Here is a 64,193-nt window from a genome sequence, read left to right on the forward strand (position 1 = left end):
TTGTAAATGTTAAAACTTTTACATAAACATACTTGTTATCTGCAAAATTTAATGCTACTTTAAATGATCGAGATAATGTTTTGACAATCAATATTTTGTCTTTAAAACATTGGTCGTTTCATTTTAGTTTAAAAGTTATTTTCTTATTGATTAGATACATTAATATTTCTATAATCAATGTTAAAAGCATATTATGACCATTTGCTTTGCGGTGTCATTATTTCGAATTGAAATCTATATTATGAAATTGTTTGGTAGTCACCAAAGTGACCCAACCAGAAGGATTCATAGATTTCACGTCGTATGTTTTGAAACTTAATATCCAAATCCCAGGTATTAAGATAATGACATTGTAAATTTTTTACAATTTTTCAAATCACAAGAATATTTTGGATTGGCCCAAAGGTGCACCACTTTTCAAATGATTGATAAACTGTGATAAGATAATTAATGTGTATCCTTAATTGAGAGTTGGAACCAGAAACCCAAAGGTAACGGACCTATCAAATTACAGATGCATTATTAATTATTCCTAATAGGTGAATGTGAATCACCATAATGATTATATTTTTAGTATATTGTAATTTCCACCCAAAGGTGAATTGCAATAATACTACTTATTATTTATTAAAATATTTCTATGTTTGATAACTCAAAGCATTAATATAGTGAGCATTAATTTGATTGCAGTGTCAGTTCCTATTTCGCTACACTCGCATGCTTCATCTGTTCCGATTCTTAATGGAACAAATTTCTCAGACTGGGCTGAACAAGTTCAATTTCACCTTGGTGTTCTGGATCTTGATTTGGCACTCAGGACTGAGACACCGCCTGCTATTATTGATTCAATTAGTGTGGAAGAAGAGGCTTTATACATGTCTTGGGAAAGATCGAATAGATTGAGCGTTATGTTTATGCGAATGAGCATAGTGAGTAATATTAAGTTAACGCTTCCTAAATGTGATAGTGCTAAAGAATTCCTTACAACTGTGGAAGAACGTTTCCGTTCAGTTGACAAGTCTCTTGGTGGGACTTTGATGAATGAACTTACCACCATGAAATTTGATGATACACGTGGAATGCATGAGCATATCCTTGAAATGACAAATCTAGCTGGTAAGTTAAAGGCTCTTGGGATGAATGTGGATGACTTCTTTCTCGTGCAATTTATCTTAAATTCCTTACCTCTTCAGTATATGCCATTTCAAATTCATTACAACATTATTAAGGATAAGTGGAATGTAAATGAATTGGCCAGCATGCTTGTTCAAGAAGAGGCAAGGCTTAAGCAACGAGGACATCATTCAGTTCATCTTGTAACTCATGGAGCCAAAAAGAAATGGAAGAAGCCTAAAAAAGGCAAAATGATAAAGCCATCTAAAGTTGATGGACCTCCTCAAACAATCGAGGTTCATGAGAATGGATTGAACAATATCAAGTGCCATTTCTGCAGAAAGTTTGGGCATGTTAAGAAAGATTTTCATAAACGTAAGGCATGGTTTGAAAAGAAAGGTAAGCATTTAGCTTGCGTATGTTTCGAATCAAATCTTACTGTAGTTCCTTCCAATACTTGGTGGATTGACTCAGGTTCTATTGTTCATGTTTTTAATTCAATGCAGGGCTTCCTTACAACCTAGACTTTAAACCAAAATGAAAATTTCATAGTCATGGGAAATGGGGTTAAAGTTCAAGTTGTTGCCATCAAAACCTTTCGTTTGTTTCTAGAAACTGGTTGTTACTTAGATTTGTTTTAAACACTTTATGTCCCTTCAATTTCTCGCAATTTGGTTTCTTTATCTAAACTTGATCTTGATGACTATTACTTTAAATTCTGCAATAAAAAAAAATCAATTTGTTTAAAAATACCCTTTTTGTTGGTTCTGGGAATCTATGTGATGGTTTGTATAAATTGAATCTTAATAGTCATTTTGCTGAAAGCCTCCTAACCTTGCACCATAATGTTGGAACTAAGCGTAGCCTGATTAATGAAAATTCATCCATCTTGTGGCACAGACGATTGGGTCATATATCCAAAGAAAGATTAGAGAGATTAGTAAAAGATGAGATTCTTTTGAATCTAGATTTTACTGATTTCGATGTGTGTGTGGATTGTATTAAGGGAAAACAAACCAAACAAACAAAGAAATGTGCTACAAGAAGTGGCAGACTTCTACAAATTGTCCATACAGACATTTGTGGACATTTTGACTCACTGTCTTTTGGTAGAGAAAAGTATTTTATCACTTTTATTGATGACTTTTCATGTTACTGTTATATCTATTTGTTGCATGAAAAATCTTAAGCAGTGGATGCCTTAGAGGTATACATTACTAAAGTTGAAAGACAACTAGATAGAAAAGTGAAAATTGTTAGATCAGATAGAGGTGGTGAGTATTATGGAAGGTATGATGGATTGGGTCAATGCCCTAGCCCATTTGCTAAACTCCTTGAAAAACATGGCATATGTGCACAATACACTATGCCAGGTACGTCTCAACAGAATGGTGTAGCTGAAAGGCGTAATCGTACTTTAATGGATATGGTTAGAAGTATGTTAAGTAATTCCTCTCTACCCATTTCATTATGGATGGAAGCTCTTAAGACCGTTGTATATTTACTAAATAGAGTTCCTTCTAAAGCAGTTGCAAAGACTCCTTTTGAATTGTGGACTAGAAGGAAACCAAGTTTGAGACACCTGCATGTTTGGGGTTGTTTAGCAGAAGCTAGAATCTATAATCCACATGAAAGGAAATTGGATTTTAAAACCATTAGTAGTTACTTTATTGGTTATCCAGTAAAATCCAAAGGGTATAGGTTTTACTGTCCTACACATAGTACGAAAATTGTTGAAACTGGTAATGCTAGATTTCTTGAAAATGGTGAAATCAGTGGGAGTGATAAACCACAAAATGCGGTTATTCAAGAAGTTAGGGTACAAGTCCCACTACCCATAACTTCTAAAGAAAATGTTGTTCCTACATTTGTACAATCATTTGACAACGTTGAACAAGTTATTGATCAATCACTCCATGATGAGATTATCACCAATGAACCAATTATAGAAGAATCACAAGGAATAGCATTAAGGAGGTCTCAAAGAGAACGTAGATTTGCTATTTCAGATGATTATATGGTTTATTTACAAGAATTTGATTTTGATATAGGGACAAGTAAGGACCCGGTTTCGTTTTCACAAGCCATTGAAGATAATAATTCTGTTAAATGGATTGATGCCATGAATGATGAGTTGAAATCAATGGACCAAAATAAAGGCTGGGATATCGTTGAATTGCCTGAAGGGTATAAGACAGTTGGGTGTAAATGGGTCTTCAAGACGAAGCATGACTCAAAAGGCAATATCGAATGATATAAAGCTAGACTTGTGGCTAAAGGTTCTACTCGGAAATGAGGCATTGATTATAAGGAGACATTCTCTTCTGTATCCAAAAAGGACTCACTTAGAATTATTATGGCTTTGGTAGACCATTATGATTTAGAGTTGCATCAAATTGATGCGAAAACTGCTTTTCTAATTGGGAATTTAGAAGAGGAAGTATATATGGATCAGCCTGAAGGTTTTTCATAAAAGGAAAAGGAGCACAAGGTTTGCAAATTAAATAAGTCAATATATGGACTTAAACAAGCTTCCAAACAATGGTATTTTAAATTCAATGATACTATTACTTCCTTCGGTTTTAAGGAAAACACTGTTGATCGGTGTATATACTTGAAGGTTATAGTGGGAGCAAGTTTCTATTTCTGATTCTATATGTCGACGGCATATTGCTTGCAAATAGTGATCTTGGTTTGTTGCACAAAATCAAGGAATTTCTCTATAAAAACTTTTAAATGAAAGTATGGGTGAGGCAATTTATGTGATAGGAATAGAAATATTTCGAGATCGATCACGTGGGCTGTTAAAATTGTCTCAAAAATGATATATTGAAAGAGTTTTAGAGAGATTTGGCATGGAGAACTGTTCAGCTAGTGTTGCTCCACTTCAAAAAGGGGATAAGTTTATTCTCATGCAATGCCCTCAGAATGAATGGGAACGTATACAAATGGAAAGAATTCCTTATACTTCTGTTGTAGGAAGCTTGATGTATGTACAGACATGCACTAGGCCAGATATCAGTTTTGCAGTTGGTATGCTGGGCAGATACCAAAGCAATCCTGGAATGGATCATTGGAAAGCTGTGAAGAAAGTGATGAGGTACTTGCGAGGAACAAAAGATTATATGCTTACTTTTAAAAGGTCTAATCATTTAGAAGTGATTGGCTACTCCGATTCAGACTTTGCCGGATGTGTTGATAGTAGAAAATCAACTTTTTGGTTATCTATTTTTATTAGCTGGAAGAGCAATTTCATAGAAAAGTGAAAAGCAGACCATCATTGCTTCATCCACAATGGAAGCTGAATTTATGGCATGCTTTGAGGCCACAATTCATGTTTTATGGTTGCGAAACTTTATTTCAGGACTTGGAATTGTCGACATTATTGCCAAGCCGTTGAAAATTTATTGTGATAATTTTGCAGCTGTGTTTTTCTCCAAGAACGACAGATATTCTGATGGTGCTAAGCATATGGAGCTTAAATATTTTGCCGTTAAGGAAGAAGTCCAGAAACGAGTGTCTATAGAACATATTACTACAATGCTTATGATTGCAGATCCATTAACAAAAGGGTTACCACCAAAGACCTTTAAGGAACACGTTAGTAAAATGGGTCTTGCTTGTAACTCATTGTGCCCGTAATGTTTATGGATTGCATAATGTTTGTTTATGTTATTAGACACTTTTGAGATCTCATTAAATATGTTTCTGATTTTTCTTGTTATCCATTTTGTACGTACATATAAGATTGGATGAATGACAACAGGAATAGTCTCACACAAAAGACATTTTTGCTGGACCATTTTGGACACTTTTCATTTATGAACCATGATTGAACAAGTTGCTAGTGTTGTGGTACATGGAAGGGACTATGTCTCCTTTTGATGTACAACCGCCATGACTCGTACTAGTAGGTTGTTTGATTATGGTATTGAGTCTAAAATAGTATTAGTCATATGGGCCAAGTGGGAGAATGTAAGAATTTAATGTCCCACATGAAATGGCACATAAGACAATTTATTATACTCTTAATGTTGGTTAATTAATCCCCCTTAATTAATTGTTGGTTAATGGTTAATTAATACACCTTAATAAAGTGTTGGTTAATTAACTACGAGAAGTTAATATTTCTTATTAATTAATTCTAACTTTGATGGGAAGTAGAATTAATGGTGATAAAAAACAAAGGAAACCGGTCCTCTCTCTACCCTGTAAATATATACAATATCCATAAGCTTTGTATATCTTAAGAGGGTCAAGTGAGATAAACTATTTCCTAGTGTTTGAGCTTTGAAGAAGACTTTTATTGCTATGGATTCTGGTATGTTTCTTTTATTCTATTTATTGTGAAAATCATGATAGTTAAGATCTTGGAAGTTATAATAAATATTATATACATTACATTTAACATCATATACTCTGCATAACTTTATACTTTCTTTACCGATAAACTTTTAGTTATGGGATCTGCAATCATTAATTCAATACTTATATACTCAATAGATCCTTTATATCTTTTAATGTTTTCTCTCGTACTGAGGTACTTGATGTCGATTTATTTACTTTTGCTTATACTCATTATTCTTATAAAAGAAAACTATAGTAGAATTATTGCAGAATATCTTTATGCTCTAACTGTAAAATCAACAATATTGAGACCTTTAACAAAATGTCTCATCCATCATGCTTGTGTAGTGAATTCATAGCATGCAAGAATTTTAGCTTTCTTGATAGACGTAGCAAGTATAGTCTACTTACTGCATCTCTAGGATATAGCCTTTTAACAATAAGAAAATATATTAAAGTAGACTTTCTACTATCTACACATTCAGCAAGAATTTAAATCTGGATAACCAATCACCTCCAAATGGTAAGTGTATCTTTAGGTTAAGTTGTAATTCTTGATTCTTGCGTATACTGCAAGACTTTATTTGCAGTACTTTATTGACCCAGTAATCTTACCGTCAGTCCAATGGTTAAGCATGTGCTTGCATTAGGTTGCATACTGCAGATGCTTGCAAAAGACTTTTCATCTGCTCTTGTTCCAATACCTTTTGGGAACATTAATCTATATTGAATTTGTCCCTCTTAGTTGCTATTGAAGATACAAAATCCTTCATTCTAAATCTTTCTAAAACTTTTTCAATGTAGGCCTTCCGAGACAATGTTAATGTTCTTTAATTTTTGTCTCTGTGAATCTTTATGTCAAAGACATAAGAGGTTTCACTCAAATCCTTCATTTCAAAGTTTTGTGAGAGGAACTTTATGTAGCAAAGCTAAATCACTACTTGCAAAATAATATCTACATATAGGACTAGAAAGATTACTATACTCCTACTAACCTTAGGGTATATATACTAGTTTACAAAGTTTTCAATAAACAATGAAGTAATAACCTTGTAAAAAGTATATCACCGACGAGAAATCTGTCTTAACCCATAAATAGATTTCTTTAATTTGCAAGTATTCTGACTGTTAAGTCTTATGTAAACCTCCTACTTAAGATCCATATTCATCAAAGTTATTGTCACATCTATTTGATGTAGCTCTAGGTCAAAATGAGCTACTAATGCCATGATGAACCCTTCTTAGACACTAGAGAGAAGGTTTCATGATAATCAATGCCTTCCTTTTGAGTAAAAACCCTTGGCTACAAGTCTAGCTTTATATTGTTCAACATTACGAGAAGCATCCCTTTTAGTTTATATAAACTGATTTGCAGCCTATAGCTACTACTTCCTTGGGTAAGTCAACTAGATCCTAGACTTGATTTTTAGCCATGGATTTCATCTCTTCCTTGCATTGAAACAAAATGTGAAGTTATCTCCACTCATGGTTTGTGAAAACAATTTTGGATCATCTTTAGGTCCAACGTTAAAATCGGATTCTTTGAGGTATACAATATAATCACTAGGAATTGCTGGTCTAATTATTCTAGAGGATCTTCTTAATCCTACTTCCCCCGCATTTGAGAGATATTGAGTAGGTTCATTCTGAACTTGTTCCTCATGAGTTGAAATTTGATTGTGGTTCAAAGTAATCAATTTGGATTTCCTTGAGTATAATCAAACGTCCTTTAGATAAATGAGCTTTAGTCAACTCTTGTGCTTCCTCTAATTCAACCTTTTGAGGATAAGCATTCCCACTATGTTCAGAATCCTCTAAAAATTTTACATTTATAGACTCAACAATTCTAGTACTATGAGAAAGACAATAAAACCTAAATCCTTTAGATCTTACTGCATAGTTTATAAAAAATCCGTTAGTTGTCCTTGAATCTAATTTCCTTATGTGTAGATTGTAAATCCTCACTTCAATAGAACAATCCCATATGTGTAAATAACTTAAACTTTGTTTCCATCTATTCCAGAATTTAAAAGGTGTCTTAAGGACAATTTTAGATAGAATCCTGTTTAACATATACACTATGGGTTTTCAAGGCTTTAATTCGTAAGGGTAATAACATATTAGTATTACTAATCATTTCCCTTTTGTGTCTACCATACTCCGCTTTATGTCAACATCAATATGCAGAAATAAACAATTAATTTGTTTCAAAGTTGGGATATAGATCAATTTTAAATAGACCATCAACTAATATTCCACCTCAAATAAAAATTTCAAATAAAATTGAAATTTGATTTAACAAACTAAAATAGAAATTAAATTTCTAAAAAAAATGGAATATATAAAACATTATTGAGGTCCAAAATATATCTGAATTTTAAAATTAATCTATAGATCCCAACAACCTCAGAAAAATTATTGCCATAAACTATTGGAACATAAAACTACCAATAAGTATTAGAAATAACTGCAACAACCAAGAAAATAAAATACTTTAATGCTATGAAATAACTTTATTTAAATTAACCAATGCTAATTTAATAGTAAATTTCAACCTACCTATGGGTAAAGGTTACATCACGCATAAAATTTGCTCTTTATTAATAAGACTAATAAATTTAAATATTAATAAATAAAATTCTTTGTACCTGTAGGCCTAAGAGAAATTTTACTTTTAATATTAAATTTGCTCTCTTATTCTAATTAAGTCGTAAAAATAAAAATAAAAAACTTCCCTGTGAGAATAAGTAATTAAATTTATGAATTAATTACAACATGATGTTAATTTTTCTATATGAAGTTCATGTGTATTATCTTTGTGCAATTATTATTATAAAATCGGGATGTTGTGGCTCTCTCAAAATTATTATAATAATTACGACTTCATTAACATCTAATAATTGTATAGACGCCCATAAAAAGCCACAGGAATAAAACAAACCAATATGAAAATGGGGTAAACTGTATTCTTCAAGGTACAATCAAGTGAGTTTCCAAGAAAGTGAGGGGGTTACAAGGACACTCTTAAATCCCAAGACTTTTCTAGACATAACTTTTCTAGACATTGTATTCCTAGATAGTACCATAAACATACACAACATATATGGTATTGTTAATTATTTTTAGGTCTAGACATTAAGCAATTTATATTTAAAAAATATAAATTAAAAAACAAAATATATTCCTATGTTCATGTATTAAAGAAACAATAATCTTAATACTAAACAATATAAATAATAAATGGAATAAAACCTTAATATAAAAGCATAAAACCAAGCATAGCTTAATGGTTTGAAGTTTGGCACTTTATGGACTTGAAAGTCCCAAGTTCTAATCTCACATGAGCCTAGTTTTATTTTATTTAAAAAATCTGAGTGGACTATTGGGTCAACCCTTTATATCGAGCGTGCTACTATATTGCGCTGACCCAAACGGGTCAGCCCACTTAATAACCTTTTTTTTTAAAAAAAAAAAAAAATCTGGATTGGGCTTGAAATGAAATAAACCCATACCCGAAACCCAAACCTTATGACCCGAAAACTTCATGGGTTTGAAACCCTACCCTTTACAATGTGTTGCAACCCAAAATCATAACACTAGCCGGAAAAAATGCAACCGCTGCCACCACCACCGCCGCCCCTTTAGCTTCCTCATGCGTTGGTGACTTGGAGCCGCCGCTCTTAACCCCAACTGCCACCTTATGCAGCGGCACTTCGTGGCCACTGCACAGAAGCCACGGCGACTCACATCGCCGTCCAACCGCCCTTCCTCAGCAACAACGGCAACCCATGTTGCCACTCGTTGTGCATCCAAGCGGCTAGCAAGGGCCACTAGTTCCGGTGAAGGAGAGAGGCTGCCTAGCCTCTCCTTACACGGAAAGACGCCGGCCATAGAGGGTCGATGCTCACTGCCAAGAGGAAGAAGGCCGCTATTCCGTCCAACACACAGACAGCTTGTAAAGGGCTACAGTTGCTGTTCTCCACTTGGGGCCGTGATGGGCCGCCGCTTGCTTTATGTCGCAGTTGCGCAAGGCCACAGACGATGCCGACCGGCAGGAAGCCATGACATTGTCCAACCCAGCACTGCCGCTGTTTCCTTTATGTGGCGAAAATCCGCTGGTTTGCGGTCACGATAGTGAGTTGAACCCAATAAATGATTCCAGATCCTTCCTTATGCAGTGATAAATCACTGCTTGATCCTTCAGCATCTAGTGGCTACGACACAGATCTTCCCTTATGCAGTGATAAATCACTGCTGGATCCTTCCCATATCCTTCAGTATATGGGAATATAAACTTTCATGCTTTTCAATGGCATATAACAATAATCCTAGGCAAACTTTGTTCACAAAAAAATTTACTAGATTCAACCCAAAAGGAGAATCAACAAAAATTTAACGCTGAGCAAATTGACATAGAGGCTGGCTTTGATAATACTGTTAGCATTTTATAATGAAAGCAACGGAATGATTGATCATAAATACCTCCAGTCATGCTTTGCTCAAACGTATGAAGAAAGATTCTGCAAAAAGAATTTTAGAGATGTTCTTCTAATCTATGCCTACTAAATGCCGTACTGATGGAGTACACAGGCTGTGTATTTATAAGTAGGGGTGGGCAAAACCGTGCAAAACCGCACCTCCCTGCATGAACCGCACTGCCCTGCCCAGGGTAAAATTTTAGGGAAAGAAGAGATGAAGCTTGAATTTTAGGGAAAAGGAAAGTCGTTTTCGTCGATTATTGAATGCCTTAAGGGTAAAATTGTAAAAAGTGTGAGGCTGGAAGACTCTAGAAACCACGTGGCAGATGAGGATTGACGTTTGTTTCAAAGTGACTTATAGCTGTAAGTCACTCTCCAAACGGTGCGTTTTGCATTTGGTTTGAAGTTTGATAAATCACTTTCATACGGTCCTAATTTCCACAAACAAAAAAACGTGAAAACTGAAAATTAAAAACGCTGCCCAGCCTCTTTCATTTTCCTCATCTTCTTCTTCCATCTTAAACCATCTCTGTCTTTCTCGCTCTTCCACTTCTTCTTCTTCTTCTTCTTCTTCTAGTTCTTCTAGGGTTTGCAGAATGGCGACCATGGAGAGCAAGAGTTTGATAGGCCTCATGAATCAGATCCAAAGCGCGACGGGCGTGGCTGACTCGTCGACGAGCATGGCTGATTCAAGACCTTCAGTTGTGGCTCAGGGATTTCGTCCTCGTCCATAGGTTGATGTTTCTCTGTTGCTATAATTTTTTTATGATTTGTTTGCTTCCTAAGAAAATCGAAGAAACGAGAAATTTGATGATTTGTTTGTGATTTGTTTTTGGCTTTGGTTTGGATCTGCCCCACCCCGCCCCGTGCACACCCCTATTTATAAGCTAGATTAAAGACCTTTTCAAGCCATTAGGGGCATATATGGTATTTCCAACATGTTTCTAATGATACTTGAAACGCAAAATTCATACAAAATCGTTTATGAAACCTAAAAAATTCCCTAAATGATGACCACATACGTCATATTACAAAATATTTGAAAAAAAGCCAAGAAACAACAAAGACCCACTTCAAAATATCATACAAAACTTAGAAAGAGAGAATACCCATTTCATGATAGCTGAAAATTAGAGTCCCATCACAGCCAAACAGTGAAAAAGCTTAACTCAAACAGGCCCTGAGATTACGATGGAAATGAAATATTAAAAAATAACGAGTTGAAACGCAGAGAACAAAAATGATGTGCAGAGATCTGAGGAATGCCGCCCGAAGAAATGTAGGGACCGAAAGAGGAAATATGGAGAATATTCAAATAGTACTCCAAATCGAAGCTAGCCATTATTCTGTTGCCAAAGGTAGAGACATGGGAGGTTCCCTGGAACGACATTTACCGTGTGTTTTGCTTAAGCCGTTTGTTCCAATGTTTTCTTTACTTTGTACGACGTCGTTGAGCTTAAAAGTAGTAAAACTAAATATAGACCGCCTATTGTTTTAACAGCAGATATTCTCTTAATATTTTTACACCATTATTGAAGTCAGATCCTCCATTATCTTTCTATATATCAATTAAATACTTTTTCTTTACAAAATATAAATTCCTACCTATTCTCACATTTTTTTTTTCACAAAATTTCTACATAATTTCCGATGAAAGGCAAAGAAATGAGAGAGAAAGAGAAAAATATTTCTTATTAAAATAATAGATTGAGAAGTTCTTTTGGTTCCCATACATTTGGTAGAATTATAACATTCTCGATACTTATAAAATCAATAGAGTATATGTTGTGAGTATTTTTTATGATTTTATTTCATTTTCCCTATATGTAGAGAAGAGAAGAGAATGAGCTATAAAAAAGCTGTTAAAAATGCTTTAAAAAACTCTTGAAACTAATTCCCTTGATGTTTCCTAAATCAAGGGAACACCATGTGTTACCCTAAATATAGAGTACCACTTTTACTCCCCTAAACATTAATTTAATATAGAATGGCTTTCTCTCATCTCTTTCTTTTCATTGTTCTCTAACGTTTATTTGAAAGAATATTTAAATTACCTTTTCTTTTTTTTCTATAATTTATTTGGATGAATATTTAAAAAGTATAGAAAAAGAATAAATGAAATTATTGTAAAGTTTAATTAAATAAAAAGCAGAAAATAGTTTCGTTCTTAAGTTTTTTTTTAAAAAAAATCTACAGAAATCTTCTAGCAGCTGCCAGTGCTAGTAGGGAATTTTCGTAAATACTTTGGTTGATGAGAGGCAGTTTAGTAAGTCAATGAAAAAAGACGATTTTCTTAAATACTGTATAGTTAATGAGGGGCAATATTGACCAGAAAAAAGATGATAATGAGGGGTAATATGGTCAAACGGTAATGACAAATTGACAATAAGATGAAGAAAAGTATTACGTGCGGATAGGAGAGAATCAGATGCCCTTCGGTGTTGGACAATCTTTGCGTTTATATATACCCTCTGGATCCCCTTCCTAATTTTCCACAGCGGGGACACAACAGAACACGCATATTTTCCCCTTCCTCGTCTTTGATATTCATTTTCTGTTATTAGCAAGCCAAGCAGGTTACCAAAAAAATGGCCGATCAGCTCACCGATGACCAGATCTCCGAGTTCAAGGAGGCCTTCAGCCTATTCGACAAGGACGGCGATGGTCTCGTTTCTTAAAGCCCTCTCTTTTCCTCCTTTCCTATCACTTTTTTAATTTTTATTTTTTTTTTAATACGGGTTTACCTCCTAATTTCAGATCCATTTTCTGTATTTTATTATGAATCAACAAATTGTTCCTTTGGATTTTATGTTTGTATGTTTCTGTTACAATTATTGGTGGTTGATCTAGGGTTTTCTTAAGGATTTGGCTTCCTGATTGCTGTTTGTTGTATTTATTTATTTATTTTTTTGTCGTGGATATTCATGTGTTAGATTTTCTTTTATCTTTTATCTTTGTGGAATTGTGATTTTGTATTTTTGTCTCCGTGTGTTAGGGTTCATGATCTGTTCGATTTTGATAGATCTACTCTTTCTTCGTTGTTTTGGTGGTTTTTCTTTGATATTTGTGGTGTGGTTGACTGGATCATATCATTCGTATGGAAAGGGAATGATTTGCGGAATGGCTATTCTATGTTTTCAGTCGATTTGCGGTTATCATTTTTAGAAAATGTCGGGCTTTTGATTTTGGAAAAGCACTTTTATGTTATGCTAGTGTTGTCATAAGATTTACATAGTGAGCTGTTTTACGGAATACGTTTTTTATTAATGGGAGAATGTGTTATGCATATTTGGTGCTCTGAGGTATTGGTGTATGTCATGTACGTGGGGTGGATAATTTCCTTTGCAAACACCTTCGTTAGGAGGTCCAGCTCCCTTGAAGCAGTCCTCACTGCCCCTCTCTATAGTTTTGACGTTTCAGTGTAGGAATTACTTTTTTTATGATCCTTCGCTGTAAGAAATATTCTGTGCTGTTTTGCTTTAAGGTAACCAAGATATTGTTGTGCTTGGCGGTATCTCTGTATGGTCCCCTTCTTTTATGTTTTGTTCTGTGTGTGCTTCTAATAAGCAGTTTGCTTCTTATCTGTGCAGCCTACTGTATTGAGATGTGTATTTTGACAATCTACTGTTGGAAAAGTTCATGGTGTAGTTTTAGGAGTTTAAAGTATAAAAGCTTCTTGGGGTTTATGATTTGTGGATGCTTCAACATGGATACTTGTTTTATAGATGTTGAACTCCAAAAGTTTAGACCTAAGGGCATAGGTAAATGTGCATGATTTTGTTAATTTATGAAGTTAAACACGTATTGTTTATCTATCATCGACTCTGATTGACTCTTACATGGATAGCGGAATAATAGTCAAAATATAAACTATGTATCAGTTTCTTGAAAGAATGGAAAATCTTATAATTGTGCTCGTCTTAGGTAATTGAAGGCAAAATATATTTGATTGTGTCCAAATGAATGTTCGAGACAGGTTGATTCCAGTTTCCTTTCAAGTGCCTGTAACACCTAATTTTCAGTAGAAGTTTCCAACAAACTGTAACTTGGGTTGATTTAGAAAAATCCATTTATTTTAGCTAGCATCTTTGAGATATGCTTGCAGCGATTCTGAGGCTTTATTGGAAACAGTTATGGAGTTAATACATAAACTATTAATTCTATGATTAGACAATAATGGAACCTAACTACAGAATCTTCTTTTTCTTTTAATTTATATAATTCATAATGTTAATTTCAAATTACTTAAGGCTTGTTGAATTATGTGTGTTTTTGTTGAATTTGGAGAATTTGTGCAAGTGGTTACTTCCTCATATCTTAAGCGTTTGCATTGATCACATGGCAGCATGGTGTCATTATTTTTTGTTTACTCTTAAGAAGGATCCTAGAGATGAGGAGTTTGTAGAATGCACCTTACATCTTCTTAAAGGTTTTTTTTGGGTTGTGTTTTTTTGGGTTTCTTTGTTTTGTGCGTTTTTGGTATCATGTTTTCTTCTTTGGTTGGCCCTTTTGCTTAACAGGGGATTGATGAAGCAGTTAAAAAATGTTGAAATTCACACTAAACAATTTTTATTGTTAACATTTAATTGTTATCCCTTCTTCCATTTGTCTGCATCTAATGTTGGTGTATGCTTAGAAGTTTGTGATGCGATTAGAATGGAAGAGTTGTGTTGGTGTTGTTTCTTATCTTAGCTTTTTTGGTTCAATATAGAAAAGGAAGACTTAAGTTTCAACAGTTATAGTAATGACGATAAAGAAAATTGAAAATGGGGAAGAAGTTGGAAAAGTAGGCCTTGTTGTTTATTTTGATGCTTGAGAAATGAAACTCGGGTAGGCTTCAATATATCTGGGTTAAATGTAATGCTGAAACTGTTTTTATATACCATTCTAATAGTCCTAACTTTTGCTACAGGCTGTATCACTACCAAGGAGCTTGGGACCGTAATGCGATCACTGGGGCAGAACCCAACTGAAGCGGAGCTACAGGACATGATAAATGAGGTTGATGCTGATGGGAATGGTACCATTGACTTCCCAGAGTTCCTTAACCTGATGGCCCGTAAGATGAAGGACACTGATTCGGAGGAGGAGCTCAAGGAGGCTTTTCGGGTGTTTGACAAGGACCAGAATGGCTTCATTTCTGCAGCTGAGCTCCGCCATGTTATGACAAATCTTGGTGAGAAGCTGACCGATGAGGAAGTTGATGAGATGATTCGGGAGGCTGATGTGGATGGAGATGGACAGATCAACTATGAGGAGTTTGTCAAAGTCATGATGGCCAAGTGAGGATTACTCCACAAAAACTAAAATTTGGAAAGCATAAAAACATAAAAGGGAACGGGGCAGATAAGTTTGATGACATTTCTATTTCCCATTAGGACATCTTTTCACATGGTATTAGCTTTGGTTGGTTGGTTGTCTCTTCCTGTTAGCATTATTTGTGGCACTTTTGTTTAGTATCTACTTGTTTGCTGTGTCTCTTGTTTAGTAGCTTGGGTTGTTAGTGTCTTTTTACTTTACATTTGTTATTTTTCTTTCTACATTTGGTATTATGAACCTAGAACAATTGGATGAATCTGATGCTTTTGCTTATGGTGACTAATTTTGTTAATGTTCCAAGCTATTTTTTGTATGTGCTGTCTTCTCTGAACTTTGCAGTAGTTTATTATCATAAGACACAATTTAAATTGGCAGTTGTCTGATTGATTCTATGTTTGTTCACACCATGTCATTTTGGTTCCATTATTACTAAACTGAAAAATTCCAGGCCGATTTAATTTGCCAAACCAGAGAGAAAGTTGCATCAGTTTGCGGAACTGCTATGCCTCGCCTCCCTCTGGACTTTAGAGTCTAATTACATGGAGAGTTAGCTACTTTTTGATTCAGCCAAGGTGGTGAAAGTAATTCTGGTATTCTCCTGATGATTGGAACTCTAAATTTCCGTTGTGCAATGTTAGATAGAATCTCTTGGGCTAAGACAAGTGGATAATTGCCTGTATCTGTTTGATGAAGATACGTGCTAATAGTTCCATGTCAGTGAGTGAATTTTGGCGTGTGCGCACGTGCCTGCACGGAGCTGGATGTTTAAACACCTTCATTTAGATATAGATACACTTTAAGCGTTGATAGAGGTTCCTGTACAGCATTTAGGCGTAGGTACACGCTATAAGATATGTGCTAATAGTAGTTAAGGCTGTCCTCACTGACGTGCCATAGAAGGCTTAGGGGCAATTTGAAAACGGTTTTGTTGAATATCTTAGGTCTATTTAAAGGAAGTTCTTACATAAAACATGTTACGTTAGCAAGTGTGATAAACGAGTAACAAATAACATTACTCTACCGAAATACTATTGGGATGCATGGTAAAGACAATATGGGGTGGGGTTCCGCACATTCGGGCATTAGTATCGCTGGTTAGGCTTTTCGGCCTGGGGCGGGGTGGGAAAAAACCCAAAATTGGAGGATGAAGGAAAAAAAGAGCCGAGCATGGTTGACTAGATGATGGGCCATGTTTGTAGAGGGACAAGTATATTGCAAGAGCACGAAAGGAATAAGTCCGAAAGGGACGTTGAGAAAATGGCTTCGTGGAATCTTGCGTGTATGCTCGCTGTCTATACACAAGAATGGGTCTGTCAGGATCTTGAGAAACACTTGAGTAATGTGGGGTGTAATAACTGCCACCGATTTACAGGATCTTCCACACCAGTGGGCTCTGATTTTTTCCACTGTTTTAGATATATTCCGTGGTCGAAGACCTACAATGGGTCTGTCACATCTTTGGGCGAAATTAAAGCAGTTATCAAACAACAACAGCAAAAGAAACTTAAGTTTTTATTTTTCTAAAGACTAATATTTTGTACTTTGGGGGACCGCATTGTCTAGGTTTGATGGGGTAAGATTTGGATGGTTCTAAAGTTCAGCCAATGCTAAATTTTGAGTAGGTTGTGGCGTAGTTAGTTTTAATAATTGTATTTTATTTTAAATTTGTTTAGTCCGTAGGAATGAAGCCATTCCGTTATTGGTTGCAAACCATTATTAGAAATAGTTATTCATATTCCCTTAAAATGCTGAATAATTATTTCTCTAAAAAAGATGAGGAATGAAAATAACATTTTTCTAAAAAAAAAACTTTAAAATTTTTTTTTTTCCTTCCTTGGAATTATTATTATTATTATTATTGGGTTTCAAAAAAAAAAAAAAAATGTTTTTAGGGAATCCATTTTTTAGTTGGGGTATTTTAAAAAAATTTAATTCAAATTCCAGTATCATTATAGTGTACAAAACGTACAATTAATTAGAGGATTACACTAATGCGATAGTTTTTGGATTTTTTAGTTATAGCAAAAGAGGCCCGAAATATTTCATCGTTATTTTTAGAAATAATATTATCCTGAGTAGCTATAATTAATTCAAGCTCATGTATCCATGGCTTAATGTCAAAGAATGAATTAATTGCATGAAATAGACACTGTGGACATATGCTACTACTCCTATCAAAATTATTGAATATTATATATATATATATATATATATATATATATATAGGGAAATAACATGCTAGAAGTTGCCTCGTACGACTCCTACTTCTTTTTGCTGGGATACAGCCTCGTAATTGCAAGGGGCCTACAAGTATAATTTCTACATGTGCTTATGGATGTTTCATGTTTGTGCATGTGTCTAAACTTGTTGTGTTACACTATTGAATAATTTTTGGTAGCAATTATTTTATGTGCCAATTAGGAGTTCTTTCTCTCTTAATCTTTGTTTATGGGAAGAGTAATGCTAAAAATTACATTTTTATTTCATAGTTATCTTACAATTTTGACGTGACAGTCTCAACCAATCTTTGAATTAGTTATTGTTAAGAAAAAAAAAAAAAATTTAAGAGTTGATTGTGACTGTCATATCTATTTTTGTCATTATTTTAATGGAAAACTTAGAGTATGGGCATTATTTGTCTTAATATTAAATAAATTTAACTTGGAAGCATGATTATAAAGCCGCCAATAAGGTTTTCAATTTATTTATTTATTTTAATTAATTTCAGAAAAAGATACAGGAAAATTGGAGAGAGCAAGAGACAGAAACAGCCTAGAAAGGGCTCAAAGGGAGACAAAGTCGGTGATAGCAGTAGACGTCGTCGTAGCATTCGTGAATGTCGAATCCTTTAATAATTACGAGCCAACTACCCATGCATGCTCCTAATAACGATGTTGTTTCTTGTTCCACCTTGTACAATTAAGACTACCCAGTAATAATAATAAAAGGTTCTAGAACCAAACTCAAATGGATTGAGTTACATATTATATGAAAGCTTTTGTCACTCAATTGGTAACTATTGAAGAAGTCAATTAGCTACAACTTTTCCAAGTATTTGCATCAGAATTGGCAACTTTTCCTTTTTCTTTGGGGTGTGCCAGGCCCTTTTAGTAGTGCAATGCCGGGTGGACGAAAAGCCCAACAATTTACTGTTTGAATTGATGTGAGAGGAGCACCATAAGTTTTCTCTCATAACTACGTGGAACAAATAATTGCTGATATCTTGGGTTGTCCCCTAAAGAACCTTCTTCCAAAACCCTAATTTTCAACTTGCAGAGCTCAACATTTCTAGTCCTGGACAAAAAGGACGAATTTTGATCTTTCGGCTTTTGAAGGAAAAGATAGATCCCGTTTGTTATCAAAAGAAAGGAAATGCCTTAGCTTAGAAAACCCAGATTCGAGCCCTAGAGCCCAACATTTTAGTGTTTTATAGAATGAAAATTAGACGATCTTGATCTTTGGGTTTTAGAAGGAAAAGGAGAGCCCATTTGTCAACAAGTAAAGGAGATAATACTATAGGGCTTGAGAAACAAAATATAGGTTCCAAACTCATATAAGATTCCTAAAGCCCGATATCCATTATCCTTGGATGAAAATAGAACCACCAATTAACTTCCCACATATTTCCTCCCAGAGATATGTTTGTTGCAATTCAAGTGTACATCAGTTGTACACCAGTGCTTTAGTATTTTTTTAAAAATAAAAAATAAACAATAAAAAATATTGGTCCACGTGAGAGTTAGTGTACAACTGATGTACACTTGAAGTGCAACAAACATATCTCTTCCTCCAATTTGTGGCCTAGATTTTAGCACGTCCTTTAAGTGTAATCCTAGGGTCCAAAACAAAGTACAACCTCTAACTCTAACCACACTTAATTCACGTGTCAAAAAAAAAAAAAAAAAAAAACACTTAATTTATGTGATGCTCCGTTTAAAAATTAATTTTTTTTTTCTAAAAGATTAACCCAATCACATAACCATCAAAATATTTTATTTTTACAAAATAAATAAAATGCTTTTAATCCATTTATTTTCCTCCACGAACGTTCTCAATTTTCTTGAAACATTCGTTATACCTTTGATAAATTGTTTGTCACCATTTCGCGAACAATCATGAGAAACCTTAGTTGACTTGGCCAATCAATTCTTATCCCTTCGCAAACAATCGTGGTCCCTACCACGAACAATCTTTGACGTATTGTATAGTGTGTCGGAAAGTACATTCCACGCCTTCAGCATGTATCAGATTGTTTCACGAACAATCATTGCCGTACGCCGAACGATCACCTAACCCTAAATTTTACACGAACGTTCATTACTTACTTGAGAAACATTTGTCAAATGACTAAATCAGTTGATCTTTATCCTCTGCATTCATTTCCTATAAATACTATAACACCCCAGAAAAATCTAAAACACTTAAAGTGTAATTAAAAGAAATTAGGTTTAATTTAATTTAAATTCTTTTATAAAGACTTTTGGATAAATATGAATAAAAGAATATCCTAGAAGAATGAAGTGGCTTAAAGTTTTTTTTTTTTTTTTTTTAAAAAAATAATAAATAAATATGTGTAGAACCCGGCCAATAGAACAAGCTAGCAAGGAGTCTTCTTCTTGAAGTATAGTGAAACATGTCACTACAGGTGTGTTTTTTTTTTTTTTTTTTTTCCAGCCATTTCACTCTTTTCTCTTCTCCACGTAGCAGCAGTCCACTTGACACTTTGCAGCCATGCATCTTCACCTCAGCATGTTGCTGCCACGACAATCCCTGCTTCCTTTGTTAAAAATAAATCAGGCTGCAACTCCTTCTTCCTCACCACTCCACTCATCAAATCCAGAAGCTAGTATACGTTTTGTTCAAGAAATCAGCAGCAAGTATTTTTCTCCTCTGCCTTCTTGTTATATTTTGTTTCTTTTTCACTTAAGATGCTTCTGGATGATTTATTTTCTTTTTCTTATTTTGTTGAAAACACCCCCCCACACACACCCTTTTTTCTTTTATTCTTCTTTTTTTTTTTTTTTTTTTTTTTTTTTTTTTTTTTTTTTTTTTTTTCCTATTTCTTTCTTCTTCTTGTTCTGTTCTCTTTTTTGAGAGAAGTCGAGAGAGGGAAATTGAGAAATCGGGAGAGGAAGACCAAGGGAGAATTGGAGAGGGAAGAAAGGGGGAGATTCCAGCGGATCTGCAGCCACAGAGGAGTAGCCAACGCTGGTGGGTCACGGGCGGCATCGATGACGACAGGGGAGGGGGTTTTTCCAACACTTTTTGTGTGCCCAAACAATGGAAATGCAATTTTTGGGTAATTAGGATCCTCAGCGTTGATTTTTAGTGATGGGTCTTTGAAAATTTTAGGTGTTTTTGATTCTCTCCAACTAATGGCTGATTGGGCATTGTAGATTCTTGTGTTTGTTTAAATTGATTGGGTCTGAAATTTTGGGTTGATTTGTGGATTGTTGTGATTGTTGGAATTTAGTTTAGATATTGACCGAATGGTGTTGAAAAATTTTGGGCTTTGTTGAAAGATTTTGTTTGTGGCCAAGTTTGATTTTCCCCTCCTGTTGTGTTTTGGTTGACAATAGCTAAAAGTAATTTTTGTGTTGTGTCCAAATTATGATGGTTCAGTATTCCCTGTTGATGACTTTGAAATATACATACTGGTTAGTTCTATAATTAATTGTCTGTAATACCCACAGGATCTATGATAACTTTTGAGCATGTCACTTATGGTTTACTTGTTAAAAAGTTTGGATTTGAAGTTTATATTTTTGTTGTTTTCATTTTCTCTTCCAACATGGTTTCACATGTAACTCTTGTAGAATTTGAGTATTTTACTAAATTTTGCCTTGATACCCATATGAGTTATGGCTCTCCTTTCACATGGGTCAGAATTTTATCCATAATATGTTGAGATCATGTTGCATAAACATTCTCTTAATATTTAGTTACTTGTTGTATATGGTGCTTGGTATGGTTATTTGACTCTTATCCAAGAAATATTATCCTAAGTAGGAATAAGTTTTAAAAATAGTATGGATGCTAAAATTTTGATATTAAGAGAATAGATTTTTGATTATCCTTTGCTAAATGAATTTTTATGATCTACCTAGGTAGAGGTATTTAAGATTTTGCTCAAGAAATCTAAGTAAGGGAAACATAACCTTAAAACCCCGGCAAAATTTTAATAAATTTTTTTTCAAGTGAAAAAGTCAGGGATTTTCCTAAAACCCTTTTTACTTCTCCATATTACTTGTCCTTTAAATTTTGTCATTACTTTTATTACATCTTATTGCATAATTATATAATGTGGTTAGAATTTCATGAGGTCATGAATATTTGTATTTGTGCACCATATCGTATATGTTGCATGTGCTCCATGTGAGCGAAAAATGGTGGCATCATCGTATTTACATGTGCATATATTACACAAAGTTTTTACCCCATGGCACCATTGTGTTACGATCCGGATCCATCTGATTTAAATGGGTAGTGTGACAATCACACCAAAAGTGTGGGCTATTGGTCGGGTGGTCTTCAACTAGGGAAGTTCTTAACCCAGCCGCTCTCTCATTTGACAACAGGATGAGCCTATAGGTCCTTCGGGATCCGTCCTTTTGGACGTGCCAAACGTGCGCCGCTCACAACTAAATAGCGAGAGTGGGCCAATGGAGGTTAAAACTTATACACTGCATAAATGATTCATGCATCATCCTGTGTTTGATCTAGTTGGATATAAATGTTACTTTATCTTCTAAAATTATTTTTTTAACTCTATTTAGATTTTTTGAAAAATATTACATTCTTGCTCGTTGTGCTTTCCTTACTGAGTTGCCAAACTCACCCATTTTCCCTTAATATTTTTCAGATGGCCGTGTATATCATAGTGATGAGAGGTAGGGCACCCATGGGTTTACTGATTGTTAAAGACCCATACATTTGGCCATTCGAGTGGGACAAATGGACCCACTGTGTCGTACTGTAGCAGGAGTAGCTGTCAGAACATACTAGCAGTTAGCTGATGTCGTACAACTTTTTTTTTTTTTTTTGTGTGTGTGTGTGTGTGTGTGTAACTATACACCTTACTGTCCCATACTTATTCAGAAGGACATCTAACAACTTTGGTTGATAGCTTTTGTGTATACCTCCTTACTTTTGTTAAAATATATGTAATGAACAATAGTCCCCGGTGTAATATTTTTTGTTGCTGCTAATGATATAATACAAATATTCCTTTCACTTATGTCTTGGGCCTCTTTGACTTTAATTATTTTAGAATAGATTTATTAAAGTTTGTGTTCCCTTTATATTCCAAAATAGGGGCGTGACAGCATGGTATCAGAGCAAAGTCAATGTAAGTTTGACTTGCTAAGGAACCTAGGGAATAGCATGGAAACCTAGGTTTAGGTTAGGATGCATTACTACACTCACGATTGAAAATTTTTGTATGTAATTAAATAGGAAACTCTAACTTTGACGTGTTGCAGAGTTATGGTAGAGAGAGGAGAAGGATCATCACAAGGCTTAGGAACTGAGACTGCCCAAGACATGGCTCAGATGTTTCAAGCTATGGCTAGGGAATTTGTTATGGCCATAACCGATCTTAGAAGAGAAGTACCATGAAGAAGAGCGCGGTTACCTATTCAAACGCTTCGAACGACTCCACATTTCCCCGTTTGATGGAAAATGAGATCCCATGGAGTGCGAAAACTAGCTGATCGATGTGGAAGAAATTTTGTGACTTGCAGGCTACATAGAAGAACAGAAGGTGCAGTACAACTTATATCGACTATCAGGCGAAGTCAGAAATTGGTGGATTGGCAAGAAGGTGTTACTGATTCAAGAGCTGGTAGCGAGGAAGCAATCTCTTGGTCGCGATTCCAAAAAGAATTTCTCCAACAATATTTTCCTAAAATCCTCAGAGATGTAAAGGCTCGAGAATTCATGGATCTTACCCATGGAAATATGAAGGTCGGTCAATATGCTGGTCGTTTCAATGAATTGGCGCGTTTCGCTCTTTACTTGGTGGCGGATGAAGAAAATCGAGTGAGAAAGTTTGAACGAGGCCTCAACCCCCGAATCCACAGCCTAGTGGTATGTCTAGAAATTCGCGTCTTTGTTGAATTGGTGAACAAGGCCTTCCTAGCTGAGGAAAGTTTGAAGAGGAATGCTATGGCAATGGCGGAATCACGAAAGAGAACTGCATCCCCACTGAACCAAAACCAAGCTGGGTGGAGACAAGGACCGAATGGTAACAATCAAGAAGTCAGATCTAGAGGGAATGGGCCGAGTTCAGCTAACGACACTTTTTGCCCAATGTAACTGCCATCATCAAGGACAATGTCGCATAGGGACCAACAATTGTTTTCGGTGTGGACAAAGCAGACATTTTGTACGAGACTGCCCCAAGGCAAAGGTAGGAGATAGATCTCGGCAACAAGGAAATGGACAAAAGCAGTTTACCCAAGCTAGAGTATATGCTCTCACGCTAGGCAAAGATGAGATTGAAAACAAAGTAGTTACACGTATTCTACCCCTCTTTACTGGTAAGGCTGTCGTTTTGTTCGATTCTAGTGCTACTCATTCATTTATATCAACTAAATATGCTAGTAGATTTCATATTAGTTTAGAGCCAATGGAAGTAGGAGTGCTAGTAGCTACCCTAGTAGGAAAAGCTGTGATATGCAGGAAAATAGTTTTGGGCTGTCCAACTTGCATTGAGGGGAGAACCCTTACGACTAATTTGATAGTTTTTGACATGTAAGGGTTCGATATCATCCTCGGGATGGATTGGTTGTCAAACAATCATGTCATCATCGATTGTTGCAACAAAGAAATAATCTTTCATTTACCAGCCGACACTGAGTTCAAATTTGTTGGAACTAAGTGAGCATTACACCGCAATTGATTTCAGTAACGCAAGTCAAGCGATATTAGAAGGATGTCAAGTCTACCTAGCATGCATAAAAGAATCATCTCATGAAGAAAAGAAGATAGGTGACATACCTGTGGTGCAAGAATTCCTTGACGTTTTTCCAGAAGACCTTCCAGGACTTCCTCCAAACAGGGAGATAGAATTATGCATTGAGCTAACTCCAGGAACAACTCCTATATCCATAGCACCCTACCGAATGGCACCAACGGAATTAAAAGAATTGAAGACCCAGCTACAAGAATTGTTGGACAAAGGATTTATTTGCCCAAGCGTATCACTATAGGGAGCGCCTATACTCTTTGTGAAAAAGAAGGATGGTACTTTTCAGACGTGTATTGATTATTGAGAACTCAATAAAGTCACCATCAAGAATAAGTATCCACTACCCCGCATAGACGATTTGTTCGACCAGCTACAGGGCGCACAGATTTTCTCAAAGATCGACATTCGATCAGGGTATCATCAACTGAAGATAAGGAGGGAAGACATACCTAAGACGGCTTTCCGTACACGTTATGGCCACTATGAGTTCTTAGTGATGCCATTTGGTTTAGCAAATGTGCCAGCAGTTTTTATGGGCTTAATGAATCGAGCGTTCCGAGAATTTCTGGACCAGTTTGTGGTAGTGTTCATCGATGATACTTTAATCTACTCTAAGAGTCTAGAAAAACATGAAGACCACCTGAGAATTGTTCTACAAAAGCTTAGAGAGGAGCGACTCTATGCTAAATTCTCCATGTGCGAATTTTGGCTCAAAAGAATTTCTTTCCTCGGACACGTAATCTCTAAAGAAGGCATAACGGTAAATCCCAAGAAAGTTGAAGCTGTGGTAAATTGAGAGAGACCTACCAAAGTCCATGAGATCGAAGCTTTCTTGGTTTGGCAGGTTATTATCGGCATTTTGTGGAAGGATTTTCAAAACTATCTGGCCCGTTAACTGCTCTAACAAAGAAGAATGCTCGTTTCAAGTGGACCGACAAATGCGAATGTAGTTTTCAAGAGCTAAAACAAAGATTGGTGACTGCTCCGATTCTGATGCTTCCCTCAGGATCCAGTGGATTTGTTATTTATAGTGATGCTTCTAGAAGAGGACTCGGCTGCGTTCTTATGCAAAACGGTAAGGTAGTAGCCCACACTTCTCAGCAACTAAAAAACCACGAGTTGAACTACCCCATTCAAGATTTGGAGCTCGCTACTATGATTTTCGCATTGAAGATTTGGAGGCACTACCTCTATGGAGAAAAATGTGAAATTTATATTGACCACAAAAGTCTCAAGTACTTGTTCACGCCGAAAGAATTAAATTTGAGACAAAGGCAATGGCTAGAATTAATAAAGGCTTACGACTGCGTAATCAACTGCCACCCTAGGAAAGCCAACATAGTTGCAGATGCACTGAGTAGGAAGTCTAGAGGAGGAGGAGCATGTCTAAAGACCTTGTCACGAGAACTATAGACAGATCTTCAAAGATTCAATATAAGAATTGTTCAACGTGAATTTCAAGCATTAATGGTAAAATTGGAGATTCATCCTACTCTCCTAGAGAGAATCCGCATAACTCAAGAACAGGATGACAAGACCACCCGCTTGAAGGAGAAGATCAACAAAGGGTTGGGTTTTTATATCACATTAGATGGGCTGTTCAAGTACCAAAATAGATTTTGTGTTCCAAATGATGAGGAGATAAAGAAACTGATATTAGAAGAAGCACACTTCTCACCATACTCGGTGCATCCTGGAGGAATGAAAAATGTATCATGAACTTAAAGGTTATTTCTAGTGGAATGGAATGAAACAAGACGTTGCTAAATTTGTAGAACGATGCTCAACATGTCAACAAGTTAAAGCGGAACATTAGAGACCTACAAGATTGTTGCAACCTTTGGAGAGACCAGTGTGGAAATGGGAGGCAATAGCCATGGACTTTTTGGGAGGGTTACCACGAACTCAAGCTGGGCATGATATAATATGGGTGATCGTAGACAAACTAACTAAAACCACTCAATTTATACCAGTAAGGGTGAAATATTCTCTGGGGAAGCTAACAGAACTTTATATATGGGAGATAGTCAGACTGCATGGAGTAGCCGAGTCGATAGTGTCGGACAGAGACCCTCGTTTCACGTCAAGATTCTGGAAGAGTTTACAAGAAGCAATGGGTACCAAATTGCAATTTAGTTTTGCTTACCATCCTCAGACTGACATACAATAAAAAAGAACCATCCAAACGCTGGAAGACATGTTACGAGCTTGTGTATTGGATTTCAGTGGTAGCTGGGAGTGCTACCTTCCTTTGATAGAATTCGCCTATAATAACAGCTACCAAGCCAATATTGGGATGGCCCCGTATGAAGCTCTGAATGGATGAAAATGCCGTTCCCCGCTTATTGGGAAGAGCTAGGTGAACGGAGAATTTTAGGACCGGATATCGTGCAAGATACCTTAGATAAGGTTGTTTTAATCCGATGAAGATTATCAGTAGCTAAAGATTGACAAAAAAGCTACGAGGATGTACGTCGAAGAGCCTTAGAATTTGCAGATGGCGACAAGGAGTTTCTTAGAGTGGCACCCATGAAGGGAGTAACTAGATTCGGCAAGAAAAGGAAATTGAATCCTCGCTACGTCGGACCATTCAAAATTTTAGAAAGAGTAGGCCCGGTAGCTTACCAGTTAGCCTTGCCACCAAATCTAGCTAGAATACACGACGTTTTCCATGTCTCTATGCTGAGGAAGTACGCCCCTGATCCATCGCATGTCATCAAATACGAGCCTCTACAATTACAAGAAGACCTGACTTATGAGGAAATTCCAATGAAGCTATTGGATTGCAAGGTTCAAGAGCTACGCACCAAAAGCATTCCATTAGTAAAAGTTCTATGGAGAAATCATGAAATTGAAGAAGCGTCATGGGGATTAGAAGATGATATACGCAAGAAATACCTATCTCTATTTACTGAGAACTATTAGAATATAAGGTATGCGATAATACGTAAGTTTATTATTTTTATATGTATGCGGGTAGTTGCAATATAGTGCGTTTGTTTAGACTAAGAAAATTTCGAGGACAAAATTTTTATAAGGAGAAAGGTTATAACACCCCAGAAAAATCTAAAACACTTTAAGTGTACTTAAAAGATATTAGGTTTAATTTAATTTGAATTCTTTTATAAAAACTTTTGGATAAATATGAATAAAAGAATATCCTAGAATAATGAAGTAGCTCAAAGTGTTTTTTTTTTTAAAGAAATAAATAAATAAATATGTGTAGAAGCCACTAGAACAAGCTAGCAAGGAGTCTTCTTCTTGAAGTATAGTGAAACGTGTCACTGCAGGTGTTTTTTTTCAGCCACCTCACTCTTTTCTCTTCTCCAGAAAGAAGCAGTCCACTTGACACTTTGCAGCCATGCATTTTCCAACCTTAACACCTTGCAGCCATGCATTTTCACCTCAGCATGTTGCTGCCACGACAATCCCTACTTCCTTTGTTAAAAATAAATCAAGCTGCAATTCCTTCTTCTCCATCACTCCACTCCTCAAATCCAGAAGTCAGTATACGTTTTGTTCAAGAAATCAGCAGTAGGTATTTTTCTCCTCTGCCTTTTTGTTATATTTTGTTTCTTTTTCACTTAAAATGCTTTTGGAGGATTTATTTTCTTTTTCTCTTTTTGTTGAAAACACCCACACATACACACCCTTTTCTTTTTCTCTTCTATTTCTTTCTTCTTCTTGTTCTGTTCTCTTTTCTAAGAGAAGTCGAGAGAGGGAGATTGAGAAATTGGGAGAGGAAGATCGATGGAGAACCGGAGAGGGAAGAAAGGGGGAGATTCCAGCGGATCTGCCGTCGCAGCGGAGTAGCTGACGTCGGCGGGTCACGGCTGACGCCGGCGATGACAGGGGAGGGGGTCTTTCAACACAAGCCCAAATAGTGGAAATTCAATTTTTGGGTAATTAAGATCCTCAGAGTTGATTTTAAGTGATGGGTCTTTGAAAATTTTAGGTGTTTTTTATTCTCTCCAACTAATGGCCGTTTAGGCATTGTAGATTCTTGTGTTTGTTTAAATTGATCGAGTCTAAAATTTTGGGTTGATTTGTGGATCGTTGTTATTGTTGGAATTTAGTTTAGGTATTGACCGAATGGTGTGGAGAAATTTTGGGCTTGTGTTGAAAGATTTTGTTTGTGGCCAAGTTTGATTTTCCCATCTTGTTGTGTTTCGGTTGACAGTAGCTAAGAGTAATTTTTGTGTTCTGTTTCCAAATTATGATGCTTCAGTAGTTCCTGTTGATGGCTTTGAAATATACCTATTGGTTAGTTCTATAATTAATTGTCTATAATTCCCACAGGATCTATGATAACTTTTGAGCATGTCATTTACGGTTTACTTGTTAAAAAGTTTAGATTTGAAGTTTCCATTTTTGTTGTTTTCATTTTCTCTTCCAGCATGGTTTCACGTGTAACTCTTGTAGAATTTGAGTATTTTACAAAAATTTTCCTTGATACCCATATGAGTTATGGCTCTCCATTCACATGGGTTAGAATTTTATCCATAATATGTTGAGATCATGCTGTATAAACATTTTCTTAATATTTAGTTACTTGCTGTATATGGTGCTTGGTATGGTTATTTGACTCTTCTAGAAGAAATATTATCCTAAGTAGGAATAGGTTTTAAAAATAGTATAGATGCTAAAATTTTGATATTAAGAGAATAGATTTTTGATTATCCTTTGCTAAATGAATTTTTATGATCTAATCTAGGTAGAGGTATTTTAGAGTTTGCTCAAGAAACCCAGGTAAGGGAAACATAGCCTTAATAGGTAGTGGCACTAGTACCAGCAACATCATAAGCATCATCTTAGCCGGATCGATAGGCAGATTCCTTCGTGATCTAGAGCCATACCAGCATCCCTTCGCCAACCCCAGTGAAATTTTAATAAATTTTTTTTCAAGTGAAAAAGTCGGGGATTTTCCTAAAACCCTTTTTACTCTATATTACTTGTCCTTTAAATTTCGTCATTACTTTTATTACATCTTATTGCATAATTATCTAATGTGATTGGAATTTCATGAGGTCATTAATATTTGTATTTGTACACAATATCGTATGTGTTGCATGTGCTCCATGTGAGCGAAAAACGGTGGCATCATCGTATTTACATGTGCATATATTACACAAAGTTTTATTCCACAGCACCATCGTGTTACGATCTGGATCCATCTGATTTATATGGGTAGCGTGACAACCGCACCAAAAGTGTGGGCTATCGGCCGGGGAGTCTTCATCTAGGGAAGTTCCTAACTCGGAGGTGATGTGCAAATTTTACTCGCAAGCGCACAAGTTGTATGTAGCATAGTGCATGCAAGTGCGAGATCGTATCCACAAGAAAGTATGTGCAAACAAAAGAAAATCAATTTCTATTTAGATTAATTCTATTTTAACCTAGAGCCGCGTTTTGGATTTTTTTTTTTTTTTAAGAATAAAGAAATAAAAATGAGTAAACAAACACAAAGAAGAAAAACACTAAGGTATCGGAATCCACCAAATCAAATCAAACACCATGTTCTTGCATTCTATTCATAAATTCGATTCAAAGGAGCTTGATATTCAAGTTTTTAAACAACAAAGTGTGAAACCATTTGATGAATCCAACTCAAAAACAAATCACAATGATTATCCCTTAGAGTAGAAATCATCCACTATATCCGTTTGTCAGACAAATCACAATGGATATCCCAATCTCAAAGAAATCAAAAAATGTATCCATCGGTTGAAACACAACAAGCAGAAAACACCCCAACAAGCAAAAAACGTTAGAAAATAACAAAACTAAAGGTCTAACTAATATAAATTAAGGGGTCCAAATATACAATATTTGGCACTCATCAGGCCGCTCTCCCCTATGAAGACAGGATGAGCGTATAGGTCCTTCGGGATTGGTTCTTTTGGACGTGCCAAACGTGCACCGCTCACGGCTAAATAGTGGGGGTAGGCCAATGGAGGTTAAAACTTACACACTGCATAAATGATTCATGCATCATCCTGAATTTGATCTAGTTGGATATAAATGTTACTTTATCTTCTAACATTTTTTTGTTAACTCTATTTAGAGTTTCTGAAAAATATTACATTCTTGCTCGTTGTGCTTTCCTTACTAAGTTGCCAAACTCACCCCTTTTCCTGTAATATTTTTGAGACTGCCGTGTATATCATAGTGATGAGAGGCGGGGCACCCGTGGGTTTACTGATTGTTAAAGACCCATACATTTGGCCATTCGAGTGGGACATATGGACCCACTGTGTTGTAGAGTAGCAGGAGTAGCTGACAGTACATAGTGGCAATTAGCACCAGGGGACTTCATCATTGACACGGACCGTAGAACAAATAGACTGATACAGCACAACTTTTTTTTTTTTTGTGTGTAACTGTACACCTTACTGTCCCATACTTATTCAAGAGGACATCTTGCAACTTTGGTTGATAGCTTTTGTGTATACCTCCTTACTTTCGTTAAAAGATATGTAATGAACAATTGTCCCTAGTGTAATATTTTTTGTTGCTGCTAATGATATAATACAAATATTCCTTTCACTTGTGTCTTGGGCTTCTTTGACTTTAATTATTTTAGAATAGATTTATTAAAGTTCGCGTTCCCCTTATATCCCAAAATAGGGGCGTGATAACATAGTATCAGACCAAAGTCAAATGTAAGTAAAAATTGCTAAGGAACCTAGGGAACAACTTGGAAACCCAGGTTTAAGTTAGGATGCATTATTACGCCCTCGATTGAAAACTTTTGTATGTAATTAAATAGGAAACTCTAACTTTGACGCGTTGCAGAGTTATGGTAGAGAGAGGAGAAGGATCATCACAAGGCTTAGGAACTGAGACTGCCCAAGACATGGCTCAGATGTTTCAAGCTATGGCTAGGGAATTCGTTACAACCATAACCGATCTTAGAAGAGAAGTACCACGTGAAGAAGAGCGCGGCTGCCCATTCAAACTCTTCGAACGACTCCACATTCCCCAGTTCAAACGCTAACGCTGTTGGCAGTTAGCGTTACTCGGTTCGATAGTAAATACTTTCAACTACCCACACCCTACATTGGATGAGATTTGATATGCCTCTCTTTCACAAACGTCTCTAACCCTTACCACCACCAGTTTTTCCTCAAGAATCTCTCAACCCCTCAGCCTCTCTCATCTTCTCTCTATACAACTAGATCTCGAAGGTTCACCTCTACGATTTGGCTTCATCATCTTATAGGTTTTATGCAAATGGAACATGTTTTGTTTAATAAGTTTATGAGAGCTAACACTCCTTATTGGCAAAAGGTATCTCGCGCAACTGCAAAAAATGATTGTATATTTACCTATGAAATAGAGAAAAAGAAGCTGAAAAAAATTTGTTGAGAAATGTTAACAAAGTAAACATAACAACTGACATGTGGTCCTCAGGTCAAAGAGTTTCTTATATGGTAGTTACATGTCATTTTGTTGATTCTTGGTGGCATTTACAAAAACATGTCTTGAACTTTTGTAATGTCCCACCCCCACATAATGGTGTTATTATTGCTAATGCTCTTCAAAAGAGTTTCATTGACTGGGGAATTCAGAATAAGGTGTGTACAATAACAATAGACAATGCAAGAAACAATGATGTGGTCATTCAAATTTTAAAAGATGATTTTACTATGAAAAAAATACTATCTATTGGGGACAAATCTTTCATGTACGTTGTTGTGCTCATAAAATAAATTTGTTACTGCAAGACAGGATTAGTCAAATTGGGGATGTTGTGGACTGTGTTAGGGTTGGTATAAAGTATTTAGTTGCATCGGAGGAGTGGTTGAAGCAGTTTGGTGAAATTACAAAGCAGTTACAATTGTCCTCAAAAAAACTGATTTTAGATGTTCCCACTAGGTGTAATATCACTTATATGATGTTGCCTGCTGCATTAGAGTTAGGAAAGTGTTCCCTATGTATGAAGATAGGGATCAAAGTTTTCGTTGGGTGCCAACTGTTGAAGATTTGGTGAAAGTTGAGAATGTTTATCATGTTTTAGAGGTTTTTAATGAGGTGACAAAGATAATATTAGGGAGTAATTATCCAACTGCAAATTTATTTCTTCCTGAGGTTTGGAGAATAAGAGATGCATTGGGTAAGAAATGTAGGGATGAAAATGTTTATATAAGAACAATGGCACAAAAAATGAATTTGAAGTTTGAGAAGTATTGGGTGGAATGCAGTCTGCTCATGGCTGTTAGTGTTGTTTTGAATCCAAGGTTTAAGATGAAACTTGTACAATTTTGTTTCCATGAGCCTGAAGCCACTAGAAATATTGAAAGGGTTCGTAGGGTTTTAAATGAGTTATATGGTGAGTATGTTGATGACCACAACTTAATTGTTGGCCCACAATGTGGGCAGGAAAGTTTTTCTGAATCTTCTTCAACTTCAAGTAACAGTTCAACTAGTGTTGTTCAGAGGAGCACTAAAAGTGGAATGAATATGTTTCAATCTTTTGTAAGTGTTGATACCTTTTAACCTGTAAAATCTAATTTGGAAGTATACGTGGAAGAAGATGTTTATATTTGTGATAAGGGTGATGATTTGAATTTTTTTTAAAAGTACCGCATTTTATCTAAGATAGCACGGAACATACTTGCAATTCCTATCACTACCGTGGCTTTGGAATCAACATTTAGTACTGGCGGTAGGGTCATTGATCTAAATCAACGTTTACATCTTTAGCTACTTCCTGTTGCGGTCGCCGGCCTTCTCCAGTCACAGTGGTCACTCGACGTGTCTGTGTGATTCGCTCTTGTTCAACGCGTGACCTGCATGCGCTGAGGGTTTTCTCTCCCTGGTCTTGCGTGTGTGATTCACCGTTTGCTTCTCCAATCTTGGATGGTGACGATCTAGACTCCTGAAGGTCGTTCAACGTAAGGGAGGTTCCCGAAGAAGGCGCGTGCTTTACACGCGCTGGCTAGTTTGGCTTCTTCGGAGGACGCCCTAGCCTTTTTCACACTTTGATGTTTCCTTACTCCTGGTAATGTATTTCTATGCTACACATTGTGGACAATGTGTGATTCAAGTTTGGGGGTATGGAAAAACACTCTGTCTGTTTGTTTGTTTATTTTTAGATGTCTTTTTGTTTTTAAAATTTTGAAAAAAAAAAAAAATTGTTGTTGTCAAGTTGGAGTTAAACCACAGCTATGGTTTGCATTTCATTGGCTTGCTTAAAGTGTGGAACATTTCATCATGTCATTAGGAATCTGAGTCTTTTGACTTATTTTTGGGCTAGTAAGACTTCACTTGTTTGATTAAATTATCACGAGCACATTAGCATGCAATCTGTGGGGTATGAATTTTTGCTTAATCATTATGTATTTTGAGAATTGTTGGATGACCTATTGATAAATAACCTTGGCTTGCAAGATATATTTACATTTATTTAAAAAAAAAAAAAGAGAATAAGATCATTTTGAATTTTTCACTGAGTAACCGGGCCTCTTGCCTCACAAAGAACTGAGTGTTCGCGTCAAAAGGTAAGAATTTCAATTTGGTTGATTGTATGGCTAGTTTGGCTTCGTAGCTTTTTTTTACTTGAGTAATTAAGCCTTTAGGGATGTTTCTATATCTAGTGCCCTAAGACCATCTGGTTTGGGAGTCACTGGCCCAACACTCGTTACATGGGTCAATTAAAAAGCTTAAGGGAGCCGAGCATTGCACAGCCTACACAAAAAAAAAAACTATAAATAAAATAAAATAATTTACATATCTTGCCTTGGTTGTTTCATTTGATAGAGATTTCAATGATTTTTGAGGTACTTATCTTGAGATTAAAATGAAACCTCATGATTGTATGTTAATTTCACTCTACACTTTTGAGAACAAGTGATGTTTTAATTGTCCATTTATGAGTGATTCGATGTTGGATCCATTGTTGATGTTGATAGTGGTGTTTGTCTTTTTAAGCATGTTAATGACGTATGAACCATAGTTTGTGTGAAAATTCTTTCTTGTTGACAACATAGTGTTTCAATGTTTGTGGGTATCATTTCTGGCAAACCCTCACGAGACTTCACTCATCTTCTAGGGAGTCCTAGGGGTTTAGAAGGCTTATTGCATACGCTAAATGCAATCGTCTCTCCCACAAAAGCGGATTTATTTTTTTGCTTTGATTTTATTTTTCATTTTATTTTGCTAAGGGACTAGCAAAATGTAAGTTTGGGGGTATTGATGAGTGCCAAAATTATATATTTGGACCACTTAATTCACATTTGTTAAACCTTTAGCTTTGTTATTTTTTAATGCTTTTGGTTAGTTTTTGTATTTTGGTATTTTACAGATCATGGAGAGAAAACGGTAGTTTTAAAGTGAAAAATGCAATTTTGGAAATCAAAATCGGATTGGACTAAATTTCAGGTTCTGTACAAGTAATAGTATTTTGATCATAACTTTCAGCTCAAGTATCATATTAAAGTGAAATCAGTGGCGTTGGAAAGCTAATTCAAAATGATACAAATCATTGTGAAATAGAAATTTCCTAATTCGAATGTCTGCTACATCATAAGTGCCCCACAATATAAGAACGTAAATTTCCTTGTTCCTGGCAGCTGTAGACACTCCAAACCCTAACATTCTTTTCTCTTATTAAGGTTTTTGAGGGGTAAAGATGCCATTTTGAAAATATGGCCCTAAACCCTAGTGTTCTTTTCTCCTATTAGGGTTTAGAAGGGTAGATGTGTCATTTTGTAAAAATTGGGTTTAACCTAATTTTTTGCTATAAATACCCCATGCTATGCACCACTTAAAACACAGATCCCAACATTGTACATAGTAGCAGCTGGGTTCTTTGGCTTCTATTATTTGCAAGTTTTTATTTTTATTTTCTTAATAAAGTTTAGTATTTTCTTCTTAGTGATAAATAGTTAATTCTTTTTAACTAAGGTTGAGGATGAAACCTCACCTTTGAAGATCAATAATATTTTCAAGAGAGTTTATGCTATCCGATTTTATTGGGTTTAATATTTTCAATATTCTACTTCTTTTCAATTATTGAGATGATTTCTTGGATATGTATTGTGATTTTCAGATATATGTGATGATTTGAGAATAGTCTCATTTAATTGATTGCTTGGATTTTTCATTTATCAAAACATTGGATATTCATTGTATTTTGTTCTACGGATACATTTGATGATTTGGTTAAACCATATATCTTTTGTGATTTGTCCAAATCATCAAATGTATCCGTAGAACGAAATACAATGAATATCCAATGTTTTGATAAATGAAAAATCTAAGCAATCAATTAAATGAGACTATTCTCAAATCATCACATATATCTAAAAATTCATTAAACTAATTCTATTTGTTTTATTTTATTTTTACAAAACCCCAAAATTCGAAACGAGGTTAAAATAGAATTAGTTTAAATAGAAATTAATTTTTGCAACACAATTCCCTGTGAATACGATCTCGCACTTGCACATACACTATATTGCAAACGATTCATGCGCTTGCGAGTAAATAAATTTGCACATCATTGGCTTTATGAAGTGAGTTGTAAGTTGTAATTTGTAATTTGTAAGTTTTAAGTTTTAAGTTTTAAGTTTTAAGTTTTAAGTTTTAAGTTTGTAAGTTTCTAACATGAAGTTTGGCAAATTTGCTATCAGGTTTGAATAATTAAACTCAAACCAAAAGGGTTATAGAATTTGATATTAGAATGAATTTAGTTTGTGTTTCAGTAATTCAGTGTTTACATCTTGCCTAAGCTGCCTTGAATAGTTGAATTGCTTGTAAACAAAAAAAAAAAAAAAACAAAAAAACGAGGTTGAGCTTGGGGTCGGCTTGAGCTCGTTTATTTGATAAATGCTTAATGAGTTCAAGCCGAGTTTGAACCACTTGAAAAGTTATCAAACTGAGCTCGAACATAAATTTTGAAAATTTTGCCGAGCTCGAGCCAATCTCAAATGCAATAAAAAATCACCGAGTCGAGTTCAAACATCCAAAGTGTTAGTATTTTAATTGGCTACATTTTGTTGACAAAATCACTATTATGTAATGTTGCTGCTTTCACAGGGATGCTGTATATTTCAGAGTCTTCAGATATTCAGAGTTTATTTCTCTGATGTGGAAATAGCTGTTTTAGGACAAGTTGCAAGTGTCACAAGCTTCATGAAGGCTATTTCAGTGTTCAAGGAAGATTCTATGCAGATTCCAACTCAGAGATGTCGGATCCCAAGCAACCATCCAGACGATGTGGTGTTCCCGTCCTGACGCTCATCATTTAGCAACATCCGTCCGGACGACGAGAACTTTCCGTTCGGAAGCCCATCGGTGTCTAGAAACTTCGAACTGTTCAAGATTACATCCGTCCGGACGTAATGGCAAATCGTCCGGACGCTATTAAGAGTCCAAACGTAATGGAAAATTGTGCAACTGCCCGGACGATAGGACAACACCGTCCGGACGCGGCCTTGATCTGGAAGCTTTCAGTGCTATTTTGGAAAGACGATTGCAGTTGATCGTCCGGACGCTCGGTCAAGCAGTCCGGACGCCCTCTAGTATTTCGATCATAACTTTCTGCTCAAATATCGGATTGGGATGAAATTGGCGTTATTGGAAAGCTAAAAAAAATATATACAATCTACTATCTGGATGGCCAAGAGAAAAGTCCGAACGTGCACCCAAAACCGTCAGGACGCATGTCAGGCTTCCAAGAAGATTTCTGCGCACGTCTCAGTATTTTTATCATAATTCTTTGCTCGAGTATCGGATTGAGACGAAATTGGTATCATTGGAAAGCTAAGAAAAAATCATACAACTTATATGTCTAGACGACGTCCGGACTGCCCACCGTCCGGATGAAAAGAGAGTAGCGTCTGGACGGCCTCCAGGATTGCGATGTTCCTAAAAAGATATCGTAGAAATCCGTCCAGACGGGGCTAAATGCCGTCCGGACGGTCCGCAGTCAGAGTCCGTTTTTGAGTAGATTTAGGGTTTCTTTTAAGCCTATAAATAGAGGGCTTTAGACTTGTAAATTGTATGAATTCTGTAACGAATTTCATAGTGCTTTGAGAGTGTGTTTAGGGAGAATTGAAGATCTGCTAGTTCTCAAGCCGTCGCCGGTATGTGCTCGTTGTTCGTGTGAAGTCTATCTTAGGGGTCGACCTAAGGTAAAGGAATCCATCAAAAACCCATTCAGGTGGAAGATCTGGTTGGGAAGCGTTCGTGTTGGGCTACACGTCAGAGTTAAAGTAATGACTACTGCATAGGGTTATTTGAGTACGAGTGTCTTGTAACTAGCTTTGTTTTTGAATAGTGGATTTCCTGGGTTTTGCAACCCCAGAGTGGTTTTTTCTCTTCATAGAGTTTCCACTTCGTAATAAATATCTGTCTCATTTAAATTCCGCATTTAAGATATTTGTTTGCACACAAACACACACTTGGTTTGTTTTAGAAGTCAATAAATTATTTTCAATTGTTATCAAAACAGGTTACACTTGTGTTTTAGATTTATTTCTTAAGTGTGATCCATGACTTCTTCTAACATAAATCTCCATGAGTTCTCTGAAGATGATATTTATGATATCTCTAAAGATACCATTTTGATAGGTAAACTCTTTAAGAAATCGTATAAAGAACTCAAGAAGATTAAGCAAGAAAAAGAGTCTTTGATTTTACAATTATTTGAATCACATGTTTTGATTGACTCTTTGAAATCTGAGAATACCATGCTTTTTGATATTGTTGATGCACTAGAGAATAAATTAAAAGAATCAAAGGATCTCTTGAAAAAAATTCTCTAGTAATAATTTAAAAAGCATGCTTTATATTCATACAAATATTTCTAACAAGCTTGATTTAATTGTTAATGATTTAAGTACTTCTACTTCACATGCTTCTGATTCTGAATTAGATTCTTTTGATATTAAGCCTGTGATAGGAGATACAGCTTGGTTAGATATTTCTTGCTTAAATAACTGTGTGAAGCCTAGTTCCAAGGATTCAAGAACACAAGGTAAGTTTGTTCCTATTTGTCATCATTGTAGGAAGATTGGTCACATTAGACCAAAGTGCTATATGTTAAAATCCCACAGACCTTGGAAGATAAATATATCTCGCCCCATAGGAGGCATATATCTCAAAGAGGTAAGGACTTTGTTATTTGTGAAAATGCTAATCTTAAATTTGCAGAGTCTTTCAAGAAGCATTTCAGCAAACAAAGTCAGCCTACCTGCTATCATTGTGGTGTCTTTGGACACATCAGGCCACACTGTCCTCAGATCTGACATCAACAGCCTCGGATCAGGAAAACAGAGCAAAAGACTGGTAAGTCTAGCTCTAAACCTTCCAAGCCTCATCATGCTTTTCGGCAACAACGACATTATCCTCAAAAGGGTTCTCCCTCATGCCGTCTATGTGGTAAGTATGGCTACACCAAAGCCAAATGCTTCAGAATGAAGCCTCACAAGTCCAAGAAGAAATAGACCAATGAAGGGCTTGTCAACATGATGAAGAGTGTCCTAATCAGACTGATCAATTTGGACATGGCTCACACCCCTGCCTCACAGGTAGAGAAGGTATGGGTAAAGAAGGATGAAACCATTCACCCCTTGAGGGGTAGTGGACTCACCTAGTAGGTGAGGTCTCCCATGCCTAGGATTGTGGTTCCTAAATCCTAGTGCATGTCAGGTACACTTGAATTGCATATTTTATATTGTCATATCTTGTGCATGAAATGGAACAATTTTTTTTCTATTCCTAGATTTTCTCTTGGTTGCTTTGAGAATTTTTTACAGGTACATTCTAGGGATGACAGAGAAAGCATGTCACTACTTTTCTGTCTTGGTATAGTCAAACCTCTCTCCCTAAGGACAGGTTTGCTCTTACCTACATGCTTTGTCTAGTCATATGTTCTTTTCCTTATTAAGCATGTCTTTGTTGTTTTTGTCTTTTATTTTTCAGCAAAAAAAAAAAATTGGGGGAGAAAATGCAGAATTTTATTTTATTTTTAATAGTTTTTCAGATATTGTATGTGTTTTTGCCTGATATCTCAGTTCATTGTGCATAAATTGAATATGCTTATATATGATTGAGAGTTTATGTCTGATATCTGCTAAGTTTTCCTGTGCATCTTAATGCTAGATAGTTGTTTTTCTCATGCGATAAAAAATTGTGCACTATTCAAAGTTTCCCTACGGTACATTTTTTTTCTCTCCCTAACTTTTAGCTTCTGAATCTAATGAGAGATATTTTTTTGCTAAGATGGTCAAATTGACCAACTAGCTAGTTGAACCTAGAACCCATAAATTCTGGCATTCTTTCTAAGTTGCAGCACCAAGTGATAAAAAGCATTCAAAACTGAATAAATATGGATAAATAAAAAGATCCACTACTTTTGTGCTATAAATATGTTCTTGAACTTGTCCCTATAGAAACAGTCAGTGACCAAATCATTGCGGAAATAGACTGTCACTAAAGGACGAAGTAAAAGAAAAGTGTTGCAGTTTAGGGGGAGTATATCAAATGAGGGTAGGTAGGCCCTAGTAAAATAAGGTTTGACTTTTGACTGATCTAACATTGATTTTCTCTCTTATTTAGAAAATTCGGTTGCTTTAAGTCATATCAGTGAAGTTCATACCTTATTGAGAAAGCCTTCACACACACACGCACTGCATGAGTTAAGTTTACTATTAAAAAATTTCTATCTGCAGGGAAATTTTTGTGCTTATTGACTCTTAACTCTCAATTATATCTTGGTATATTTTTGAAATGCTATTTGACTGTTTTATCAGTTATTTATACATGTGTGTTCTGAAACTAACGTTAGGAAATTTTTGTTTTGGATATTTCCCTCTACTTTTCAGCTTCTAGTGTGAAGCGTCCGGACGGACATGTTCTTGCATTCGGACGTGCTCGGCTCTATTGATCTCTTATCTGACAATATGCCATCCGGATGAGTTTGTACCACATCTGGACGTGTGCTTTTTGCTTTCTCTGCCAAACACACACTACTTTTTGCCTATTCTATCATGTCGTGTTGTGTGTGTTTTCTCTCGGACTGATCCCGAGATTTTGGTATTCTCTGCACGTCTTTTCTCATTCCTAGGTATTTCCTTTAACTTTCCTTAGTCTATTAAGCTTTGGTTCTTTTTAGAATATTGGAATCTTTAATTGATTATGATTTAAGAGATTATGCATGAATATCTTTTTCTGTCTTTATGCTGGATGGATATTACTAATCTGTGTCTTTTGGATTGCTATATTTACTTTTGTATTTCTTTATGCATCCATTTGATAGCCATCATAATACCACATTCTTTTTGAAACTAACAAGATCTAATATTTCCTTGTGGTGTTATTTTTGGATAGATTTCTGTTTAAATATTTTCAAGAATATGTTGTCCAGCGGCTTCCAACATAGTGTCAGACAGAGGGCTCTTTGGAAAACAGACCAATGTTAAAATCATATGTTCCAGAGATCTCAAATTTTAGATGAGCTCATTCCCCCTGCTCATACAGAGTCTTCCGTAACTTCTTCCTCTAGATTTGCACCAGCTAGAGATTCAGTGGTGAATCTTCTTTATCGTCTTATAGACCACTTGTTTAGAGGATTTCATTCAATGGATGATCAGGTTCGGGCTAGAAGACTCAAGTGACTAAAACTTTTCAGTCTATGTTTCCCGGCTTCAGGAGCTAGAAGCCGAAGTGTTTCAAATCCAGCTTTTTATAAGGTTTTCTCTCCGTTACTTGATTTCAGTGGATCAGCAAGATTTGGTACTTGGAGGATTTTTGTTCCTCTCTTTTGGGCCACTTGCAGACTCTTCTCTAGTTTCCTGTTGTTTTGGATTTTAGAATGTTTTTGTCTATGGATTTTATATACTCTGTTTACCCTTGTTCTGTTGAGATATCAAGGGGAAGTATTTTAATACTGTGTTCTGTCTATACTCTATTTACCCTTTGTCCCTTTAAGACAAAAAGAGGGAGTATATGTTAGTTTTTGGACCGGTAATGTATTTTTAACCGGTCTAGTGATTTTTGTCTCAGAATGGCCAAATGGGGAGTTTGTTAGTATTTTAATTGGCTACATTCAGTTGACAAAATCACTATTATGTAATGTTACTGCTTTCACAGGGATGTCGTATATTTCAGAATCTTCAGATATTCAGAGTTTATTTCTCTGATGTGGAAATAGTTGTTTTATGACAAGTTGAAAGTGTCACAAGCTTCATGAAGGCTATTTCAGTATTCAAGGAAGATTCTGTGTAGATTCCAACTCAGAGAAGTCGGATCCCAACCAACCGTCCGGAAGATGTGGTGTTCCCGTCCAAACGCTCATCAGTTAGCAACATCCGTCCAGACGACGAGAACTTTCCATCCGGACGCCCATCAGTGTCTAGAAACTTCGAACTGTTCAAGATTGCATCCGTCCGGACGTAATGGCAAATCGTCCGGATGCTATTAAGAGTTCGAGAAGAATCCAGTGTTCAAGTGCATCCGTCAGAACGACGTGCCAATACCGTTCGGACGCCATTCAAAGTTCGACAAGCAATAGGGTTTCTGTCTCAGACACATATATGGGAAGACAGCTGCAAACCGTCCGGACGATGTGGTGTTCCCGTTCGGACGCTATCCTTGTTAAGGCAAGTCATACAACAGAAGTACAACCGCCCGGACGATAGGGCTATACCGTCCGAACGCGGCCTTGATATGTAAGCTTTCAGCGTTATTTTGGAAAGGCGATTGCAGTTGATCGTCCGGACGCTCGGTCAAGCCGTCCGGACGCCCTATAGTATTTCGATCATAACTTTCTGCTCAAATATCGGATTGTGATGAAATTGGCGTCATTGGAAAGCTAATGAAATGATATACAACCTGACCAGCCAAACAGCCAAGAGAAACGTCCGGATACGCGCCCAAAACCGTCCGGACGCATGTCAGGCTTCCAGGAAGATTTCTGCGCACGTCTCAGTATTTTTATCATAACTCTCTGCTCGAGTATCGGATTGAGACGAAATTGGTGTCATTGGAAAGCTAAGAAAAAAATCTTACAACTTGTATGTCTGCACAACGTCCAGACGGCCCACCGTCTGGAAGGAAAGAGAGTAGCGTCTGGACGGCCTCCAGGATTGCGCTGTTCCTAAAAAGATATTGCAGAAATCCATCCTGACGGGGCTAAATGTCGTCCGGACGGTCCGCAGTCAGAGTTCATTTTTTAGCAGATTTAGGGTTTCTTTTAAGCTTATAAATAGAGGGCTCTAGGTTTGTAAATTGTATGAATTCTGTAACGAATTTCATAGTGCTTTGAGAGGGTGTTTAGGGAGAATTGAAGATCCACTAGCTCTCAAGTAGTTGCCAGTGTGTGCTCGTTGTTCGTGTGAAGTCTATCTTAGGAGTCGGCCCTAAGAAAAAGGAATCCATCAAAAACCCCTTCAGGTGGAAGATCTGGTTAGGAAGTGTTCGTGTTGGGCTACACGTCAGAGTTAAAGGTTGACTACTGCATAGGGTTATGTGAGTACGAGTGTCTTGTAACTAGCTTTGTTTTTGGATAGTGAATTTCCTGAGTTTGGTAGCCCCAGAGTGGTTTTTTCTCTTCATAGAGTTTCCACTTCGTAACAAATATCTGTCTCATTTAAATTTTGCACTTAAGATATTTGTTTGCACACAAACACACACTTGGTTTGTTTTAGAAGTCAATAAATTATTTTCACAAAGCTTGGCTCAGCTCGGTTCATATACATCCCCAATTTTATTGTTAGTTAATTGTGTTGTGTTACTTACTGAGTTGTCGAACTCACCCTCTTTCTCCCGTAAACTTTTCAGATGGCACTCCTCATCATTATCCTCATCGCGAGCATACCTATCGAGGTCACGACCTATGATGATCCGAAGTTTTGGCCCACTGATGCAGACCAGTGGGTCTATGTTTGTTTCGAATGACCCTAGTTTATTGCCAAGGACCTTTTTGTTTTTCATTATGTAAAATATTAAGGACACTGTAGGACCTGATTTTCTTAGAGTATGGCTGAGACCTCCCTAAGCAATAGAGTATAAATCGAACTGACCTTTTTGTATATGTAAAGTGTTCTTTTTGTGATCCCTGGCTTGTTATATACTAACTAAAGAAACTGCTGATATATATATATATATATATGAAATATGAAGTTAATTTTATACTATTTCCTGGTAATTTGTGTGGATGCTTTTACTTCCTTTTATTATTTTCCATAGCTCAAGTTTGTGTTTCCCCCTATATCCCAAAACGGGGGCGTGACAATTCTACTATCAAGCTGCAAGTCTTTTCAAAGGATGCTTTACAGATGTATCTCTTCCCCTTCTTTTTCAAGTAGAAGGCCAAATATTGTTTCCATTCCTTGGAAGCGAACACAGTTGCTTCTCTCAGCTGCAACAATTATTCCTCAAGAAGTACTTTCCCATCGGAAAGACCAATCAAATACAGATAGCTATCACAAGTTTCTCCCAAGCTGAAGGAGAGTTGTTCTATGAGACATGGGAGAGGATGAAGGACCTACTTCAGAAGTGCTAACACCATGCTATCCCCAAATGGCAACTTGTTCAATGTTTCTATGATGGGCTGACCGAACTTCACCGCCAGATGGTATATTCTTCTTATAGTGGTACATTCATGCTGAAAGGAGAAAACGAAGCATGGACCCTCTTCGAGAACCTCAACGAGAACTCCATACAGCATGCCTCAAAAGTCGAAGGTATTTATGCAGTGAGTAACCCCTTGGAGGTAACTATGAGGGTGGATGCACTATGAAGAAAGCTAGACCAACTCATGGCAGCCATCTTTGCTCCTACCTAAGCACCTCCCACTAATATTCAGCATTAGGCATGTGCATTCTACTCTCATCATTTGCACCATGCGAATGATTGCCCTATAGGCAACCATTTTTCTGATACTTCTCAAGAGCAAGTGAATGTAGCTTTTGCTTGACTAAATCATGATCCATACTCAAATTCTTATAACCCAGGTTGGAGGAATCATCCAAATTTCTCTTGGTGAAATCAAGATACTAAAAATTTAGCACCATTTCAAGAAATGCATAATCAAGAATAGTAACAGCCCACCATAACCTTCAATTACAGGCCCTCCCAGTAGTATCAGCCAGTCCCTCCTCCTCCTCGAAATTCTACAAGTGATGATACAATGAGACAGATGTTGAGTTCTCATACGCAGGCCATTAAAAAAAAAATAGAAATCCAACTCGGGTAGTTAGCTGATACACTTAGTAGGAGAGAAGAAGGAAAACTTTTGAGCCAACTAGTGGCCAATCCCAAGGGATAGTATATGGTAGATGGGAATATAGCTAGCAGCTCTCATCATGAGCAATTCTAGGACATTACTGTATTGAGGAGCGGTAAAGAAGTGGACAACAAGGTTGTGGAGAAGAAAGATCAGTCAGCTTCAGCCACTCTACCTCTTGAGTGGCCATATGAACCGAAGGCTCCATTCCCTGAACACCTCAAGGAATCGAATCAGTTTGGGAAGCAGGGAGAGAAGATCCAAGACATGCTAGAGGTCTTCAAGTAGGTAAAAATCAATATCCCTCTCTTTGATGCCATCAAACAGATTCCAACATATGCCAAGTTCCTCAAGGATTTATGTACACAAAAGCAAAGAACAAGGGCCCACACTCTAAATAAAGTTCTCCTCACAGAGCAAGTCAGTTATCTTATCCAACACAGTATCCCTTCAAAGTTCAAAGACCCTGGTGCTCCCACCATTTATTGCATCATCAGAGAACATAAGGTTGAGAAAGCCTTCCTCGACTTAAGGGCTGAAGTGAATCTGCTGCCCTATTTCATTTATCTGCAGCTAGGTTTAGGGGAATTGAAGCCCACTAGTGTTATCTTGCAAATGGCTGATAGATCTGTCAAGAAACCGCGGGGAATCATCGAAGATGTTGTCGTTCAGGTGGACAAGTTATACTTCCCAGTAGATTTTATTGTTCTTGATACAGAATTTGTCCCCAATCCTAATAAGATGATCCTAGTTGTCCTCAATCGTCCATTCTTAGCCACAGTTAATGCAAACATAAACTGTAGAACCGAGATTATGAAGATCACTTTTGGGAATATAAAGATAAAGCTAAACATCTTCAATGCCTTCTAGTATTGCCAGACAAAAGTGAGTGTTTCTTCTTGGACATCGTAGAGTAACCTTTTGAAGACTCATTGGCTTGCATTCTGACTAAGGACCCCTTAGAGGCCTGTGTGACTCATTTCAGGTGAGAAGACATTCGTAAGGGGCAACACATTGGCATTACTCCTATTGCTTCCCTTTCAAACCCTTCTGGCATGGTTGATCATCTCTCTTGAATTCTTTCTAAGTCATCTCACCCCATTCATGATTCCTTTCCGGATGAACAACTGTTTAAGATCACTCAGAAGGAACCGCCCTGGTACGTAGATATTGTCAATTACCTAGCCATTGGTAAATCTCTCTCTAAATTGTTCAAGAAAGTAAAGGACCGATTCTTCAAGAAAAAATGGTGGTTCTTTAACTCTAAATTCAGATCAAGATGGGATTGCTCCTTCAGAGTCACATCAGTTTCCCCTCATGGAGTAGTAGAACTTGGGGACCCGAAGCATGGTAACTTGTTTAAGGTTAATGGTCATTGAAGCTCTACATAGAGGGCATTGTGCATTCTGAGGATGTGGAATCTGTCAACTTGGTGGATCCCATCTATCTTGATTGATAGAAGTACTTCACCATCAAGCTACCAACGTGAACCATTAGCACAGAATTCCGAAGATACTTCATCTCTCCATTCCTATCCTTTTAATTTTGTTTTTTTTTTTTAAAACAATTTTTTTTTTTGTACTTTATTTTTTTTTTTTTCATTTTTTTTAACCCACGTATGGCTGAAGATGTTAAATTTAGCGCTTATGGGAGGCAACCCATTACATTACATTCCTATCTTTTTCTTTTTTTCTTTTTTTTTTTTTATTATTTTTATCTCTTACTGACACTTCTCCAACTATTTTTTATGATGCATTTTTTTTTTTTTTTTTTTATATATAGCTAGAAGTAGTGCTTTGTTTTTCAAGACATGTATTCTTTCATTGGAGTTTGGGGGAGTACTTTTGCCCCACCTTTTCCTTTCTACTTGGTATTGTATCTCTATCTATACATTGTGGACAATGTATCATTTAAGTTTGGTGGTAGGGAAAAACAATACATATTATGAATACCTTATCATGTTATTTCTAAGATTTGGATTGAACTTTCACTATGATTTGCGTTTCATTGGCGAGTTTAAAAGTTTGAACACATGATCATTTCAATAAGAAATCCAAGTCTTGGCACTTACCTTTAGCACTTGAGATTTACATGTTTCACTTTGAATCTGCCACAAGAACATTAGCACACATTATGTGAGATATGACATGCGATTTAAAAAAAAACATGAATAATATCATCATGCTTGGTTATTTTATCTAACAGGGATCCCAATAAATTTTGAGATATTGAATTATGCACATTAGAATTAATTTGAAGCCTTATAATGGTGTGTTCGTTCACTTTATACCAATTTGAACTTATGTTGCCTCAGCCAAAAATTGGTAAATGTTTAGACATTTGAATTCTTAAAAAGTTTTGAAAATGTAGTTTATCTTATTAAGCTTGCTAATAAATAAGAAACATTATTTTTGTGACACTTCTATCTTATGGATAATATAATTGGCATAATGTTTGTGGGTAGCATTTATGGCAAACCCTCATGAAACTTCATTCGTTCACTAGGTAGTCCTAAGGGTTTAAAAAGCTTGTTGCATATACTAAATGCAATCGTGTTCCCACAAAAGAAGAAGTAATGTAGTTTACATTTTGGCCCCGTTTGAAAATTTCCTTGCCCTCCTTTATCCTTGGGTTTTTTTTTTTAATAATTGAAAATTAAAATTAATGTGATATAAAGTTGATATAATTTATATGGAAAAGTGAAAAAAAAAAAAATTATATTGTAGTGAGTTTTTTATTTAAAAAGTAATAAGAAAGTGTTGATGTGATATAAAAAGTGAAAAAAGTTAAGAATATTTTGAAGTTGATGTTTTTTGGGAGAAGTGAAGGGAAGGGGAGGAGAGGGGAAAGTGGTTTTCAAACGGGGCCTTTATCTCTTTTAAGTTTTGGTTTGTATTGATAAGATAATAGCAATATGTAAGCTTGGGGTGTGACTCACATTAAATATTGCATATTCAAGCCCCTTAGCTCGCATATATTAGCTTCTTAGTTTCATTGTGATATGATGTTTTGCATTGTTTTTATGTTAACAACACTTTGAGGAACCAAGGGGAAACCACAAGTATTTGTCTGAACTTAAAGGCAAGATTCAGCAAAAGCCAAATCCAGCATTCACCAAGACAAGTGTGCTCGAGTGCAGTTCAACTACGCTCGAGCACATTAGGCCATGAGGCTCAAGCGTGCATCAGAAGCTAGAGTGCAACCGTAAGATATGCGAGCATAGGACACCAGCCTATTGGGCTCAAGCGCAGAAAGAACTAGGCTGAAGCGCAACTTGAACTCAAGTGCATTAATGTCTGGGATCGAGCGTAGTTGTGCGGTAGAGTTGACATCAAGACACCTAATTAACTTAGGAGTTGTTTTACGATTTCTAATTGGATTAAATATTCTGATATGTACAAATCCATGAAGGATTTCACTTGTACTCTCTATAAATACTCTTAACTCGTCCAGAATAAATGATATAGAGATTAGTTTATGTTAAAGAATATAAATCAATAGGATTAGAGACTAGGGTGGTTTTGGAGAAAAAAGTGGAGATCTTCTAGCAGCGATTTGGGATGGATTTCTCTCTTACAAAGATGATTTCCAGTATCTCCATGAACGGCTAAATCTTCCGTAGTGAAAATAAAATATGACTTCTAATTAACCGTGTGTGTGTGAACAGTGTGCAATAAAATATTAAATGCAGAATTTAAAGGAGACAAATATTTTGTTGATGAAGTGGAAACTCAGTTAAGAGAAAAACCACTCCGGGACAGCCAAATCCAGGATTTTCACTATTCAAAGCAGTAGCACTCACATACCACTGATGCAGTGATCTTACCTTGAACTCTGACGTGTACCTATACTCGAACGCCTCCCAACCAGGTCTCTTACCTGAAGGGGTCTTCAATGAAATCCTTTACCTTAAGGCTCCCCCCTAAGATAGACTTCACAGCTGATCAAATCACACACTGGCAACAGTTAAAGAGCTAGCAGATCTTCAAATCTCCCTAAACACCCTCTCTAAGCTATATAGAATTCAATACCAAATTCTGTAAATAATACATGCCTAGAGCCTCCTATTTATAGGCTTTACAAAACCTATTACAATTAGAATTCGGACTCTGAGCATGCACGTCCGGAGGGAAGAAGGTAGCGTCCGGACGGTCTTCTGCGACCGTGTTGTGCAAATATCTACCTAAATAAATAGGCAAATACTTGTATGTTTTACTCGCAAGTGCACAAGATCAGAAATATAGTATAATAGGCAAATACTAGATCATTCCCACGAGGATTGGTAAATTAAGCTCAAAAAGATATTCCTAAAAGAGATATGTTTAATAAGACGGGATAAAAGATTGAATTAAAAATAATAAGAAGAAAAAGTAGGGCTTCAATATCCACCGCTAATCATACTCAAATAAGATTCGCAATATGAACAATACTACAATCAAAACATGATGCTTAATGCTTACCGGCCACAAGGGAATGGTATCTTCTCCTAAAGTTATTGATTTCCCTAAGCAACGAGTTAGGCATGGTATCTACTCTAACTCTTTTCTTCCTTGAAAGATTTAGCATGGTATCTACTAAGTTGTTCTTCAAGAAAACATAAATCTATGGAAATCGGTAAAACCATTCAGATTGGAATATGGTATCTATTCCAATTGTCTTTATGTTGATTGATGCAAGAACCTGTGTCGGGGTTCTTTCGTTACTCTATTATGCCCAGGACTCAGTCATCCAAATTGACATAAATAACAAATTCATACCACATGCATATGATGGCCAAATATAAACATGCGAGGAATTCTTAATCAAGTTAAGCATCGATATATAAATTGTAGCAAAGCAAACTAAAAAACTTAAAGAGACATGATTAGGGCTTCAATCGAGCCCTAACTAAAGTATTAGTTACAACTAATATAAACTAAAATTATATACATACAGAAAATAAATAAAGGAAGAAAGAAAATAAAAATTAGAAAGAACCTCCTTCTTGACGTAGCCTTTGATTCTTCCTCAAAGCTTGTGTGTGTTTTTCTTCAAAGGCTATAGGCGTATTTATAGGGATTAGAGAAGCTTTAGAAGCTCTAGAAATCCTAGAACAATTATAAATAGGTCTTCTAGTCCAAATAGAATAATTACAAGTCTTTTTCTTTTCTAAAATTTCTATCAAAGTAGGAAAATGATTCCAAAATTCGTACAGATTTGCGGTGCTTTATTGCGAAGAGATTTTGGCATGGTAAACATCCGAATTAGGAAATACCTATTTCTGACATATTTGTTGAATTTTGTCTTAGCTTTCGAACGCCACCAATTTTGTTGCAATATAATACTTGAGTTGAAAGTTATGATTAAATTACTGAGACATACTCATTCTAGATTCTTTCCAAAAATAACGAATTTTTGCCGACTTCTTTCCTTAAATTCAAAATTGATTGGAATTGAATCTATCCAAAAGTGAGTTTGCTGACTTTGTTATAATCTTGGAATCTGATGGATTTTCTTCCAAAACCTGTAAAATACAAGAAAACACAAAAACAACACAAAACATCAAACTATAACAAAACTAAGAGCTTAACATATGTAAATTAAGGGGCTTGAGTGTGTAACATTCAACACTTATCAGACCGCCTTTCCAAAACAAAGTGATTCTTCCTTTAATAGGGCCGTGTCTGGACGTGTTGTCAAAGCGTCTGGACGGTTGCAGAAATCTTTCTCGAATAGTGTCTTCATGGAAATCCGAATATTTGAAGGACTCAGAAAGCTTGACCTAGCGTCCGGACGGTGTTGCCCGATCGTCCAGATGGATGCACTGGCAGAAGCTTCTCAACACTTGGGAGAGTCCGGACGCCTTCAAAGACCCGTCCGGACGGTTGCTAGGGAAAATCTTCCAGAATATTTCCTTTATTAGGAATTTGCTTTATTAGTGCCAATCTGTGTAGATTGCTTCCTTGTTCAGTCCCTTCCATATTGGAATTATTAATTCTGCAATGATCTTCTGGAATATCAGTGCCCCTGTTATGGAGATTCCTAGGAAATCCCTGAAAATAAATCTTTTTGTCAACAGAATAAGAATTTTAGACACAATTAAATATGCAGAATATTTTCCACATCACATATATTCCCTTCATTGAATAATATGCTGCAATATTTTCTCCACTGAGATCTTTCCTTTTCTTGAAGAATATTCTACAATATTTTTTCCATTTTGGCTCTTTCCTTTTCTTGAGGAAAACTTCTGCAATATTATTTCCATCTTGGCTCTTTCCTTTCTTAAATAAATCAATTAAGTTTTGACACCGAATTCGCCAATAAATAAATACTAACATGTAGGGTATTGATGTAACCTTTTCCAAGTTGTAATAGTATAATTGTGTTTTCTTTTGAGAATTTTATGAACATAAATATTGGTTGTTTAATCTTGAGATTGTTTTTAATGTTTATATTCGATTTCGATAAATATTTTATCTTGTCTTAGAAAATTATTTATCTTGATTGAACTCAACGCTCATATTTTCTGTGATATATGAACGATGGTTTTACAACGGTTTTAATGGACATGAAATCAAGAGGGTTTGATAGGTCATGCCTAGGAAGAATAAATTGCTTCACACCCTAGTTAGTTTAATTTAGGTAAATCGATTTATGCTTGCCAAAAGATGAGTTATGCTTATCCCTTGATTATGTGTAAGCTAATTAAGATATTTGATAGCCCATGCTTAGGAAGCATGATTTGTTCTACACCTTAGTTTAGGTAAAACATTCATACATTGCCGAAAGATGAACTATGCTTATTTCTTAATAAAAGAATTTTCTTAACGACATCGATGGGTGCTTGATACACACACATAAGTCATAATATTCATGTACGTGAAATTCTCATGTTAAATGCAATTTACCATTATGATGAGGTTAGATGTGAGATCAATCCCCCATATTTCTCCTGACTATCTTTTCTTTATTTTTACGTTCTTATTTAGTTTCAATTGCAAATCAAAAATCAAAAATATTCTCTAAATTAGATTAGAGTTAATTTCAGTAACTTGACAACTGAACTAACAATTTTTGAGGTTCGACATCCTCTCACAGACCCTATCCTACAAAGATTCGTTCTACTGCGAGTGACTATTTTATTATTGATACACTCAAGACCATATCACACATCCATGTTGAAGAAACTACATCCAATATTATTATGACGTTTAAACCATTGTTCAACCAAGATTAAGGCCAAGAAAGTTCTGTAAGGTCTAAAACCCACAAGTATAGCTCGAAAAACAAACTAAACAGCATAACAACAGCTTAGAGAAACGAGTTGGGCTATGAATGTTACCTTATTTAAAGAATAAGAATCAAGAGCTCTCTCTCTCTCTCCAAATCACTCTCTAACTTTTATTAAGGCTTTCGAACTAAAGAACACTAAATTTGGAGAGAGAGAGAGAGAGAGAGAGAGAGAGAGAGAGAGAGCTCTCTAACTTTTATTAAGGCCTTCGAACTAAAGAAAACTAAATTTGGTCTTAAAGGGTCGTGGGAAGGGTATTACAGCTTTACCGGTTTCATATGTCTCCTTCCGGCCATAAATTGTGAACAACCTCCCTAAATCCTCGAAGCTTCCCACCAACTTAGGGGGCAAGGTTGCGAACCACTGACTCGCTGCCCCTTCCAAAGTGAGGGGAAAGGCTCGGCATGCCATTTCGCCCCGCATCCCGTGAAGGATGACATGAGCCCTATACGTCTCCAGGTGTTCGGCTAGATCTTTCAACCCATCATACAGCTTCACTTAGGGGACCTTGAACCTCTTTGGTAGCAAGAAGTTCATGACCCAGTCAGTGAACGACATGTTTGTACTCTATAGCCAGGCATATATTATTCATTGCTTGCCCATCATCTTTTGGGCCATTTTGTCATACTTGGCTCTTAAATCCTCAACCTTGGCATTCATAGTGCCATCCCCTTCCTGATTGTCCACTCACTGGGAACTTTACTTTGTGTCTTAGTCATCCTCTTTAACCACTCGGCTCTAGCGATCCTCCCCATGTTGATTCTCTCATTGGTTAGTCTCTTCACGATTCTCATGGTGAGGAATCTCTCGATTCTCTAGGACACGCTGGTGATGCCTAAGGACCTCTTGGTTCTACTATGCTAGTGTAGTAAGATTTTGAGCCATAACGAGCATATGGTCCTCGAAAGTGGCCGTATGATGATTCGAATTGGGGATAAACTAAGTCAGGTTGATTAGTGAATGTTGGTTCAGGCCCACTTGACCATTTGGATGAGTTGGGGGCCCTCAGATTCGGCCCCCTTTTGAGGGGGTAGCCTACTCTCGCCTTCAACATTATGGTTGTTCCTTGATCGTATGGTCACCATAATGGATTTTGTCCAGGAACTAAATCCCACAAACAACATCAAACCGTTGATACAGTTTTCCGATTGGCAACCACTAACAGCTAGTTACCTAAGGAACAAGAGAAAGATGAGTGAAAGAGCTTGCCTGTGTATGCCAGCAGAGGATAACTCTAACACTCAAACAGTATTGTATTTGGCATAGAAAGGTATCTGTTGTGAGTTTTAAAGTACTCGCAAGCACACGAATCATATGCAATATAGTGTGTGTGCAAGTGCGAGGTTGAATTTACAGGGAATTGTGTCGTGAAAATCAATTTATGTTTAAACTAATCCTATTTTAATCTAGTTCATAATTTTTTAGCTTTTGTCGTGCAAAATAATAAAATAAATAAAACTGAATAAAAACAATTGATGGAAAACACTAATGGTGCATTTGGGTGTTGAATTTTTGAAATCAGAATTGAATTTTTATTTTGTTTGCGAATTTTGAGGTTTGACTTTTTTAAAAAAAGTTGAATAAAATATTATTTGTTTAGAAAAATTTAAATAAAATATGATTTGTTCTTGAAAAAGTTGAATAAAATATAATTTATTTTTGAAAAAAGTAGAATCAAAATCATACTCTGTTTTCAAAATTATGTATCCAAACACACCATAAGGTTTTTATAATCTATCTCGCTAAATCAAACAATGCATTTTTGTATTTTACTCATACAACCGACAAACAAATAAGCCTTATACATTGTTTAAGGTTCTGTAAAAATGTGTTAGTTTATAATTGGCCTCATTCTGTTAGACAAAATCACTTACTTGTAACGATGCTTTTTAACATGGATTCCACTATTCAGAAGTGTTTCCAGAAGATTCTGCATAGTCTGCAAGTCGGAAAATTCGGTTCCCTGCCAGCAGTCCGGACGACGTGTCATACTGTCCAGACGCCCAGCTGTCCAAAGCATCAGCCGTTCGGACGGCATGTCATACTGTCCGAACACACATCAGACTAAAGCATCATCCATCCGGACGACGTGGATTTCCGTTCGGACCTTCCTCTGTGTCAAGAAGCTTCGAACTGCTCCAACTTGCATCCGTCCAGACGATTCAGCAGCCCATCCGGACGACTCTCAGTGTTCGATCAAGCTTCAAGATTTCTTTCCAAAACACAGATATGGGAAGATTGCTGCAACCGTCTGGACGCGCTCATCCATAAGGCAAGTATCGCAATACAAATCCAGACGTCCGGACGCCAGTCATCATGGTCCGGACGTGCGTGTATCAAATATGGAAATTGCGTGCATCAGATCAACCGTCCGGATGACCATCCTCCTGGTCCGGACGTGCGAAGCCTCTATATGGAAGTTACTTGCAGCGAACGTGCGATCGTCTGGACAATAGGGCAACCCCGTCTGGACGCAACTCTCAAACAGGAAAGATTTCAGCGAAAGTTTCGAAATTTCGGTCCACAGTTGTCTGTCCGGACGGCTTCTGACCACCGTCCGGACGGCACCCAGTTTTATCAAGCCAGACACTCATTTGAACTGTCAGCCTATAAATAGAGACCCCTAGGCTTGAGAACTGCAAGAATTCAGTATTGAATTCCACTAGTGCTTAGAGAGCTATATTGTGAGTCTATTGAGCTGAGTTAATCTCTCTGAAGCCGTTGCTGTGTGTATTGTTCCTGCGCTTAAACTGAAGTCTATCTTAGAGGTTGGCCCTAAGGTAAAGGATTCCATTGAAGACCCCTTCAGGTAGGAGACCTGGTTGGGAGGCGTTCGTGTTGGGTTACATGTTAGAGAGCAAGGTACGACCACTGCATCAGGGGTATGTGAGTGTTACTACTTTGTATCTAGTCTTGTCTTTTGAATAGTGGATATCCTGGGTTTGGCTGCCTCGGAGTGGTTTTTCTCATCTTGAGTTTCCACTTCGTTAACATTTTCATTTTTCAAAATGTATATTAAATCATCCAATAAATCCAAATCAAGAATAAATCACAACGAATATCCAATTGAAATCAAATCATCTACTGTATCCATTGAATATATGAATCACAATGGATATCCGATTTCAATCGAATAATTCAATGTATCCATCGATTGAAACACATTAAATATCCAACTTTTCACAAATAATCATCACAACATTCAATCAAAAGAAATAAATCAATTAATTGAATTGGATTTGAACAACACTTTGATTAACCATCGGAATTGTATAAATAAAATAACAAGAATATGAGTGTTAATCAATGGCGAGGTTTCATCTTCAACCTTAGTTGAAGACTTTAGCCTCTCATGACAACACTCAACATCCTAACTTGAATTGAAAACATAAAAAAAATAGAATGACTTACAAAAGAAAAAATCAGTACAAGAAGAACATGCAACGAGCCGCATGAACTACTATAGGTAACCGAAAAACCATGCAAGAAGAACATGCAACAAGATAACGCGCAAGAAGAAAACTCACGAACGGCTAAGAAGAAAACATGTAAAAAAGAACTGACGGACAACTACAGCTCTAGGTCTAAAAATAATATGCTCTCTATGTGACTCCACACATCCTTGTTTTTAAGAGAAAAGAAAAGAAAAAAAGAATTTAAACACTACAAGTCCCTAAGGTTTCGGTGTTGCTAGGTCAAGACAAAAATAATCTCTCTATCTCAATGGTGCCGCCTGGTTTTAAATTTTGCTTCCACATGTCTCGTAGCATTGCTTCGTTAGGGACATCATACTTGCCATTTACTACATCTTTATTTCCAGCTGCCCCTAGGCACCTGCAATTTTGTAACGCCAACTTTCTGCCCATTGATTCTGATCACGTGGATGCTGCAACAATATTTCCTAAACAAGCCACTAACAAACCGCAATACACTCCACTGCTTTGTATATTTTTCCAACCAATTCCAAAATCTCATCACTTCCATATAGAGATGTCGACAATCAAGCACTCATCAAGTCCATCGCAATTATGGAATCGAGCCATATTAAGAAAGACTTCACTTGTGCAATATTCTTTTAGATCCAACAGTCTAAAGTTTCACTTGTTTTCCTGCTTCTTTACAATTCTACATAAAGACTGTCATTTTCTCTTAATGACCTACAAAACACTAAAACACCAAAACCAACCAAAAACATCAGAAAATAATAAAGCTTAAGGTTTATCACATGCAAATTAAGAGGTCCAAATATACAATATTTGGCACTCATCAAATACCCCAAAACTTACATTTTGCTAGTCCCTTAGCAAAACAAAATGAAAAACAAAATCAATGCATGAAACATAAGTCCGATGTCGTGGGAGAGACGATTACTTTTAGTATATGCAACAAGCCTTTTAAACTCCTAGGCATCCCTAAAGGACGAGTAAAGTCTCGTGAGGGTTTAACAACAATGATACCCACAAACATTTTAAAGCACTATGTTATTATTGACAAACAAGGACTTCCACACAAACACATGGTTCATACATCATGAGTAGGTTTAACAAGGTGAACACCACAATCACATCATCAGGACACAAAAATCATTGAACTTATAGTTGGAAAATTCATACAACACATGCTCCAATAAGTGCAAAGTGAGATTAACATAGACTCATGAGGTTTCAATTTTTCTCAAAGCTTGTGTACCCCAAAATTCATAGGAATTCTATCAAATGAAAATAACTAAGGCTTTAATCAAAATGTGCACTTTTTTTTTCTTTTTTCTTTTATGTAGGCTATGCAATGCCTGACTCTCTTAAGCTTTTTAATTGACCTATGTAACGAGTGTTGGGCTAGTGATTCCTAAACCAGATGGTCTTAGGCACTAGATGTAGAAACATCTCTAAGGGCTTAATTACTTAAGTAAAAAATGCCATGAAGCCAAAATAGCCATACAATCAACCAAATTGAATTACTTATCTTTTTATGCAAACACTCAATGCTTAGTGAGGCAAGAGGTACAGTTACTCAATGAAAAACTCAAACTATGATGATTTATATATATATTCAAGCCAAGGTTTCATCAACAAATTATCCTACAAATTTCAAGAAACACATTCCTCTCTCTAATCCAACAGATGAGTCAAAAGACTCAGATTTCTAATAACATACAATGTTCAAGATGTTAAACAAACCAATAACATACAAACCATAATTGCGATGTAATCATGCTCAATCAACAACGTAGCACAAAAGATTTTTTTTTTTTTTTTCCATAAAAGCAATTAAAATAACAACAAAAATAACAAGGAAACAGACATAAAATGTCTACCCCACCCCCAAACTAAAATGACACATTTTCTCCAATGTGATCGAAAATACAATACCGAATGGGAGACGCAAGTCAGGTGTAACATATGCTCCCCCAAACTTGAATGGCAGACACTTGTCCTGAAAAATAACAAAAACAAAACAAACAAACAAAATCAAATGACAAGGAAATGAATAAGGGTTGCCTCCCACAAGCGCTAAGTTTTCAGTCTTCAGCCAGACTCTCCACAATCGACTACAATCACTCCGAATAACTAGGATCCTCCAATAGAGTATTCTCAATCTCTGAACTCTTCAACTCCAAGAATGGTTTCAGCCTTTGTCCATTAACCTTGAAAGTGGTACCATTCTTTGGATCCTCAATCTCAATGGCTCCATGAGGAAAAAATCGAATAATAAATGGGCTTGTTCATCGAGATCTGAGCTTGCCAAGGAAGAGATGCAGATGTGAATTGTAAAGGACTTTTTGACCAGGTTCAAAAGATCGTCCCAAAATGCTCTGGTCATGAGCCTTCTTCATCCGTGCCTTGTATAACCTCGCATAATCATATACATCATTCCTCAGCTCCTCTAATTCATTGAGTTAGATCTTCCTTTGTAAGCCAGCCTCCGTAAGATTGAAGTTCAGCTGCTTGATGGCCCAGTATGCTCTATGCTCCAACTCCATCGAAAGATGACATGCTTTGACGTACACAAGACGATATAGGGACATGCCAATCAAAGTCTTGAAAGTTGTACGGTAAGCCCACAGTGCATCATTCAATCGTAGAGACCAATCTTTCCTTAAAGGGTTCACAGTCTTTTCCAAAATCCTCTTGATCTCTCGATTCAAAATCACCACTTGTCCACTTGTCTGTAGGTGATATGGGGTGGCAACCGTATGTGTGATGAAGTACTTCTTCATCAATTGCTCAAAAATCCTATTACAGAAATGCTTACCACCATCACTTATGATTGCTCGAGGAGTACCAAAACGAGCAAAGATAGTATCCTTCAAAAGTTGGACCACAACTCTATGGTCATTGGTCTTGCATGCTGTAACGACCCGCCTTTTACAAAAAGGTATAAGTGAAAATTTCAATTTCCACATATCGTTATGACATCATCAATGACGTCATCAGAGTATAAATTAGCAGCAGAATATAATTTTCTTAACAATAACACATTAGAGCTTCTAATAAAAGTACTTCAAATTAGATAAAAGAGTGTAACTGAATAATTACACTATAAAATAGTATTTGTGCCACATATGGCACAGATAATTTACAAACATTATATTCATAGCATCATTAATACATACCAACAAAAATATAAATATTGTTCTCCGAATATTATGATAATGGACTAAACACAGTAGTTCATAAAATGAGAGCTGACCTAGCCTCAGACACTGTCATCAAGATCCCTAAGAGTCTAGATAACCTTGATACTTCTCCTCATAACATGTATTAATATATAATATAGAGAGAAACAATAATAAAAAAAATACCTAGGTGAGTCCACTGTTTTCAATAATGATATGGGGGCCGTTTAATCCTCCCCTCCCCTTATAGGGGAATTTTTTTGTTGAGTGAAAGTAAAAAGTGATTGATGTGATATAAAGTAGAAAGAATTTCTGTGAAAAAGTGAAAAAAAAAAAAATTTGTATTGTATTGGGTTTTTTTATTTAAATAATAATAAAAAATTGTTGATGTGATATAAAAAGTAAAAAAGATTAAGAATGTTTTAAAGTTGATGTTTTTTGGGAGAGGTGAAAATAAGGGGAGGGGGTTATTAAATGGGGCCATGATTATTGATTTATTTAAGTAAATGCAACACAATGAAATAATATCAAGTAACGACAGTTTTATATGCACAATCTTATTATTAAAGTAAGCATGATCTTCTTGCATTCAATCTTCTAGAGACGTAACTCTAACAAATAGATTCAAGGAAACGTAATTCCATTTAATAGAATCTAGGAGACGTAACCCCACTCAATGTAAGAGATGTAATTCTTGTCTTACGTATTATAGGAGACGTAACTCCCGTTTAGCGAATGATAGGAGACGTAACTCTCGTTTAGCGAGTTCTAAGGAGGCATCACTCCTTTAACAATTTGTCTAAGGAGACGTCACTCCTTTAATAATTTGCTATCTCTTTGGCACAGGTAGACGTCACTCCATGTTTCGTAAGCAGGCGTAACTCTCTACTCTTTTATTTATTAAGATCTTTGACTCAGGCAGACGTCACTCCCTGATCAGTTGGCAGATGTCACTCCCAACTTCTTTATAATTAAATTCATTAATTAAAATAACAAAATATGCAAATTCTACATGCGCAAACAATTAAATAAAGTAGAAATCATAACGTTATGAAAATTCAGCATCACCCTCAATAAGTAATAAATACTTACAGTTCTTCCTTTAGAAAGTATTTACGAACAAGCGTTCACTGCAATATAATTTAATATAAGCAAATAGTGAATAAGTACAATTCACTAAACATACAATTTACTTTTATAACAATTTCTGATTTCTTAATTCTAACTTAATTTCAACATAGTGACGGCATATAAAATTCTTCAATTATAATGCCGTATATTCCAATCATAACCTCAAAAGTAAGTTCTTAGATCTTGACATTTCCTCAAACGATCAATTCCTATCTCAAAATTCTAATTAGTAAATCCGTTACTTTATTTAACCTCAAAATCTACAGATCGAATCATCATACATTATAATCCTTATCAGACCTTAGCAATGTGAATCCAGACATACCCGAATGATAGGTATTTCATACCTCAAAGCATCGCAGTCCACTTTGTGAGCTCGTGACATTTCCGCAATCACATTTAATCAGTCTTTATCAAAGAGGCCGTAAAATAATAATAATATTTCTACATATCATTCTATCTCAATTATGCAGTTAATTAATCCCCGAATCTCATAATTAAAATATCTATCCATAAAATAGAGATTTCCAAGAGAATTCTCAATAATATCGTATCAAATCAATTAACTTAAATTCTAGGAAGCCTCAATAAGTCATCAATTAATAGATTATAATTTTTCCAAACGTTTATCATATCATATCATAGGAAAATATTCTCTCCAAATATCATCAAGTTATTTAATTAAATCATTTCTTATATATCCTTAAGGCACATGAAATATCCATAAGATGCTTAATAATTTTATTAACTTAATATCCATAAATCTACCAAGGTATTAAGCATTAAAATTCTATAATCTATTTCCCCAAAAAGCATTTCATGACTATACCTCGAAATAATAGTAGATATCCAGTTCTTCTAATCATGAAATTATTCCTCTTTTCATATCTCAGATTTCTTATAATATTCCAAAATTGTTACTTGGGCTGGAGGCTCTGCACTAAGACATCTAAATCTGTTAGATCTCATAAAAATATTTATTCAACTCTTTTCACATGATTAATCCAATGTTCAATCACTTATCCAATAAGAGCAAATAAATATTATCATAGCACTAAACTTAGAGTTAACGTATGACAAAACATCAAACAGTATAGATAAGCATACATCACCCAATACTAAAATTTCACACAAAGTGTTTTTCAAAAATGTTTTATACCTATAACTCTTGTGTTATTTTTAAACTTTCTAGGGTCAAATCTACCAATCCTCAGAGCAAGCTACTCTGATTTCCAAACTGTAACTTACTCAAATTACAGTTTTGACACTAACTGTCTATTGTTCCACAGAGCGAACTGCTCTGATACAATATTGTAACTTACTTAAGTTACAATATGATACTAAGTTTTTACCGGTCCTCAGAGCAAACTGCTTTGATACCATATTGTCAATAATGATGTCATAACGATACGTGAAAATCAAAATTTTCACTTACGCTTTTTTGTAAAAGGTGGGTCGTTACACATGCAATAGCTTCCACCCATTTGGACACGTAGTCCATAGCAACGAGGATGCATAGATAGCCAAAGGAGTTTAGGAAAGGTCCCATGAAATCAATGCCCCACACATAAAAAAATCTCAACAATCAATATGGGGTTGAGGGGCATCATATTTTGTCTTGAAATACTTCCTAACTTCTGACAACGCTCACAATAGGTACAATTGGTGTGAGAGTCTCGAAACAGGGTAGTCCATAGCAACGAGGATGCATAGATAGCCAAAGGAGTTTGGGAAAGGTCCCATGAAATCAATGCCCCACTCATAAAAAATCTCAACAATCAAAATGGGGTTGAGTGGCATCATATTCTGTCTTGAAATACTCTCTAGCTTTTGGCAATGCTCACAAGAGGTACAATAAGTGTGAGAGTCTCGAAACAAGGTAAGCCAATAAAATCCATATTGCAAAATATTTGTAGCGGTCTTCTTAGCACTAAAATGGCCTCCACAAGCATGATCATGACAAAATGAGATGACTTTGAATTGGTCATGCTCAGGGATACACCTCCTAATGATTTGATCGGGCCATGCAATACTTAAAAAGATAAGGATCGTCCCAGAAAAAGTACTTCACCATGGCCATAAACTTGGACCTATCTTGCTACCCCCAATGTAAAGGCATGTGACCAGTGATGAGATAGTTTACTATATCAGCAAACCAGGGTGAAGAAGTGTGAGCAATGCACATCAATTGCTCATCAGGAAAGGTCTCAGAGATGGAGGTAGCCTCTTCATTGAAATGCACAGTTAACCTTCTTATCTCAAATCTCTATATCAAACTCTTGTAGCAGTAAGATCCACAGGATGAGGCGAGATTTAGCATCTTTTTTGGAGAAAAGATACTTCAATGCCGCGTGATCTGAGTAGATAACGACTCTAGATCCTAGTAAGTAGGATCGAAACTTGTCCAAAGCAAAAACCATTTCCAACAACTCCTTTTCAGTGGTGGAGTAATTGAGCTGTGCAATGTTCAGATTCCTACTCGCATAGTAGATGACATGAGGGAGTCTATCAACACGCTGCCCCAAAACAATTCCAACAGCATAATTTGATGCGTCACACATAATCTCAAAAGGAACACCCAGTTGGGTGGCTGAATAATGGGTGTGGACATCAGAATCTTCTTTAAATCCCCAAATACTTTCTTGAAATTTTCATCAAATACAAATGGGTCTCCTTCACCAACAACTTGCACAAGGGCCTGGCGATCTTGCTGAAATCTTGGATAAATCGCCTGTAGAATTCTACATGGCCCAGAAAAGAACGAACCTTCTACATCGTACGTGGAGGTGGAAGGTTGGAAATCAAATCCACTTTCGCTTTGTCAACCTCAATCTCACAATAGGAGATGGCGTACCCCAGTATAATACATTGCTTTACCATAAAATGACATTTCTCCCAATTGAGCACTAGGTTCTTCTCCTTGCACCGCACTAAGACCAAAGTGAGGCGGTCAGACACTCCTCAAATGATGAACCGAAGATGAAGAAGTCGTCCATAAATATCTCCAGGAAACGTTCTACCATATCAAAGAATATGCTGATCATGCACTGTTGAAATGTGACTGGTGCATTGCATAAACCAAAGGGCATGCGACGGTAGGTGAATGTCCCCAAATGACAGGTGAATGTCGTCTTCTCTTGTGTCTTCGGGGTCCACAGGGATTTGGTTATATCCAGAATAACCATCCAAAAAACAGTAATACTTATGCCCTGCCAAGCGTTCCACTATCTGATTAATGAATGGAAGTGGAAAATGATCATTCCTCGTCTCGGCATTCAACTTGCGGTAGTCTATACATATTCTCCATCCTGACTGAATACGAGTTAGCACCAACTCGTCATCCTTGTTCTTCACTACCGTCAATCCATCGCGCTTAGGCAAGACATGAATCGGGCTTACCCACTTGCTATCGAAAATTTGATAGATGATACCTGCATCCAACAACTTGATCACTTTTGCTATCACAACTTCCTGCATAACTGGGTTGAGCCTCCTCCGTGGCTCTCTCGATGGCTTGACATCCTTCTCCGAATGTATCTTGTGCATTACCACCGAGGGGCTGATTCCTTTGATATTCTCAATAGTCTAGCCGATAGCTTCCTTGTGCTCTCTTAAAACATCCAATAACTTATCCTCTTAAGCATCAACCAAATCTGAAGCTATAATCATAGACAATGAATTTGCTGGACCTAGGAACTTATACTTAAGAGTGTTTAGTAGAGGCTTAAGTTCCTTCTTGAGGGGTTCATGTAACGATCAAGAAAATAAATATGGGATTTAGCATAAATCAATTATATTTATTAAATAAGATGTGACTAATAATTAGATTATAAGTGATAATATTTATATTATCAAAGTAAACTGAGTTTAAGATAAAGTAATGGAATTAGAAGAAAAATATTACCAATGGGTCTTTAGGAAATAAATAATAATAATGAGTCCTAGTAAAATAAATAATTAATTAGATTGATAAAATATAGTTAGATTAAATGTGGGGTTAGATATTAATTGTTAACTGATAGAATTAATAAAGGTGGGGGTCCTACTGTAATTTATAGAAGTGTAGGCTTTATTTAAAATAAAAAGGAAATCCCCCCTTACTACATGTCAACACACGGTTGGCTGGAAGAATATAGCATTATCTTCTCTTCAACCACTCACACATACACGTGTCCCCCTCCCCATTTTTTCCTCTTCTTTTCCTTTTCTTTCCTCTCTCGGTTCCCGACTCCCTCTCCCTTTCTTTTCCTTTCTTCTCTTCTTTCTCTTTTCTTCCTCTCTTCTGAATGCAATGAAGTTGGTTGAAGTTTCAAAGCAGTGTTTACAGGCTATAAGAGAAGATGGGTGGAACTATTTATTTGAAGAAGTTTTTGTGTTTTATGCCAAAAACAATATTGTTGTCCCCAAAATTGACGATATATACCGACCTCGATCACAACGAAAAAGCTAAAAGCATGAAAAATCCGCAGCATTACCGTGCGGAGCTTTATTATATTGTCATAGACATGCAACTCCAAGAACTTAATAGTCGCTTTAATGAGGGGAATTCTAAATTATTACTTTGTGTTGCGTGCCTGAGTTCAGATGACTTGTTTGCTACTTTTAATAAGGATAATATACTTCGTCTTGCTCAGTTTTATTTGAATGATTTTTTAGTAGTTCAACTTATCTCCTTGGACAACCAACTTGAAACATATATCATTGACATG

The 64,193-nt window shown here is 36.3% G+C and overlaps 3 protein-coding genes across 3 annotated transcripts; all 3 read left to right on the forward strand.

Moving 5' to 3' along the window:
* The first annotated feature begins 12,384 nt into the window (after positions 1-12,384).
* On the forward strand, positions 12,385-15,549 carry LOC133877109 (calmodulin-7). Its single transcript, XM_062315350.1, has 2 exons — positions 12,385-12,602; positions 14,851-15,549. The coding sequence occupies exons 1-2, from the start codon at positions 12,527-12,529 to the stop codon at positions 15,222-15,224; spliced, it is 450 nt and encodes a 149-aa protein (XP_062171334.1). The 5' UTR covers positions 12,385-12,526; the 3' UTR covers positions 15,225-15,549.
* A 10,555-nt stretch (positions 15,550-26,104) lies between these two features.
* On the forward strand, positions 26,105-27,153 carry LOC133876779 (uncharacterized). The gene is made up of 2 exons (XM_062315025.1): positions 26,105-26,345; positions 26,726-27,153. The coding sequence occupies exons 1-2, from the start codon at positions 26,105-26,107 to the stop codon at positions 27,151-27,153; spliced, it is 669 nt and encodes a 222-aa protein (XP_062171009.1).
* A 16,657-nt stretch (positions 27,154-43,810) lies between these two features.
* LOC133876780 (uncharacterized) lies at positions 43,811-45,334 on the forward strand. Its single transcript, XM_062315026.1, has 3 exons — positions 43,811-43,951; positions 44,558-44,740; positions 44,792-45,334. Exons 1-3 carry the CDS (start codon positions 43,811-43,813, stop codon positions 45,332-45,334), a joined length of 867 nt encoding a protein of 288 aa, XP_062171010.1.
* Positions 45,335-64,193: the final 18,859 nt, after the last annotated feature.

The sequence above is a fragment of the Alnus glutinosa genome, chromosome 9 (assembly GCF_958979055.1).
Source record: "Alnus glutinosa chromosome 9, dhAlnGlut1.1, whole genome shotgun sequence".
NCBI classification, from domain to species: Eukaryota; Viridiplantae; Streptophyta; class Magnoliopsida; order Fagales; family Betulaceae; genus Alnus; species Alnus glutinosa.

Bases quoted from the DNA above. Each gene is read 5' to 3' on its own strand.
- LOC133876780 (XM_062315026.1), top strand. From the start codon at position 43,811: ATGGTATATTCTTCTTATAGTGGTACATTCATGCTGAAAGGAGAAAAC. The intron at 43,952-44,557 runs GTAACTATGAGG...GAGCAATTCTAG, and splicing joins CAGTGAGTAACCCCTTGGAG to GACATTACTGTATTGAGGAG. The intron at 44,741-44,791 runs GTCTTCAAGTAG...GCCATCAAACAG, and splicing joins AGATCCAAGACATGCTAGAG to ATTCCAACATATGCCAAGTT.
- LOC133877109 (XM_062315350.1), top strand. From the start codon at position 12,527: ATGGCCGATCAGCTCACCGATGACCAGATCTCCGAGTTCAAGGAGGCC. The intron at 12,603-14,850 runs GTCTCGTTTCTT...CTTTTGCTACAG, and splicing joins ATTCGACAAGGACGGCGATG to GCTGTATCACTACCAAGGAG.
- LOC133876779 (XM_062315025.1), top strand. From the start codon at position 26,105: ATGGACTTTTTGGGAGGGTTACCACGAACTCAAGCTGGGCATGATATA. The intron at 26,346-26,725 runs GTACCAAATTGC...TAGAATTTGCAG, and splicing joins GAGTTTACAAGAAGCAATGG to ATGGCGACAAGGAGTTTCTT.